This window comes from Poecile atricapillus, chromosome 2 (assembly GCF_030490865.1).
Source record: "Poecile atricapillus isolate bPoeAtr1 chromosome 2, bPoeAtr1.hap1, whole genome shotgun sequence".
In the NCBI taxonomy this organism is placed as follows: Eukaryota; Metazoa; Chordata; class Aves; order Passeriformes; family Paridae; genus Poecile; species Poecile atricapillus.
In genome coordinates, this window is record NC_081250.1 from 25,440,174 (window position 1) to 25,500,199 (window position 60,026).

The 60,026-nt window shown below is 47.9% G+C and overlaps 3 protein-coding genes across 3 annotated transcripts; 1 reads left to right on the forward strand and 2 right to left on the reverse strand.

The window, feature by feature from the left end:
* Positions 1 to 4,975: 4,975 nt before the first annotated feature.
* Positions 4,976 to 6,052, reverse strand: LOC131575469 (elongin BC and Polycomb repressive complex 2-associated protein-like). The gene has a single exon (XM_058831054.1). The coding sequence runs from the start codon at positions 6,050 to 6,052 to the stop codon at positions 4,976 to 4,978; it is 1,077 nt and encodes a 358-aa protein (XP_058687037.1).
* A 9,658-nt stretch (positions 6,053 to 15,710) lies between these two features.
* On the forward strand, positions 15,711 to 19,360 carry DLX6 (distal-less homeobox 6). The gene is made up of 3 exons (XM_058832830.1): positions 15,711 to 16,148; positions 17,091 to 17,284; positions 19,056 to 19,360. The coding sequence occupies exons 1-3, from the start codon at positions 15,788 to 15,790 to the stop codon at positions 19,305 to 19,307; spliced, it is 807 nt and encodes a 268-aa protein (XP_058688813.1). The 5' UTR covers positions 15,711 to 15,787; the 3' UTR covers positions 19,308 to 19,360.
* Positions 19,361 to 27,647: 8,287 nt separating this feature from the next.
* DLX5 (distal-less homeobox 5) lies at positions 27,648 to 30,328 on the reverse strand. Its single transcript, XM_058832599.1, has 3 exons — positions 29,869 to 30,328; positions 28,502 to 28,686; positions 27,648 to 28,273 (listed from the first exon to the last, which is right to left on the reverse strand). The coding sequence occupies exons 1-3, from the start codon at positions 30,221 to 30,223 to the stop codon at positions 27,941 to 27,943; spliced, it is 873 nt and encodes a 290-aa protein (XP_058688582.1). The 5' UTR covers positions 30,224 to 30,328; the 3' UTR covers positions 27,648 to 27,940.
* Between the last annotated feature and the right edge of the window lie 29,698 nt (positions 30,329 to 60,026).

The window sequence follows — 60,026 nt, forward strand, 5'->3', positions numbered from 1 at the left end:
AATTTTTCTTTGTTTTCTGACCTTGCTCAAGGTTCATCTGAGAGTCATCATGACTTGATGGTAAAACATCAGTCTTCACATGTAGCTGATTTACCATAGAGCTGTGTTTGGAAAGTTACGTGATGAGGAGGACCATGAAAGCACCTTAGAGAGTTCTCTGGAATCACTTGGTATAGAACAGATCCATTTATAGCCCAGAAGCTTTACCATTTGTGTAACAGTACCACATTCATACAACAGGCATCTGCCAAGGTAACCTTCTAAATCTGCTTCAACAGAAATAAAAAAAAACTGTATATTTGATGGATCTGGAATGTTCTTCAAGCTCAGAAGTCTGAATGTATATGCCCTGTCCTTACTCAGATGCCATACCTGGCTAAGAGTTGATCCCCTAAGCACTTCTGCTACTTGGAGGATTCCCCAAGGAAGGTGCAAAGAAGCCCAGAAGGAGCTGGAATAAACTGGTATACTGGTATTGAATATGACCAGCCTGAATATAGAACTATTCAGCATTTGAAAATGCAAAAGAACATTGTTGAGAAATTAAAATCTGGTTTGCTCAAGCCAGTGTTACTTTGGAGAACCAAATCAGGTCTGTGGTTTTCTCAGTGACAGAAGTTTCACAAAGTTTGTGGATCTGTAAACTGAAGATTTCATGCATTCCTAAGCCCTTAATTAACAATGTAAATCCGTTTAAAAGATTCTTATATAGCAAAAACTTTATGGTTTTAAACTAAAGTTAATGGTTTACTGATGGAATGTACCATTAAGGCCTAGCCATTTGAAAATGGTAATAAGGAGACAGATGCATATTCAAATGTTTATCTCTTTAATGTTCCAAAACCTAATCTCTTAAATGAGTGTAATCAGAAAAGTGGCATTCTAATTCTCTTTTGGGGAAGAGAAGGCGCCAGAGATCAAGTGATAACTGGGCTGTGAGTTCAAGCCATTCTCATGAAACTGTGGCTGTGTTTGAACCCAAATTGGAGAGGGTTTTTTGGATACTGTGTCTGCTAGAATTCAAAGAGAAGACAAACTTCTGCTTTCAGGGCATAAAACCAAACTATGGACAACCTTCATTAAAAAAAAAAAAAAAAAAAGAAAGAAAGAAAGAAAGAAAAGAAAGCCAAACAAAAACAGAACAACAAAAAACCAACTTTATAAAAATGTCAGGCTTGCTGGTTTTGCTTTGGTTCACACAAAGATCTTTCTCACACACCTATATGTCAAAGCCAAAAGAACAATAAGGTTGTGAAGTTAGTCACTCAAAAAGTAGAAAGTGCCAGACATGAGGTTATATATGCAACCCAAATTCAGCTCCTTAGGGGAACTCATGATTAGACATGCTTTAATCACATGGCCACATACATTTTTTCCACAAGACAAAGACAGTGTAAGGCTGACGACGTTGAGGAGCAAAGTGCAGTATTATGCACTGTGTTGGCCAGTTGTGACTAAAGAGAATTGCCAGGTCTGTATGGCAGGTAATGGGCTGAGAGCTCTGCTCAGGGCACAGGAGCTGGGAGGCTGTGAAATGCCATGTCAGCATGTGCCTCCCCCATGCCAGTAGGTCCCTGCAGAGATATGTGAGGAGAAATGGAGGTAGGAGGCTGGGCCTGCAGCAGTGTGGCCTGCTGCACACCGCCAAGGACATTACTGTGAAAAATTACTGCAGCCAAGGTTGTTTGCGAGCCTATGACCCATTTTGTTTTCTGTGACAACCTTGTTCAATCCAGTAGTGTATTCCAAGTACACTACTGGCAAAACTGTGGTGGGTCTTGGTGGAGTTTTGGTAGCTTCTTTTGGGTTTTTGGTGGTTTTTTGGTTGGGTTTGTTGTTGTTGTTGTTTTGTTGACTTTTGGGGTTTTTTTTTTTGTTGTTATTGTATTTGTTGGGTGTTTCTTGATGGTTCTAGCATTTGCTGGCAGTTCCATGGCTTTTGTCATCTCTTGTCTACATATTTCTTTGTTCAGCCTTGTGCCTTTGAAACTTTATACTCGGCTCTAGTTACCTTTGCTTTTTTAGTACTTTAAAGTGGTCCCTAAGCAAGCACGGACTCATGTAGGCCTGAAGTTTTCCTAAATAAAAGACCTACAAATAATTGTTACAACTAATCACCTGCTGTCTGAAAATGCACTGGCACCCTCTGAACCACAGCAGGTATTACAGATATTTAGGTTGACACCCACAATCATTTCAATGTGCAGGCATTGACTTCCTCGAGCCCAAGTCAAGTCCCCGCATTAGGGATGGCAGGAGGAAGCCCAGACAGAGGCTCTCATCTCCCAGATAATAGCAGGAGACTAGGCCGGGCCGGCTTTAATCTCGTCCCTCGAATTATAATTCATTCCTTTCCACTGACAGTGAGGCACCTGGCAGGGGGAGCCCGGCCCCCGCCGATGGCTCTCCCCTGCTAAGCGCTGGTTTGGCTGGCGGGGCAGCCCGGGATCTGCCGGGATGGCCCGTCAGGCATCAGGGCGGGACTGGTGCCATTGCCGGCCGCCTGCACCCCATGACAGAGCTCGGGGGGCCGCGCTAAGCGGGCGGGCTGCTGACACCGGAGCAGCTGCAGCCGCAGGCGCCGGGCCGGGCCGGGCCGGGCCGGGGCCGCGGGTGGGGCCGCGGCTCTTTCCCGGCGTGGCGTGTTCCGCCGCCTGCCCGGCGCCAGCCCCGCGGGGCCCGGGAAGTCCCCCCAGGTGCGCCGCTCCCCGAGGCCGCTCCCGCCCGGCCCCGGCAGTTTGGCCGCCCCCGGCTGCCGGCGAGGGACGCGGGGAAGGGAGGCCGTGGGTGCCCCGAGGGCCGCCCGCTCTGCTCCCTGCTCCCCCCCTGAGGTGCCCTCGCCCCCCGGAACGGGCTTCGGCAGGGGCGGAGCGGGGCACGCAGGCCGAGGGGCCCGGCGCTCCCGCGGAACCCCGGGCACGGGGGACACGGCGCTGCCCGGGCGGGGGGAAGAGCTGGGCACGGCTGGTCCCTCGGATCCCCGCGTTTAGCCGAATCTAATTGCGGCGGTGATTAGAGTTTATTATTATTTGCGCGCTGAACTTTTCAGCTGAAGGGAGATTTAAAAATCAATAGTAAAGTCACATGCCTGACTGCTTGGACACTTATGGAAAAGCTGTTGGCCAAGGCCAATAAATCAATCCTCCTTTTTCAGTCCTGTTTGTTTCTTTTCTACTTCCAGAATTTTCTTCCTTGCAGAAGGGAACCCACATCTAACAAGATGCCACTTTGAAATATATCATGCTTGAAGCCAACATGCTAATTATAGATTAATAGGAGGTGAAACTCTGTTGAAGTGACATCGTGAAAAAAACCCCAAGGTGATCAAATATAGTATGTCATCAAACATATTATGCTCGCTTAAAATCCTATGTTTAAGAGAAGGCTGCATAATCTTCTCAGCCCCGTGACTCACTGGCACCGGCTTTTACTCAGAGAAGTGAAGTTAGAATTCACTTATTTTGTGGTAACCAGGTTCTCAGACCTCTGAGAGTTTTTACAGCCCCAGTCAAGGTATGTCCAATATTTCCAACCTGACACATCAGCAGCCTACAGACAGAACAAGTAAATGAAATGGAAGTGTTTAACAGGCTTCACACGTTTCATTTATTTGGATTTGAACTGAGGAGCTGAGCTGAGCCTTGAATCACCAGCAAAGGAAGAGCATAATTACTTGTCATTATATTCATTCCAATTTATAAATAATGTTTCTGGCTTTATTTTATTCAATGCTTAATTTAAAAATAATGATTAAATATTAGCCCTTGGGCTGCGTGCTGGATTATAGCCAGATGCATTATTACTTCTCCTTGGGACTCCGGAAATAATCTAAATGGACTAGGAGGGAAAATGAAGATTTCCCACACAATTACCTATGATGGAAGAACAGTGCTATAACTTAAGCATAGATTTTAATTGTTTTAAAACTACGAGGTATTTCACCAGAATCAATAAATAAATGTTGGGAGAAATCCATTACATTTACTGGGTGGTGGTGGTGGGTGTCTCTGGTATCCACGCAGAGGAATACACAGCACTGGCTGTATATACACACGTGTAAGGAAATCGTGGGTGCCTGCATATCTGCACACACACGTAAATTTCTCTAATATGTTTATATGTTCGGTGGCTGGAACAGCAGCAAAATAAGTGTTCCCTGATTTGGAGCACTTCCCAGGTGCTCCAAACACTGATGAACTAAAATCCTTATGTAGAAAATGAGTAAGTCCCTCACACGTACACACATACACACCTTAAAAAAAAAAAAAAAAAAAAAAGGGGGGGGGGAGGAAGAAAAAGAGAAAGAAAAGAGAGGAAAAGGGAACTCGATTTATTCTCATTTGTTTATCTCTAGATTTTCCCCCCTTTCTGCAAATTCATTTGAATAGCTTTCAAGCTGCAAAATGGAAATGTGGCTCCTGCCCTCTATTTCAGCAGCAGCGTCCTGGCAACAGAGCAATTTTCTATCATCAAGGATAAATGGCATCGAACAGAACATTCTGATAAAAAAGAAAAAAAGCTTTAGCCCAAGAAGCCCATGATTGCTGCCCTTCCTGTCTATCATCCCTTTACAAAATCCTCTCCTCCAAACCTGAGCTGCATGCTGTCAGAGCTAATAATGTCTTCTAAAGAAAAGGGGAAGAAACAGCATTCATGCACAATGTTCCCATTTATTACATAGAGTGCTTATTTAAAAATTGCAAATATCTTTGTTTGGTTCACTGCAAATTAAAACCGAGATGTAGGAAGTTACACGATGCAACAATTATTCATGTCACAGCAGAGCATCAAACCCTCATATCTGGCTTTTCTATTGGTTAATATATGTGTGTGTGTGCGTGTGTGTGTGTGTGTGCATGTGCATGCGTTGTGTGTATGTGTGCAATGCAGGGAATATCCCTTGTTGTGAAAATAAAAACCACTTCAGGTAAGTCTGTGTTTTGTTGTTTTAGAACAAGTAGGGGGGGGAAATTCATTACCGATCCGAGGTAGGCAGAGGTTGTGTGTGTGCTGTCTTTGCGTTTCCAAGGGGTTTCGGCCCCAGGACCCGTGCGGAGCCCGTCAGGAATGCTGCCGTGGGAGCGGGGTGCTCGCTGGGGCAGCGGGGCTCCCTCGGTGCAGCCGTGCGGGAGCCGCCGCTCAGCCCCCGGCCCTCGCCCCCCGCCGCTCCCCGCACAGCTGCCGCCTTCCCGCAGGCTGCCAGCGGAGCCTCGGTAACAAACACAGCTGCGGGCACTGCCCGTGCGAGAGCAGCGGAGGAGTCCGGAGATTCTTTGGGGCAGGAGCGTGGGGGGCATTTACCGCGCACGGAGCTGCGCCCAGGGAGCAGAGCAGGGCCGGTGTGGACAGCAACAGACGGGCGCACCGTGAGGTGCCACAGGCGGGGGAGAGGAAGGGGCCGGCGGAACAGAACCCGCACGGCCCGAGCGCCCGAGGCAGCGCCGGGCTGCGAGGCCGCGCCGGCCGGCGGCTGGGGACAGCCCGACCGGGAGGACTTAAAAACATCCCTCGGGCGGGATGGCTTCAAAGGCTGCTTCGCCGCCTCGGAGCTTTCCTCGGCGTGGGGCCGCGAGGGTTCGGCGGGCAGGCTGCGGGCCGGGGCCCGGCGGAACGGGGGGCTCGGGGCCGTCCCCGGGCGCGGCCGTCGGGGCCGTCGGGGCGGGCGCCGCGCGCATGCTCCGAGCGGCGTCACGTGCGGCGGGAGCGGCGGCGCGGGGAGGCCGCCGGGCCCCGCCGAGCGCCCGCGGGACGCCGGCCCGCAGCCCCGGCACTCGGCCCGGACAAGCTGCCCCGAGCAGAGGGAGGGGACCGCGGCCCGAGTCTCCTGGAGGCTGCAGGGGGCGGGTTTCTCTCCGGGGAGGTCCCCGGCCGAAGCCCCGGACATCGCCTTCGAAGGGCGGCTCCGGGCTCCCGGAGGCCGGCGGTACCCTCGACGTGCGCGCAGGGACAAGGGCGCGCCGCTGCCCCGCCGCACACGCGGCTCTTCCCCGCGGGGAAGTTGGCTCGGTCCGGCTATGTGGTCGCCGGGAGTGGCCAAGCAGCCCAAAACCATAAGCAAACCAACAAACAACCTCCCAACCCACCCATTTGAAAAGCTGGGTCGGGGCTCGTGCCGGGGCCCTGGATCTTCTCCTTTCCTCACTCCCACACGCCTGGGCTACAACGCCGCTGACTCTTACTCTGCCCGATGGACAAAGCAGCTAGTCAGAGCCTTTGAAGTTTAGATTGGTGTACCGAAAACTTGTGTAAAACTTATTTTATTCACGGGCCACAGGTCACCTGACAGAAAAAAAAAATACAATCCGAAGACATAAAGAATGAATAATTGTGCCCTCTTTTAACCGTATATATATGCACCGAAAATTAACATTAAAGTATCTTAAACGGGTCGAAGTCCATGAGAGACTTCCTGCCCTGCTCTAGCTGAGGGCTGCAGGCAGGCCATTTGATTTATTTTCATTTTTCAAAGGAATGGATGAAGTCGTCTGATTAGCAGTAGTATTATTATAATCTCCATTCTTAAACCTTGAAAGACTCTCATAAACAATCGGCTCCTTCTCCCAGTCCGGTTCCCACCGCTGCTTGCTAATGACTGGAAGATTAATGACGCTTTTTTAGCAACACCTGTCTTTTTAAGCTGTCGACACAACCAATTAATACTTTTAATTACCACTACAAGGAAACTAACCAGAACCTTTCTGATTTGATTTCGCCGCTGAATTTTATCCCCTCTGAAACGAAACAGCCCCAACTCGAGGCAGGGCGGCCGCGGGGGGCGACTCGTTTTGCTGCCGGTTTATTTTGCTTCGGGCTGGATAGGGAGATGATTTATTTAGGGGGAAAAATTGTTGTGAGTGTATTTCGCTTTGCTTTTCCTCGCTTCGTTGGTAGTATTTTGCCATCCCTTTCCAAAAGAAAACGAAAGTGCCTGCTGTCAAGACCCCGGAGCACACAAGTCCCTCGGCTTCCCTAGAACCAACCTTTCGCACCAGCGGCCCCGGGGATGGCAAGGGAAAGGCGGGAGGCACCGAGTGCCCGCTTAGGCAAAAGTTACCGTAGAGAAACAGTGCAAGGGGGGGCCGATTCGGCTCTCGCCGAATTCAGGGCAGTTTTACCAGTGATTTCAATGAAAGAGCTAGTGGCCCATCGACGGAGCCGGGAAGGACTGGGACAGTCAGCACCTGAGCCCCGCAGACCGTGAGATGTCGAGCTGAACCCCGCTCTCACCTCGGGCCTGAGCTATTCCCTTCCTGTGCCCTCATCTCTTCGGGAGTCCCTGATCTTCTTCATCTGAGTAACCCAACAGTCAAGCAGGAGATGGGGCAAAAACTTTGACAGAATATGTGTTTGTCGTTCAAACGGTAGGAGTGCTATAAGAAGTTCACAGATGCCTGTGAACAGTGCCGGCAGGGCGCCATCCCTCTCTCTCCAGAGATCCCCCTTTAGCTGTAGGGTGGTATGGAGTCTGCATGACCGCTTCCCGAGCAGCCCAAAATGCTAGGAAATGGGGTTGCCACAAGATCCCCGGCCTTATTCTGGGGAGATGGCAAAGTGTGTGATCAAACCCTGTACACACACACGTATTTCCCAAGGCGATGTGAAGTGGGCAGCAGCGTGTGGAAACGAAGTGGGAGCACCCAACTCGGGATGCTTAATCCCGGCTCATCCTCGGTGGAGTTTTCCCTCTCCTCCCTGCCCCCAGCTAGTACATGTGAATTTCTGGGAGTTCCTTCGACGGAATGTAGAGAGCTGAAAAGCAGAAAGCGGTGGTGTTTGGGTTAAACAGACACCTCTCCGCCTGGTAAAGCGCGCCCGTGCTTTTCCGTGCCTGCCCTCCTTTGTGTTATCTCTCATGCTGCCCAGGCCTTGCAGAGTTATGCCGTAGAGGCGATGTCCCACGTTAGAACAATATGAATTCGAGGACGGATCCTGAATATGAATGAGGTATGTGGTCGTATGACTGCTTTGAAGCCGTACTTCTCCGAATATGGCTTTAATTAAATGTCTTCCGGCTGTAAAAGATTACATGTTGTGCAAAATATATCCTAGCATGAAATTTACTTCCACGATACGAAATTAGGTTACTTATAAATGTCTTCATTTTAAAAAGAAGAACGCTTCTGCTCGTTCTGTTTTCTGTTTTGTTGAACAGAGATCCCCAACGAGGAAAGAGGGTTGGGATAATATATTTATAGAGGCACGTGTAACAAAACCTGCCAGAAGCGGAGTGGGTGAGGGCTGCTTGCTCAAATGCAGACAATTCACAAAACAGGCAAGTTAATCCAGATCTGATTTGTTTCAGACCCAGCTGTCAGAAACCCGGAATACCTCCCGCGCCTCACGCCGCAGATACCTAACGTGCTCTTACCGCCCACGTCCCCCTGCGTCCCTTCCTCCTGCGTTTATTCCGTGAGAGGGATGGTCGGGGGGAGAGGGGTCAGGGCAAACAGGTGGAGAAAGGTGACGATCTCAACTCGCGGAATATAATAATAATTCTTGCTGTGTGGAGGATAACGCCGTGGTCACACCAGGACCAGTCAGTCGGGCAATGCAGTTTCACTCTGCCAGTGAAACCGCGCTCAGTGTCAAGAGCTTTTCCGCTCCGGACGGTGGATGCGGGCGGAATTCAGGTTGCTGGAGGCGATGCTCTGTTTCTATGTATCTCTTTACGCCTTCGGATACGGGACCTTACCTAGCTAAATTTCTATAGAGAGATCAGAAAATGCATCCCTCCGGATTATCCTTCTAAATTAACTTTTAGATTTGTTTTTATAGACCGCTGAGAGCCTGACAAAAGAGGCTATAGCTAGATACAGATGCTAGATAAACGTATAAAGCAAGCTCATTTCACGGGAATAAGTGAAGAACTCTCCTTGCAATCTACTCTAGATAACGAGTCTGCCCGAGGAAACAAGTAAAGCCGAGATATTTACTTCTTTTCCTAATAAATAAACCTCAATAACTGCATTGACTTTGCGCAGTGTTTACTACATTTCCATTCATTGCTTGGGTAAATGCATCCCTAAAGGCAGAGTAAATAATTGCAGTGATCTCAACAAGGGAGATGTGTAGACATTTGAAGTGTACTAAAAATAAACGAAGGCAAAGAGACTGAAGAGAGAGGACACCGCGCTCGTTTGCCGTAATTAAAGCCTCTGCTTTCTCTCGCCGGAATCCGAGACTTCCAGAGCGCAGCCGGGGTGACACGTTCCCCTCTGCTTTCACCGGCTCAGCACACCAGTGGCCGTGGGGAGCCGATGCTGAACCCGGCGTGTCTGGGCTCGGGAGGGCTCGGAGCGACGCTTGGCTCGGGGGTGAGACCGGCCGCCACCGCAAGAGAAATTGCAGCCTCTCTGATGACTTAAGAGAGCCTCGAGTTTCTATTCTCTGAGCCCTTCCAAGATGGGCACTTAAGAGCGGTGGTGGGTTGGGTTTTTTGTTTTGTTTTGTTTTTATTTTTTAATTGCATTTCATCTTGTTCTGCCAGATAAAGGTTTTTTATTTAATTGTTGTTGTTTTTTTTTCTCTCCTTCCATTTGAAAAGAAAACAAAACAACACAAGTCCCCGCTAAAACAAACATCTGCTTCAGCAGCACCCGGGCAGGCGGGGACGCCTGCCAAGTGAAAGGCTCGCAGGCTGCGGTCTGCAAACCTGCGGCTGCGTTCGGGGAGGTCCCCTGACCCTCGGAGGGGAAGATCCCCCCACGCCGCTGCCACGTAATGGTCCCAGCGGAGGGGCAGAGGAGGCACGGCCACCCGCTCAGTCTCTTTACGGGGGACACGTATGCCGAGAGCAGGCTCGCCGAATGGGCACGGGGGGAGAGACCTGGCCGCGGGATTTCACTGCAGGCGGTGTGGGTGCACACCTGAGCAGGTGCGGGGAGAGGCGGGTGGCCAGGGCCTCCGCGGGGGTGCTGTCCTCCAGCTGAGCAGCCACTCGCTTGAAACCTAATTGCATTTTAAAGCAGGTATACGCTCCCCCCACATACACATACCCCCCGTCAGGGACAACAACCAACGACAACAACACGACAAAACATTAACCAAGCAAAAAGTCCCAGTCTGCGGCGACTCTCTATGGAGCCACACATTGAACGAATCTATCTGTAAGGTTTTAATCACAGCCAAGGCTTCTCTACAAATCTGTACAAGAGACAGTGGCTGGTTCCCTCTGGATCTTTCCCCTTCTGACTCCTATTATTTTGACCCAGGCTACAATATAGAAAGCGGCGTGTGTGATCCATCTGCAAGGCTGCGCTGGGGTTTACCCCCCCCCTCCGCTTCCCTGCCACTTCCTTCACACTCGCGGTATGGAAAGCCATTGACGCCTGCCTGTCTGTTATAGTGTTAGTGGGTTGAAATCCAGAGGAGCCTACACTCCGCTCTTGCTCTCGCGCTGGCAGCGCTCAAATTCCGCAGTCTCTCCTTAAAATGGCTCGCTTCCAGCTTGAGGAGGTGACCTCCTTTTGCGGGTGCCTTTCCTCACCACTCAGTTGCTATTAAGACGATGGCAATATGACATACTAGCAGGAGAGAAGGACGTGTGTTTTGGAGTAAACAGGCTTGAGAGACCGGGGGGGTGGGAGGGAAATGTCACCGGCAGATGCAAGGAGAGCTATATGGCTGAACTTCTGGGAGCTGTAAATGAAGTGGGCAAAGCCGCGCTGCCAGGGCAGGACACCCGCGGAGCTTCGGCCGCGCGGGGCGGGGGCTCGCGTTTGGCGGCCGCGCTCCAGCGGGGAAAGTCCCGAGCACCCGCGGAGGGAGCCTCTCCGCAAAAACGCATCTGGAGCGGATCGCTGCCAGAGGGAATATTTTCTGACTTTCCTCTTCTCTCGAGATTTTCCACATACCATTCTGCCGGAGATCTCCACTCTTTCCCGAGCACCTTTCAAATGCTTTGTGGATTCCGTACTGTTGCTAAAAAAATAGGAGATCGCTCACGAATCTAATCTTTGTCTTTTCCGCTCCCTCCCTTCCCCCCTCTTACCTCCCCCCCCCACCACCAACATTTCTCTGACAAAAAATCTTGTTACAAGATCTGCTTCACGCGGGTACACGGGCTTCTCGAGTAAAAATAAGGTAATTCCTGAAATAAGTTTCTCTCGGACTTTCACAGCTACTCTGACCGGTGTGAGACAGAAAGCACTCTCCCAGACTCTGGTGTAAATTGGGAAGAGGGGATATATAATCCCAGAAGGCAGCCTTCAGCCCCTGCACACTCCTTCATGAGGAACCTCGCCTGAGGAACGCCGTCAGATATCTCACCTCTCCCCACGAGCTAAAAAAACAAGATAAACCACCCGAAAGAGGGACTCCGCTTGCAGAGCCCACCCTTGCAGGACTTCCCGGGAAGGACGGGATGAGAAACGGAACGGGAATGTTTGTTTTTCCCTGTTGTTATTGTTGAACGCATGAATGAATGAATGAATGGGCGAATGAATGAATGGAACAGAAGGTGCTCGGAGGCATATAGGAAGCTTCTGACCGCTTACATTAACTTCCTATTACACCCTAAAAATAGAACCGTTTCCTGTTGTTTGTCAGCTTCTTCTAACTGTTGTGTCTGTTGTGTGACATCTTTCGACTCACAAATGTGACCTTAAACCACGCAAACACACTTTGGCCCTTTGAAATTGTTACCCACAAACATCATTAAAGCGACGCGGTTTAAGGTGACACCGAAGACCGGTCGCACGATGTCACGCAGTCCTGGGGCACAGGGAGCGCGGTGCGTGGTGCCACGCTCTCCGCCCGTCAGCGGAGCAGGGGAGGACGGCGGGGGAGAAGGGAAGGGATCCTAGCGTTACCCCCGCGGCTCTCAGCCAGCCCGGGTGTGGACAGATACGGGCCCTAATCCCGCTCGGGATGCAAAGGCCTCCTTGCTCTCCAGACGAGCGAGGGTGACTTGTGGAGAGCATTCCCTGGGAATATCACACCGGGGGGTGAGGAGAGGAGAAAGCCGGCCAGGGATGCGCGGGCAGGGCTCGGTGGTACCCGCGGTCCGGAGGGAATAGAGCGCAGAGCAGTGCACAGGGCATATCCCCATCGCCCCCGACCAGGGCTGCAACCCAGACCTCCGGGAGCTCGAGCTTGGCCGCGGAAAGAGAGAGGAAGCCGGGAAGGGGGGGTCCCATGCGGTTAATTCCTGCTGTCTTTTCCCAGGGACGGACATGTGCTCACAGGAGGCCGTGCAGGAGCTCCCACCTCAGGACAGCCCCCAGACTCCCCCTAACTCGCACGTTGCCCCTTCCAGCCAAGCTCCTGGCCCGTCCGGGACGCTCAGTTGAGGCAAGGCAGCTCCCCTCGTGGGCTCCCGCCCCTCACTCGTGACTTCTTGCTGCTCACTTTCGGAGGCGCTTCAGGGCGAGAGGACTAGGAGGTGTGGGGTGCCCGTCCCCACCCCTTTTTCACGAGTCACCCACCCTGGGAAATGAGCACTCCACTGTTCTGATGCGTCCAGAGCTATTGATTCAGGTCTAGTTTCTCCAGAAAGAGGCCGATGACGGCTGGGCTCGGCTGCGCGCAATTGGGAGCCAGGGAGGGCCGGTGCCCGGCCATGCAGGCTCCCCAGCGGGCAGGGACCTCCCGGGTGCCCCGGCGTGCCCCGTCAGAGCGCGGGCCCGGGACCTGCCTGAACCTCGGAAAAGAAATATCCATGCAGATGCCACTTCTACCAGGGCACGGCTCAGACCCCTATAGCTCCCCACCCCCCCACGCCCCCCCGCCATCCCCGGTGGGCCTAATTAAATTGGGGAAAATTATCGGTGTGAGGTTGGACGGAGTCAACTGTCTTGACGACAGACGAGTTTGACTGAGCACCGCGGGGGAAGAGCAGCGCCGGGTTTCCAGCTCTTCCCTCCGGCCGGCGCCCACGGACGGCTCGGCGGGGGCTCCGCATCCCCGCGGCGCCGCCGCTCCCCCCGGCTCACATCCGGAGCTTGTCCCGCTCGCCCCACCGCATCTCGTCCGTCAGCTAGGCTGAACGAGAGATGCGTATGCAACTCCGTTTGCTGTCTGTCGCAGGAAGCAGTTCCTGCAAATTCTCCCTGTCTTCTCCTTTTTGTCTGGCTCAGACGCCTTATCCCCTTCGCCAAGGCGGCGTATAGGTATTATTTCAAATCGGTCTCCTGTTCTGCCCAGCTTTCCCCCATTCCGGGGTTAGCATCCATTATGCGAAAGGAATTATTTCGAAACAAGAAAACAACGTGTTGCAAACACTCCCCAGCCTATTTTCTGACATCTTTTGTTATGCATGCTCTTGCTGCTGGAGAAAATGCTAGTATGTGCACCTGCGAAAAAAACGCCTTCATGATGTTAACAGCAAGCTGGAGGGTATAAAGCAATAAAACTGCCAAATGTACCTGTTCCTGTTGCGTACATTACCTACACCTATGAATAAAGAGTCTCAGTAGGAATTCTTTCCTTTCTCTTCCCCTTTTCTCTATATTTTTATTCATTGTAGATTTGTAAACGCCTGGATCGGGTTACCCTTTCGCGTGTTAAAGTGGAACCCTTGTTAAAAGCCGGGGAACAAGGCAAGACACTTACAACTGCATTCAGAGTTACTGAACCGACTCCAAGGGCTCAAGAAGTGAAACAACGATGAGAGGGTGGCTAAGGGGGCTCAGAACATCCCGGCCACACAGGAAAAAATACATCCCTCCCCCATGCCCCCCTGAAACAAGCCATATGAACTACAAGCGCCGAGAGACTACGGGTTATGCCCTTCCACCGATAGAGCATCGCTTCGCATCCTCCTTCCCCCTCCTCCCCCCCCCCCCCTTCAATGCGAAGAGGGGGCTCGCATCCTTCGGCTTCCCAGAGCTAATGATCGGGCTGTGGGGAAGCACCACTCCAAAATAAAGGAAGAAATGGAAAAGAGGTAAAAAAAATCCCAGAAAGAAAAAGTAAGCCCCTCTAAGTATTTCCACAAGCGATGCCTTAAAAAAAAAAAAAAAAAAAAAAAATATCTGCAGAATCTGAAAACCAATCCTCAGGGAATGTCGCAGTGAGAGGCAGTGTCAAGACCTGGGATCGGTCTGGGGACGTCTCTGGGCTGCGCGAGGTTTTGGAAGCAGCGGCTGCTGGTGCCGGTGTTGGTTTTCAAAGCCCGAAGCCTCCAGCCCCTTTCCCCATCTAGAGCAACTTTCGGATTTCTCTAGGTTTAGCGAGTTCCGCAGGGTCCTTCCTACCTCAGTCCTCTCCGGTGGGGTCTGTCTCTGGAGTTCATGCTTAGCTGGACGCGAGGAGATTTAAGCGAGGGAAAGGGGGGAAAAAAAAGAGAGAGAGGGGGTGAGGGAGAGGGGGGAGAGAGAGGAGAGAGAGGAGAGAGAGATCCTCCGCCGTGCTGGATCAAACTTAATGTCTTTCCCTAGTCCATCTTTGAAAGAGAAGTGGTAATACCACCTGGATGTTCGGATATAAATCCCCTTGCAAATAATAAATGGATTAATAATAACAAGGTATGAAGTTCTTTTTATAGAAAAAAGGAGAGAATTGAAACTAAATGCGGCAGTTAGACAACCATTTTGATAAGAGGATAATTGAGGCGACACTGGTGTATAATTAGAGGATAATTTATGCTATATCCACTTTTATTCCGCCTCCCAAAATAAACCCAGTCCATAATCATTACAGGCAAATTGTTCTGAATTTTATAGCAGCAATTTGAACAAAGTACTGCAGTTAATCATGGGAGATTTTTGTGTATTCCTGATTAGAAGTCTAATTGCCTCCTTCCAGAAAGTAAAAATAACTGTAAAACGACTCTATTTTTATCATTAACAATGTTGACAATAAAATAAAATCAACTGGAATTGTAATCTAAAGACAAATTTAGGGCGCAGGCACATTTTTTTTTTCCTTGGGTCGTTTATATCCTAATCAAGCTTTTTGCCAAAACCGCCAACCGCACGTAGCCATTTGCATATATTTGAAAGCCATTACGGGAGCTGCTGCTGCTGCGTTCAGCGGGGAAAAATGCGCTGCGCGTCGCTTCGCCGCAGCGAAAATACCGCGCAAGGAGGCGGGGGGGAGGGGGATGGAGGGGGTCGTGCGGTGGGGGAATGCGCGATTTGGGGGGAAGGGGGCGAAGGGGGATGGGGACAGACGCTCCCCTTTTCCCCACCCGAGCGCGGGGCGCGCAACGCGCGCGGGTGTGGAGGGGGGGGCAAGGGGGGCGGGCGCGGGCAGCGCGCGCGCTGCCGGCTATGACGTCAGGGGGCCGAGTGACCAATGAGGGAGGCGCTGCCCTCCGGAGACGAACCATTCGACTCGCGCGCGTCCCTGCCCTTCAAGTCGGAGCGCCGGAGCCCCAACTTTCCCGGCTCCCACCTTAAACTGCCCCCACCCTCCACGCCCCCCCCACCCTACCCCAGGAAAGAAAAAAAAAATACCCAGAAAAAAAAACCCCGAAAAAAAAAAAAACAACACCCACCCCACGCGCCGGGGGGATGAAGGAAAAGAGCGGCGCAAAAAAGCGGCGGGAGTAGCCCGCCCTCCCCCTTCACACACCCCGCACACCGCCCTCCCCTTCCTCCCCTCCCTCAGTGAACGAGGCCCCTCGCACAACGGCTCCTTGGAGAGGAGGGGGGGAAGGAAAAAAAAAAAAGGCGGAAAAGAAAAAAAAAAAAAAGAAAAAAAAAAAGAAAAGAAATTAAATTAAATCACCGCCGCCTCTCCAGCGGTGCCGCGGCGGGTAAGGGGAGCGGCGGTGGCTGGGCAGAGAGGAGGCAGAGCGCGGGGGGCGAGCCGGGGAGCACCGCGCTCTCCCTCCCAAACTTTGATGATGACCATGACTACGATGGCTGACGGGCTGGACGCGCAAGACTCCTCCAAATCCGCCTTCATGGAGTTCGGGCAACAGCAGCCGCCGCCGCCGCAGCCGCCGCCGCCGCCCCACTCCCAGCAGAGCTCGCCGGCAATGGCCGGAGCCCACTACCCGCTGCACTGCCTGCACTCCGCCGCCGGCTCGCACCCGCACCACCAGCATCACCACCACAGCTCGCCCTACTCCGGCAGCGCCGGCTCCTACAACCACCGCTCGCTGGCCGCCTACCCCTACGTGAGCCATTCGCAGCACAGCCCTTACCTCCAGTCCTACCACAACAGCAGCGCGGCCAGCCAGACGCGGGCGGACGATGCAGGTGAGCCGGCACCGCTTCCCGAACCCGCTGCCAGCTTCTCCCCCTGCTCCCTCCATCCCCGGGCCTCTTCCCGGCCCCCCCTCCGGGCACCTGCATAACGACCCCCGCCGTGCCCCCCGCTCCCGCCGAGGCAGGCGCCGGCCCTGGGTGCGCGGGACGGCGGGGAGAAAAGCCGGGGGGTTGCCCGTTCCCGCGGCCCCTCCGCGGGCCTACTGCTCCGGTACCGGCGGCGGGGCCGCCGCGCTCCCTCCGCGCCAGCGGCGGCTGCTGGCGGTACCGCGGCGCTGCGCACCGGCGCCTTCCCCGCTCGCCCCGCGGCCGGCGCCGAGGGGCTGCACTCGGCGCTCCTTTGTTACGGAGGGACCGGCTTTAGGCAAAATTCCTGCTAACACCTGAGGAGTGAAAGTTTCCAGGCGAGCGGGTCGAATTCCGCTCGGGGGGCCGTCTGATTTATGTATTTCTTTTTTTTGCAGGGAGACGTACATATCCATCCAGAGGGGCACGGGAGGGGGGTGGTGGTGGGGGGGAGAAGCATTGTTAAAAGTCTCGGACTGGTGATTCACTGACCACCAAACTGGCGACGCAAAGTCAATTAGCTGAGTAAAACCTGGATGGCCCTGGAGCAAGGCATACCTTCGCAAAGACAGCGCCGCACTTTACATTTTTACAAAAAAATATATATATATGTGTTTTTGTTTGTTTGTTTGTTTTTTTCTTCCCGGGAAGAAGGAGAACGTGCCCACTATGCCCGGACAGCTGTTTTTTCTCCCGGTAGCTCCCAAGCAGCAGCCTGTGCCGCGCGTAAGGAGACGCAGCCCTGTTGCCGTGGGGTTGAACAGGCGTCGGGACAGGCTTTGGCGTTTTTAGAAGCCGTGGCAGCCAAAATACCCGCGTTTAATAGCTAAGGAGGGTGATGTTTCAGCTGTGTTGTTTTGCTTGCAGATCAGCAAAAAACCACAGTGATTGAAAACGGTGAAATCAGATTTAATGGAAAAGGGAAAAAGATTCGGAAGCCTCGAACCATTTACTCTAGTCTACAACTCCAGGCTTTAAATCATCGCTTTCAGCAGACTCAGTACCTGGCACTTCCAGAGAGAGCTGAACTGGCAGCTTCATTAGGACTTACCCAGACACAGGTAATTACTGGGAATCCCAAATCACCGAAATCCTGCTCGAGCAACAAAGGCCAAGCAAAGTATGATGCTCGCTAAACATTTGGCCTCTGTCGGGAACGGTAGACAAGGTAACGCACACGGTTCCCATCTCTCTGTGCTATGATTTACCTAACGCGCCACAGAGCTCGGGCTACCGCAGAAAGAGCTGAATCGCCCTTCCCTCAGCCGTCTGCGAGCAAGCGCTCCCTTTTGATGCCACACATAACGATTTAAAATTGCCTATATTTTCGGATAATTCCAGCACCGAGATGCAATTGCCCAGCTGTGAAAAGGAGAACAAAACAAAGGCAAGGAATCCCTGGGCCTGCCTGAGGTAGAGCTAAAAGCAAAGCTGCCTCGTAGCAACGTATATAGGTAGAGAGGGAAGCAGGAACGCGTTAGGAAATACCTGTTAAATCAATAGTTAATTCACCCTGGATGACTAACGCAAATGCAGTGGTTAGCCTTGGGCAAAATGTACGGAAGGTGATAATAGATCTGAAGATCAAAGACAGCCGTGTACAAAATTATGGCAGGTTAAGCCATAGTTAAGTGTGGTTGGAGTAGCTGTGCCATTCTGCTAATTTAAGCTTGAAAGACATATGAGGCATTACAGGCTTACCAGGCTGGGGTTTGTGGAGAAGTGCATGGATAGATGGGATAAATTCGGGCAAAATGTTATCATGTGAATCTAGGAGCTTAACAAATAACTTCAGGATTTTATCAATGTCATTGGTTACAGTCTCTTCCAGACAGATTTTTAAATACTCAGCAAACATTAATGACGGGAATGGGCCTGATGGTTTTGCAAATGGGATTTTAGTATCCTCAGCATGCACGCTCTGTCTCACTGTTGTCTCGCTTTCTCTCTAGAATGCATAGATTTTTTTAGGGACCCGATCCTGATCTTGCAGCTAGAGAAGAAGCTCTGCTTATCCCCTAATGAAACATTATGATTGCAAAGTTTGAGAGGTCAAACATGCATGGGGAATTTGTTTTCTTTGTTTGATTGATTTTAAAAAATACATTCTGCATACATGTCTTACCTATATATAATTCCTATAATAATTCTGATCTGCCAATGGGCCGGATCCTTGCACACCTTATCGAGTGCCGTCTCCCTCTTTGGGAGTTCTGCTGAGTTAGGAGCAGGATAAGACCCAAAGCAATGCTGATATACTATTACTCACAGTGAAAATAAAATTATTCTTTCTTTAATAATACATTTTAATATAAAGCCGTAATCGTGGTTCCATTACGCCTCCTCCCCCTCCACATCAGCGTGGACTGCTTGATCTGAACGTGAGGATTTCAGAAACGCGATTTCTTTGTAAGATGCCCTTTGTCTATTGGCTCTTGTCTCCTGGCACAAAATCATATGATTGCCCATGTTTGACAACAGTTTGCCCGAATGATCAAATGACCTCCAAAATTCTGAATGAGGCGCTAAAACAGGAGACCTCAGAGCATGTGGTCTGTTTCAGCCATAACAATCTGGCCTGCCCAGGGAAAAAAACACGTCCCAGGTTAAATCCTGCATCCCTCTCGCTTTCCAGCTCTGCTCTGCCTCCCCTGTTCCCTCCAGCTGCATCCAAAGCCCGAGAGCAGCTGTAGCTAACCCTCCTTCCCCTCTCCCCAGCTCCACACCCGACTGGCGTGTGCCCTCAAGACTTTCTCCAGATTAGACCCCCGGCTCCCTGCTGTGCCCTGGGCGCTGACGGCAGCCTAATATCTAATGCGTTTCGGTTTACAGGTGAAGATCTGGTTTCAGAACAAGCGCTCCAAATTCAAGAAGCTGCTGAAGCAGGGCAGTAACCCCCACGAGAGCGACCCTCTGCCCGGCTCCGCTGCCCTCTCCCCTCGCTCTCCAGCTCTGCCTCCAGTCTGGGACGTTTCAGCCTCTGCCAAGGGAGTCAATATGCCTCCAAACAGCTACATGCCTGGCTATTCTCACTGGTATTCTTCTCCACATCAAGACACAATGCAGAGACCACAAATGATGTGAATTGTCCAAGAGAAATAATCTCCCAAGAACGCCTCGTCTCGACATGGCAAGAAGTTCCCCTGCTTTGCCAAGCCGTGCCAGCTAACAGGCTCTGTGTGAACTTGTAGATGCGGCAAAGAGACAGAGTGGCTTTATTTTTTTTTTTTTTTTTTTTTAAGTAACCTCAGCGATTGATCTTGAACAGAAAGACACAATTTTCATTCTGGCGCACAGAAGACACTACTCTTTAGGATATTTTCCTTTGGACTCCAAGGCACCAGCCTCTTTCTCTGTGGAGTATACGTCAAAACAAACTTTTTACAGACTTTGCCCACAAGAACCTGAATCTACCATGGCAGCCGTTTTTACTTGTTTAATGAGCTAAAGACATTACATGATGAAAGAGAGACTAGTCAAAGCTCCTTCATTTTTATTCACCAAATCCGGACTGGGGAAAGGATTAAAAGACAGAAGAAGTGATTAAAAAAAAAAAAAATAAGATGGAGGGGAAAAAAGGAGAACTGGTTGAAAAATGCAAATATACTGTAAGATTAGAACATTACCACGAAGCAAAAATCTGCATGCTTTCTCAAAATGTAATGGGCTGCGGCTCAGAAGAAACCACCGTCTCTCACTCGAAGAGCCCCCTCATCCGCACAGACCCGCACCCGCACACAGCCGGACAGTCTCCCGGAGACGAGCAGTAAAGACAGAGCGAGGGATTCGCGGCCAGAGCCGCCGCCGCGGGCAGGGGAAGGAAGGTTCAGCGCTGCCCGGCGGCAGCCTCAACCACTGAGCGAGAGGGACCTTTCCCCGAGCAACCTTTCTGTATATATTGTTGAATTTTAGTTGTACATATACTTTGTATGTTTTTGTCTTCTTTCATATATAGAGTAAAAGCCACAAAACGCCCGCCTGGCTCCTATTTCTCTTCACCTTAGCGGATCCCCACCTGCCCCGACTTGCCCCCCAGATCGGTCCGGGCAGAGGGATCCTTGTGCCCAGCTTGCCTGAGCGCACAGACACCCCTACCAAAGCATCCATCTGCGAGCAAAGAAAGAAAAGATGAAGTGGGGTGGGGTAGCTGGTGGTATAGTTTGTTTTAAGGCTACGACTTAAAAGACAGGAGGTACCGAGTTCACAAAGATACGCCTAGACGAAGTTCCTAATCACCCGGCCATTTCTGCTGCGATTTTACTTCTCCGCTGCTTAGCTGAGCTGAGCTTTCTCTCCGAGGCAAAGCTCAGAGCCCTGTCTTTCTTCCCAAAGGTTGGAGACTCCAAATTACTAAGAAAGGAGGCGCCCTCCTTTGTTTTAAAGAGCAGACAATGCAAGCTGAGGAATGTTTTGCAAAGCCCTGAGAGGTGCCCAGGCACACAACACGCTGTCCAGCCAGCTTCAGCCGCACCGGCTTGTGGAAAGCACAGCAACTACTGACAATGAAAAGCCTTTTCCTCATCCAAGCTGGGTGCCCCATACTGCGAGAATTAATGGCTAGAGACCTGGGCATCCTTCAAATTATGAACCTTGAAACCACTGAGCCATTTATCAGAAGTCAATAGAGATCCTCAGAGTGCTCCATATAATGACAGCTACATACAGTCGTGCAAAAGGACAGTCACTATAATTAGACACAAAGCAAAGACTACTTACCAATATACCAGTTTTTTGGGGGGTGTTTTTTGGTTTGTTTTTTTTTTTTTGAGCAACTTCCACGCTCAGTCAGTCTTCAGAGTGCTTTAAAACCGATCAGTCTTGTCATTTTCTACCATTCGTATTGTTACATTAGGAAAAATGTTTTCTTTTCTTTTTTTCCCCTTCCCACTGTGAAACTTTGGGTTCAGAGCTCCCCAGGATCAATTCTGAACAAAGCCTCCAGCTGCAGTGCCATCCAATTTGAAGCAGACATTGGGGACAATTTAAGGTTTTTATCCACAAGAAGGTTTTTTTCCATTCTCTTAAATGCAGCCATAATTAGAGTAATTTTTCATGTAGCCCGCTGATTACAGCGTTTTTACCGTCAAAGATAATTACCTGTAATTTTCTTCCACTTTTAATACTAAAAAGCCATCTTTATTTAGATTCAGGAACAGGAAAGGCGAAACAAAAGAGGAAAATTATTCTGTTATTCATACACAAATTGCAGAGACGTAGGGCCTAAAATTGAAAATTAACCAAAATTATAATGCTGAAAAGAATGGAAGAGGCTTCAGAAGTACAGCTGGTAGTGGGGCTCACTGAATTATTCAAATGACACTGGAGAGAAAGCTACCATACATTTAAACCAACAGCATTGTGTGCATCTTTCAGAAAACCCCGCTTTACCCCCCCCCCCCACCCCCTGTGCGGGCTCCCCCTCGCCTCGCAGAAGGGCGGTGGATGCCCTGGTGAGCGGCTCCCGCAGCCCGGGGAGCCCGGCCCAGCCGAGCCCGGCCCGGCGGCTCCCGGCCCCCACGGCCCCCGCAAGCGCCTTTAACCCTTTCGCTGCAGCGCCCAGCGGCCACGGCGGCGGCGGGCGGCCCGGCCCTGCGCTGGGGGCCCGGGGGGCGGGGGAGCGGGGGGCTCGCTGCCTCTTGCGGGGGGCTCGTCCTCCCCTGCACACCGCGCGTGGGTGCCGCTGCGGAAAGCCTCTGGATGTGTCGTGCCCTCCTCCCCCGCGAGTGATTCCTCAAATAGGCTCAGAAAAAGCCCAGGAAACAAGCGAGCAAGCGAGCAAATAAACGATAACGAGAATAATAAAAGCCCCATTAGGTTAGTAGCGTGGGAGAAGGTGGGAAAGGTAGGCCTTCCAGGGAGCGGGGTGGGAGCGAATGGCAGCGGCGGCTCCCACTCGCGCGGCAGCCGCCCCGGGAGACTCTCGTGAAACAGCGTCATCTATGGATGGAGCAGCGGCAGCTCCCCACGCCAGGGCCAAACCTGCCGCCGCCGGGCTCCACCGCCCCGGGGCCGCGGGGAGCTGCGGAAAGGAGCGCCGCGGAAAGGAAAGGAGCGCTGTCGCCGCCCCGCTGCGGGCACGGGCGGACGGGGCTGGCCGGGGCTCGCACGGTTTCTCCGGCGGCCGCCGAGACCCGCGCCGCCCCTCTGGCAGCCGGTCGGGGCTCCCGCCGCACCCCCGCCCCGCGCCGCCCGCCGCCCCCGGCAGCATCGGGGCAAAGGGGGCGCTTATCTGTCGGGGTCCGGCCCGGCGAGGTAAATCACCTCCGAGAGAATGACCGCGAATGTGGGGGAGCACAGACGGAGCGTGCCTCGACGGGCAAGGCGCGGAGCAGTCACAAACCAACCCCAAACCCAAGCGAGCCCCAAAACTTACCCCTCTGAAAATCTGCTAAGCAAGGATCGGGGTCTAGAAATCTGTACTGAACAGAAGCAGTGGAGAATATTTTTCTGAGTCTCAGGGCAGAAGCTCTTTCTCTATATTCTTGGTTGAGTGAGCACATCCAGGTGTGAAATTGTTTGCACACCCCAGCACCTCTTATATTGCCAGCAAAATTAGCTGTTATTACTGTCACTGTTTAGTGATGGTTAGCTTGATAAAAAAAACCTGCTGTAATCAAGACCTGGCGCATCTTTGCAAATTACAGATAATTGTAAACGTCCAGATTATGATAATAGCATCCTAATCCAGCCTGCAATATAATTATTACAGAGTGTTACATCTGAAACTGTCCAGTAGGGCTAATTCAGCCATTATTTAGACCCTATTTTTGCACTGCAAATGGGTTGCTGAGTTGAAAATGTACGATTGTAATTTCACGGGGCACTCAATGAGTAATGGTATAGGGAGGGAAAAATACAAAAGTGAAATGTGAACAGTAGCGATCAAATCAAACTCTGAAGGACAAAAGACTGTTTGATTCATAGGGAATGAGAAGAGCGGGAATTAAGAAAATAGCAAATCAGTGGTCTGCAGCGTTACGTGTCCAAATCTCGACGACTGCGAGCCTGATGCGCAGTCAAGGACTGCTGGTTCGGCTCCCGCCTAGCATCAGTCCGCCTCTCGGCTCGGCTCTTCCCGGCAGCCTCTCCCCGGCACCCGAAGCATCCCCGAGCTCCCCACCCATCCCCAAAAGAGGGCTCGCCATTGTCTTGTGCCTCCTCTCAGGTGACTGAACGTCACTTTCGGGCGAGAAGTCTCGGGAGCCTCGGAACCGGGCGGAGGAAAGCGCGGGGTGCGGGATGCCAGCGCCGGGCACTCTCCGCTGCGAGTGGTGGAGCCGGCGGCCTTTTGCTCTCCCGCGCACCCGCTGGACCGGTCCTCAGGGGTCCTTAGGGAAATTATCACAGAACCGACTCAATTGTAATTAATTAATCAAAAGAGCCCGGCTAACAGGACTACCTGCAGCTAGCGAGGTTAACTCACTGGGCTAGCTGGCTTTCGACTCCTGATTAACTTTTATTAACCCTGGACACGAAATACACAAACCCGATTCATTTTTTAATGACCTAAATCATCAAAGCGCGGTTGCCGCCCGACCGGTGAGTCTTGGGTTAGTCTCCGCAGGGTCCAGATGAGAAGAGGCAGCTCCCGAGGCCGGCCCCATGGGCAGGAGAGCTGCAGTCCCGGCCCTTGCTGGCCTCTCCCGACCGCAGCCACTCCTGACAGCCCGCAGTCTCACTCTGTGCCCTTTTCTCCATGCGAATTAGTGAAAACCAGGAGATTAAAAGAAAGCTCAGTGGACAGTGCGAGGCGGAAGCCCTATAAAGCGCATTTTACGGTGCGTGTCGAGGAGACCGTAAAGATCTTCTGGAACGGAGGGCCAGCTCTGCAAGAGCCAGGCTCGCTGCAGAGCACGAAGCCGCGTCAGGATCCGGCCCGGAGAGGCTGGCTGAGCCATCCTGCAAAACCCAGGCTGAGGTTTAGACAGTCTCTCCGGGACTGCCGAGTGGCAGGCGGCAGCGGGAGAGGAGCGAGAAGCCACCCCCAAGCTCCCCTTCGCCAAATGCTCAATCCATCACAGGTTCTGGCCGGGCGCGGCACTCTGGGCCCTCACCTGAAGGTAAATAAGGGGGTGAGGGAGCCGTGAGTTTTACCCGCGGCCCTGAAGGTCGTGTCAGTGGAAGGTGTTCTCCCAGACAGCTGGGGCATGGGTGCGTAGTGGGATTTATCAGGTCTGTATTCCAGGCAGATAAACTATTGTCTATCCTCCCTGAATAGCATATAAATAGACACGCCACAGAACAAAGAGAACTATTTAACTGATGCAACACAGATTCTCCCTAAAAAAAAGAGAGAGGCTTAATGTAAACTTTGCGTTTCCTATTTTCACGACTCTTTTCTGACCTATAAAACAGGTTATTGAGTTACTGCAAGCAATCGCTTAAATGACTGAAAGCAAGAAGAGGGGGTTCCCACCCCCCCCCCCCCCCCCGCCTCGATTTTCCTGAAGCAATAGATCTCCTTTCCGTAATCCACAACCGAAACACCTAAAGTATGTCAGTCGCAAAATTGCGTGGCAGAAATCTTTAATTGATGCCACATGTGGGATGCACTCTGGGGACACAGCGCTGCCGGCGGTGGAGCGGGCAGAGCGCGGAGGCCCGCGCAGGCAGCGCGGCCGCGGGGGAGCCAATTCACGGGGGAGACCGAGGGGAGTAACAGGGCTACAGGAACGCCTGACAAGCGGGCTGCCCTGCCGCGGTGACAGGTTGGAGGGGGTGGTTTTTAACTTTCCCCGGGAAGGAGTGGGAGAGAAATCGAGGCGTTTGGCGAGGAGGCAGCACTTCCCGGCTGAAGGCTCTGCCCGCGGGCGGTGCGGGCAGATGCCCGGGCAGGGCCGGGGGGCTCGGGCGGAAGGGGGAAGGTTCTCGTCCCGCACCGGAGGTGGGGGTGGCGGGCACAGTGTATGTCTGGGTGCGGGTGATGGAGCTGTGCGTCCCAACCGGGGGCTAGCGCAGCCGGGGGTGGATGTGCTGTGAGTGTGAGAGCTCCAGGGGTGCAGGCAGGCTGCTCCGTGTGTGTGTGTGTGTGTGTGTGTGTGTGTGTGTGTGTCAGGCCCTGTGGCTCAGCCCTGGAGCCGCTCGGCACCCACAGGAATGTGGCTCCTCTCGGCTCCCCGAACTGCCCAGCTCCACATGGAAGTGGCCGCCAGGAAAACAGAAGGGAGGGGAAGAGGGGGAGGGGCGGGGAAAGCCCTGAGCCAGCAATCCGCCGAGCCCAAACCCAGCATCAGACAAAGGACAGTTCATGCCATCCCCTTCCCGGGGAAGCAAGGGGGGAGGCCTGGCCAAGCTAGGCTCCCTCCGGCCGCCGCCGGAGCCCAGGGAGTGCGCCCAGGCGGGAAGAGGCGCCGGGGTGTGCCTGCCTGTGTGTGCGGGGACAGAGGAGACAGAGGGGACTGAGCATCCCCCTTCGCCCGGGGCTGTCCCGGAGGGGCGGGCGGCCTTAGGCTCTGAGTGTTCATCGAGGACAGGGCCATGCGACGGCGACGGCATTTCCTATCCTCTCTAGGGGAGGGATGCCAGGCTTTTCCCGACCTGCCTAACACCAACCCGCTCTGGAAGGAGGAGAAATTGATCAGGGAGAGGCATCGGCATGGAAACCGAGCCGAGCTAACTTGGCTGGCTTGGAGAGGCGAGCGATGCCTAGTCCAGTGGCCTCATTCCCGTGCGAATTCCCATCTCTGCTCGGCACGCTGCTTGCCGACATTCCGCCTTCCCGGAGCTGTTCCTGCGCTGTCCGCCCGGGCCGTCCCGGCCCCGGCAGGTTCCCGTAACCCAGCAGTCCCGCGGCAGCTCCTCAAAGAAAGGGGGGGGTGGGCCCACCTGGGAAAGTGACTTCCACCTCTTGTGTCCAAACCTCTCAAAGGGAAGTGACCTCCGGGAGGGGAGAATCTCTTACTGCAGGTTGAATGCTTGTCTAGAGGGAAATGAGGAAAAGAACGGAAGAAAATGAAAGGGTCGAGTTTTTAAAAATATTTTTTGCACAGGATGGAAGTGGGCAGAAGAGATGAAGCCGGGCTTTTTGTCAGGCCCAGAGTCGAGGAAATTCCCTGAAACCCTGCGAGTTAACTGAGCAGGAGACCGTCACCAGAACGGCGGAAGAGATGGGGGAGCGGCGGGGCCGCTCTCCGGCAGCGGGCAGGGGTGGGCAGCCAGCGACGGCCCCCGCCGTCCTGCCTCCGGCACCCCCGCACCCTCCCCGGCGTGCAGGGAGCACAACCGAACAAACTGGTCTATTGTACTGCAAGACATTTACCAACCCCCAAACCTGTTACAAAACAGCAAACCCGGGCTTCTTTCTTTGGGGAGAAAACTACGTACACCACACTCACACGCACACGCACAAAGCATGGCAGGCAGGAGAGGAAGGAAAAGAAAGGAGGGGGAGGGCAGCGGGGAGGAAGACTGGAGACAGGTAAGTGCGCCCCAGGGCAGGAGCGTGCCTTTTCAGGCCTCACCTCCCCCTCTTCCAGCACTCTCCCCGCCAGCCTCAGCTGCCAGAGGGGCATCTTTCATCTCGGGGATCCTTCCAGCGACGCTTTTGGCACATTCGCTGCTGTCGCCGTACCCCGCACGGCTGTGAATTACCACTGCCCCCTAGGATGGGGGTCCCCGTGGGAACGTGTGTCGCCGCGGGGATCCCGCGGGACAGAATTTCTACTGGAGGAGAGCCCACGCTCCATGTGAGAAGTCCGCGCCAGTGGGCAGCTCTCCGGTCATCTCGCCTAAGTCGTACCTCCAGCACTGGGCAGTGCTAGCGACTGCTCTGACGCAAGGTTTTTTTCCCTAAATAGTGTAAAAAAATAAAACAAAACAATAAAAGTACCTCTGAAGCGTTCCTCCTTCAGTCGAAGCCGCTGCAGGCTTTTAGCAGGAGCGAGGGGAGCGGGGCCCTCATTTTATTCTTTTCTCATATTTAGTGTCTCCCTTTGACGGAAACGTAATTTGTATAATTAGCCGAGCGCACACGGGCGACTGATGGGCTGTGGAGTGTGCAGCTCTCGACGCTAATTGCTCTCAGGAAAGGATTCAGGGCGGCTTAAGGCGAGAGATTCGCTTTCTCGAATCAGGACGGGCATCTTTCCCTTCAGTTTAAAGCACTATGCAATGAGATGAACGCGGTCTTGCCAGAGCCCCTTTCCCAGCGGGGAGAGAGCACCCTCGGCTCACCCGTGGGTACCTGCAAGGACCGGATCCTGCCAGCACTCACGGACTGTGGTGGCACTGCACGGGACTGGAACAGAATGTGAGCTCCCAGCTCCCATCCTCTTTCCTCACTTTCTTTCTGTAAGCAAATTAGTATTATACTTTTTCCCTCTTATTAATAGAAGAAGGGGTAATTTGGAAACGTTTCTCTTGGTCGAAATAATTTTATTTTATTCAGAATATACAGTTTAATTCCTCTATCTACAATTATTTACAGGTTAAAATAACATTGAAAAAAGTCTCTGGAAAAGTTGAGGTCATAGATTTCAAGGCACCAATGATAGTGTCCACAGCTGAGCCAAAAAAGTCCGTATTGTATAAAAAAGGGTTTCCTTTGAAATGCAATAAGTTACATGCACAAGCTTTACACATTTTAATCTTTTTGTTTGTTTCTTTTCCCTTTTAAAAATTCCCCATATGCATTCCTTTCGTTATTATTCCTTAACAGTAAAACACAGGAGTCCAAGGAACAAAAAAAAAAAAAAAAAAAAAAAAAAAAGGACCAGGCTCTAATAAATCGTCCCAGAGGCCAGCGCTAACGGGTGCTGTAGGGAGCCGTGGGGTTGGAGGTGGGAGTTGATGGAGTTGGCAGCGGGGTACCAGGAAGCGGAGCTCTCCAGGTAGCTGGATGCAGGGGACGGGTTGGAGTTTGGAGGGTGAGCGTGTGCGTGGGTATGGTGGCTGAGGGAGCGGGACGAACCCTGAGGTTCCCAAACCGCAGGTGACTGTGGAGAGTTGCAGGCCATGGGGTCGCTGGAGCTGGGGCTGTGCTCCGGAGGCATCTCCCCGTTTTTCATGATCTTCTTGATCTTGGATCTTTTATTCTGAAACCAGATTTTCACCTGGGAGCGGGGCAGGAGGAGAGGAGAGGAGAAGGGAGGAAAGAGGGAGTGGGGAGGGAAAGCGACACCATTAATGCCCGCCTGGCAAGCCGGTGTTTCGCGGCTGCGGCGCCCCGCCGCCCTCCCGCCCCTCCGCGGGGCCGCTCCAGCCCTTCCCGCCGCTCCGGGGTGAGCCCCGGTTGTGGACCCGCCGGGCCGAGCCGAGCCGAGCCGAACCGCTCGCGGTACCTGTGTTTGCGTGAGTCCCAGGGAGGCTGCCAGCTCGGCCCGCTCGGGCAGGGCGAGGTACTGGGTCTTCTGAAACCTCCTCTGCAACGCTGCCAGCTGAAAGCTGGAATAAATAGTCCGGGGTTTGCGCACTTTCTTTGGTTTGCCGTTCACCATCCGCACCTCGGGTTCCGCCACCTCCTTCTCTGCACGGGCGCAAGAGCGGGAGAGAGACGCACACGTTAAGCTGGGGACAGGCTCCGCTCCGCGCAGCCTGCGCCGCCGGGGCGGCATCCCGCCCGCGGGCCGGGCCGGGCCGGGCAGCGGCGCCGGCCCGACGGGCCCCTGCGGCTCCCCCCGGGGCTCCCGCAGCCGGGCGGCGGCCCCGCGCAGCCTCCGCCAGCTCCCCGCGGTGAGACGGGGGGGGAACCCGCTCCCTCCACACCGGCCTCGGCCACCCCCGGCTCTCCTCCTCCGCCTCCCACGCCCGCCCCGGGCATCCTGCCGGGCGCGCAGAGCTGCGCGGGAGGGAGCGCAGGGCATGCGCGGCCGCCGCGGGCGCTGGGAGGATGGCTGGGGCCCTGCTGGGAAGAGCTCTGTCCGGAGCGGGTCGGACCCAAGGCATCGACCACTTCCTCCGCAAGCCCGCGCCATCCCCATGCCCCCGCCGGCGTGTCCCCAAGCGCCGCCGCGACCGCACTCGTCCCAGCCAAGCCCCAGCTGCTTGGCTGTACCACGGGACTGTTTTATTTTTTTTTTCTCCCTGACCCCTTCTTATTTTTCTTTCTCTTTTTTTTTTTCTTTTTCTTTTTTTTTTTTTTCTTTTTTCTCCCCTATAGCAAGTTACAAAGAAGTAAAACACTAAATCCACGACGTTTTTTGGTGAAAAACCCTCCCGGCTTCGCGGCCCCGCCACGGCTGGTCTCCCCCTCCCAGTCTCCTCCCCCGCCCCTCCAGCACAGGGGGAAGGAAACTTTCTTCAACACTGCGAACCTGAGTTTGAGACACGCAACAAGGCTCGGCTATTTTCTCCCTCTTCCTGCGGGGGGAAGGAGGAGGGTGGTAGCCGTGGGGGCCCTGGGGCAGCTGACAGAAGCGCTAAAGCACTAGTCCTACGATCTGTAGTTTAGATCATGCGGGCTGGTCAAAAGAAATAGACCAGTAAACCAGTTCTCCACTTTTCTTCCCCTCCCAATTTTCTTTCTTCTTCTTTTTTTTTTTTTTTTTTTTTTTTTCTTCCTATTTATTTCTTTATTTTTAGTTTCCCTTCTGATTCAGGGAAAGCCGCATCCCCGTGGTCCGTGGGTCAGGGATCTGCCGGGGCGCGATCCCCCAGCCTCCCCAAAGCCGCGGGAGCTTCCCGCACACCCCCGGCCCCCGGCCCTCACCTGGCTGGCTGGCGGAGCTCTGGACGCGGTTGTAAGCCCCGCTGTACTGGTGGTAGGGGCTGGCGTAGCTGTAGTCTGCATAGGCTTTGGCAGGATAGTTCCCGGCAGATCCGTTCATGCCGTGGTACTGATACTGGTAGGGATTGAGCGCTTTGCCGTAGGAAGCCGAGGTAGGCGAGCAGTAGCCGTGCGGGGCTCCCCCCGCCGGGCTGTAGTAGTCGGAATCCGTAGCGGAGGACTCGGGTAAAGTGGGAGATTCCTGGGACGGGTGGTGCATGGCTGCAGCCGTCTGGAAAGGAGCTTGGAAGTCGCCGGATCTGATGTTGGGGACCCTTCTGTCAAATACTCCTGTCATAGCTCGGAGCCGGCGGCGGGCTGGGGCTGGCGGCGGGGCTGCTCGGGTCTAAGCAGACATGTCTGGGGGAGGAGGCTGCGGCGCGGTGTCTGTCTCCGGCAGACTGCTGGCTGGGGCGCAGCATAGGCTTGGTTAAATCCTTAATTGCGCTCTTACGCACAGCAGGGTGGATCGGGTTCCATTGGCCAGAGCAATCGGGAGCAGCGACACCCTAACTCGTCCAACTAGTTTAGCACAACAAAGCTTTGGCTAAAAAAAAAAAAAAAAAAAAAAAAAAAAAGAGGAGAAAAAAAAGAGGGGAAAAAAAAAAGTCCCATTCAACCTCTTTTTAAAGTGAATACCAACAGCAATCTCCGAGTCGGAGCGTCGCGATTGGGAGGTTTCCTGCTCCCCCCATCCCTGCAGCCGGCGAGGGGACTCGGCCAGCCCCGCCGTCCTGCAGCCCGGTGCCCCCGCACCTCCACCCGCAGCGCCCTGGGGGAGCCTGGGGGAGGGCTGCAGCCACGCCACTCGGATTTGCCGTCCGATCCCCCTTGGCTACGTTGATGGCTTGGGAACACCGCACCGGGCGCTCCTGGTTCCCAACTCGATTTCTGATCTGGTGACAATAGCCATTAGCGTCTGACCGTGCTGTTTCCCCTCGGACCGTCCTCCTTTCCCGGGGAAACGTCCGGACCTCCGCGCTAAATACAGCAAACCCTATTACCCCCGAGTACCTTGAATTTTAGTTACATCATTTCCTGCATTTCCAAGACCCTAGCACGGCCCGGAGCCAGCGGGAGACTCCCGGCATAAAGCCCTGCCGTGGAGGGGTGGGGGAGCTACTAGTGGTACCATACGGCCTAGGGTCACCCATCCCGCGGAATTCGTGAAAGGCGACCTGCCCGTGGCACGATGCCCGTGGCTGGAGAGCCCCCGACTCTCTCGCCAGCTCTGGCGCCCCTCCAGGCGCGATTGTGACCACTCGGCCCCACGAGCGTGCGCTCCTCATCCCCCCGGGGCGATGCTCACCGTCTGGTCCGCCTCCGGCCCAGGGTCAGAAGCCCCTCACGAAGGGAGCTCGAATCACTCTCACGAGTGGGCAGGACCACTGTGAGGCCGTCGTGGGGCTTCTCCACTCGGAGGCTGTCGCAAGAGCCCGCTTTCGGGGTGACAGCCCCATAGAGGTAACTGGCGCTGTGCGGGGGCATCCTCCCCACAGCACTCCGGCCAGCAGCACCCTCCTTCACCTGCACCCGTTTTGTCTCGCCCATCTGCGCACTCAGGTCCCAGCAACGCGCTCTGTGTCTGGGCCGGGGGGAACCACGGGCTGGTGATGCCCGGCCCTGCTGATTTTACAGCAGTGTTGCGAAAAAAAAGAAAGGATCAAATTTTACTAGACACTAAGGAAAACAAATAAAAGGCTGTTTTCAGTGACCTGGAGTTGTAGATTTTTCTGAAGTTGTTTACTCTCCAGATTTAGCCTGTTTGCTCACCGAAGATCTCCCAGCCAGCTGAGTAACACTTGTAACACAACCGTGCATGTTGTACTTGAACTTATTGTTTGCTTTGGAAATGTCCACAGCTCATATAAAATCACATTAAACAAATCCCTAAGCATTTCATTACATGAATCACTTACTTAAATCCATTGGAAATATCTCTACCCCCTCTATTTTTTAATTTTTTTTTCTTGTAAAGAGAGGAACCGGAGAGGGATATATATCTACGACTGGAGAAAGGGAGAGCAAGTTTACTAAAGCTCCCAGTTTGCATCTAGTTGGAAGGGACGGTAGAGGTTTTAGGCAGACGAAGAGGGGGAGAGGGGGAGGAAAGCCCATTTGTGCCATAAATTCCAGGGCACTGCACTTCAACACGTCCAGGCAGGAAGGTGCCGTTTTAGGGGAGAGAACGGAGAGGAGCTGGGCGCCGGTCTCGCACCCAGCCCCGGCAGCTCTGGAGCCGCGGCGGGTCCCGGCCAAGCCCTCCCGACAGGCTGCCTGTACAGCTCACGGGGGAAATCTGGATCTTTGCAGCAGAGAAAGTTTCCTCTTGTTTTATACAGTAGCTGAGCAGGGGAAAAAAAAAAAAAAAAAAAAAAAAAGAAAAAAAAAGAAAAAAGCTTCGATATTAAGAGGGGGGAAAAAGGCAGAAGCCCAACAGATCCAACCGCAAATCCCCCAAGCAGATTTTTTTTTTCTGAAGGCATCCGCAGTCCGTGCGAGGATTACCGGGCTGAGGGCACACAAATCCGGCAGTTTGCGGGTTTCCTGCCCCCCGTCCTTCCCAGCCCGAACCCGATTTTCTTGCCTTTCTGCTGTTTTCCCCCAGCGGTTTTTATTTAACACATCCGGTGGGAGCGGGCGGTTCGGAGGGAGCCGGAGTCTGTTTTCCATTTCACAATAAGGTCATTGTTTACCGGCACATGCCCTCCGCGTCTTCTGAGCGGCTGCCCGGGGCCCCCGCGGCCCGTTCGGGCCCGAGCCCCGCTGACCCTCGGGGGAGGTGGGCGCTGCTGTGTCCGTGTGTCCGTGTGTCCGTGTGTCCGTGTGTCCGCGGCAGCCGCTGCCGGCGCGGGGCGCTCGGGCCGTGCCCGTGGCACGAGCGCCCCGCAGTGGCCGCGGGGCCGCAGCGCCGCCCGCGTTACCTGCGCGCCTCCGCCCCTCCCGCCCCGCCGCCGCCGCCGCCCCCGCCGGGGCCAGACTGAGCGGCGGCGGCGGGCGCGGAGCCGGGCGGCCCCGCCAGCGCTGTCCCCTCAGGGCACGGGGACCGGGGCGCGGGAGCCGCCGGGCCGGCGGCCGCGGCAGGACAACGCGGCGATTGTTCCCGCCCGCGCCTGGGAGCTGCCGCGGGGGCGGCGCTGGGGCCCCGACCGAGCCCCACGGCGAGCCGGGCGCTGCGTCCCGGCCGGTGCCCGCCGGCCGCCCCGCCCTGCCCCGGTCCCGGCTCGGGAGTATCCCCACCGGCTGAACCCTCCGCCCCGGTTCACAGAGGTTTCTCCGACCCCTCTCGCTCTGCAGCGCTTTGTTTCCAGCCAACGAGAGAAATATTTCGGATGAGCCTCTCAGACTTTTGGATAAAATCTTGCAATTGTTCACAGAAAATCTTTCACTTTCTGGATAAAATATTCTCTCTTGGGCACCGAGTTTTTGCTGGGAAACTTTATTTGCATGGAAATTGCTGGCAAAGAATGAAAGGAAATTTTTTTCCTTCCTTAAAAAAAAAAAGCCCCAAACAGCCCTCCGCAGTGGAAACACGGATTAACTCTTGTTTTACAGCATCAGAAAATGGTGATTGCCATTCAGGAACTTCAACAACTGAGGACTTCCCTCATCTTGGGCTTAGGACTTGTTTATCTAGGGGAGTGTTTTCAGAATGAAGAGGCAAAAGGACTGAAAGTCCTTGTATTCTCACCTAAGGCCAAAAAAATTCTGCTGCAAAGTAAAAAAGTCTTGTAACTTTCAGTATGGGCAAAAGCTATCTGGGATCCAGTGAGAGGACTAGTGAGCTGCCCAGAAGGATGTTCTCAAGACTGTGAGAAAGGGAGAAATGCAGGAAAGGATTTTGTAAAGCAGCAATTGCAAGCCAGGAAGGAGAAATAAACCTGACAGGAAACTCAGGGAAGGCATCTAAGACTTTTTGCTCACATTTCAGTAGCTTTCTGAAGAGCCTTTGGCTTTGGGTACAGCTGGTTCAGGGAGAGGAAAATGGGCATGTCTCCACCTAGGCACGACATGCTCTGCTTTGGGGAACTTAAGTCACTCCCAAAAGAAAGGATGTTTGTGTTCCTGTGAAGGTCACCATTTGTGTTGATGGAAGGATGCACACGTGAACTTGGGATCAAAGCCTGTGTGGTCCCTCAAACACTGGTGCAGGCATTTAGTCCTCCATCCAAAAGTGTCATCCATCCAAAATGGTCATCCGTCTAAAAGGGTCATTTCCCACTCCTGGAACAGCCTTTCTCTTCCAGTTTCTTGTGTGTGCCCAAAAACCACTGGGCCTCCAATTAATGAAGCGAACCTGTCACTTTGGCATTTCCATAGCTGATGGATTCACTGCCAGGCTTGGCCACAGACTAGGCTCTGCTGGCCTCGCTTGTCCAGCCTGTAAATTGTACAGCACATAAAAACCATGACATACAATGTTAGGAATTAGAATTTGCTTTTTTAGGGCAACCTGTGACCGTCTCTTTCAGTTGCCAAGGAGCTGCTGACAGGAGAAAGCGTACACTTGCACCTATTTCCCCCAGATTGCAGCAGCGTGAGTGAAGAGGGGAGCTAGGGCTTCTTGTTAAGGTCAGCTGTAGCAGGCTGAGTCAAATGTGGGGGACAAGATGATGCTAAGAGATTCCTGAAGACGCAAGATTCCTGCCTGCATCCTGCCTTCCCTCCTTTCTCAGGGCGTGTGTTCCTGGGTTGCTGAGGGGTTGCTTAGGTGTTTCTTGATGCATCACAACCTTCCCAAGGCAGGGCATTGCCTCACAGTCCCCGCTGAGTCACGGTCAGCTCCTCCAGAATGGGAAATATTCAATGAACTCGACCATTCCTTTACGTTTTGGAGTTCTTTCCGCATGAGCTCATGGGGCAGATGGGGAATTCACATTATTCTTCCACTCAAAAAATATGGAGATGTGCTCTGGGCTGGGTAGGATGTTTCAGGAAAAGTCTGTCCTAGTATTTTTTTTCCATTTCCAACCCGTATGCTTCCATTGCAATGTAACACTGGCCTCTTTCTAAGGAGCAGAGAACCACCATCAGAAAACTTCTCCCAATGGAGTTGTTCTTCTACCTGCCTGCTTCTCAGGTAGCTGGATGTTGTTATTCCAATAACTGTAGGTGCTTCAATTGATGTGAGGCCCAGTGGTTTAAAATAAAGCCAAGAACAAACCAGATGGAGCCCTCTCCAGATCTACAGTTTGGGTCAGCAGTGAGAACTGCAGAAACATGGCTCCCTTTACAGTTGCCTGAAGTTTCCATAACAGATGTTTGAGCATGGATCTGGAGCTGCAGGGGCAAAGCTGCTGCTGGAGCTGCTGCTCTGATGCAGAGCATGAGCCAGCACCACTGGAGAGCTGAATGCAAAATTTCTCTTTGCCAGAAACACTACAGGGAAAATATTTGTTCTAGCTGCTCTCGCTGCCCAGCAGCGGTGCCACAGGGAGGGCACTGCAGACATCTGGCACGGCAGACAGTGATGGCAGTGACATACTGGGAAGGGCCTCCAACCAAGAGCAGGGGAGGAAAGGACCTCAGCTGTGGCAGCAGGAGGGGCAGGCATGAATGACTTCAGGAAATTCAGCATCCTGGATGAGTGGGCAGCTGGGCTGGATGACTGTAATGATCTTTTCAGGCCTTAAAATTTATTACTGTAGCTCTTAGCTCTGGGTAGCCAAAGGCAGTTGCTCCTCGAGGAAGAGGGTTGATTCATCTCCAGCACAGGCATTCACTCTGCTTATTTTCTCTCGCCTGTCACATCTCCTTCAGCTGTAACTCACTTGTCGGCCTCTCAGATAGGAGCAGGGTTGCTGCCTCTCTGCGGGACTTCAGATGTGAGATAAATCCCTTTGCATCCCAATGCCACAGGAATGCTTTCCTAGACCTCTGACATCCCTGTTAAAAGATGACCGCTCAAAGAATTCGAGGCACAGCTCTTCAGGCCCTTTGGTGTGCTTTCAGCGGAGCAGGGCAGGGCAGGGCTGCGGGCTGAGGGGCTCAGGGAAGCCTGCCTCCGGGCCCTTGTGGATTTTAACTTACAAATCTCAGGAATTAAGCTTCCAATTTTCCTTTTACTCTTTTCATAGCGATCTAATATGTTGTTTTCCTACAGAGGTCAGCCAAACTTTTATAATTTAGACCTTGAAGGATTTGCAGATGATGGCAGCCTTAGGAAAAAATCTCGAAAACTCCTGCTTAGCTAATGCCTGTGCAATCAGCTCGAGTCAGGCAGTGTTAAACCTTACACAAATCCATGAAGAAATTAACAACAGCAATAAAATGGAGGGAACAGTGAATATGAGAAGGGACACTGAACAATGGATAAGGACACCTTGCAGGTCAAAGATTAAAATAGCAAATGCACATGTCTTGTCATACGGTTTTGTTTCTATTACTTATTTCTTACGTGGTCTGCCTGGCCTTAGCTATTAAGTTTATCAATGTGTAGTCACCAACAATGCATATACCCTAGCTAGCAGCAGAATATATCTACAAAATGACTTAATAACATGCATCTGTCATAAAACCCAAGTTATGTCCAGTTCTTCAGCTATAGCTTTGCCTTTTTAATAATACTTCTAAAGTAAATATATGCTTGGCTTCCCCCATGTAATTCCAGGGAATTACATACATTATTTTATTTCATCTCATCTCCCGCCTTAGGTTTTATGTCCTTCACTGAAATGTACACTACCATAATTCAAACTTGGTCTTCTAAAAGTTCCCTATGCAGTACAGGGGAACCTTCTTCTCTTTCATCTTTCAGAATCCAGTCTGCAGCTGCGAGCAGCCCTGCAGGGAAGTTGGATGTCACTGGCTGCGTTGTCACTGCTGTCTCTTCAAGGGGCTCTATAAGGTCACCACCATATTTATAAGCACAGAGGAAAAGACTTTTCTTTTTCTGGTATTCATTTTTTCATCTTTGAATTACATCTTTGTCCTTGAAAGAGGGCCTGCTGGAAGAAACATCAAGATTCTCTGCTTTAAGATTCATTTTACATTCCTGTGAAGATCTTAATTTATTGGAAAAATTGAGGTTATTTTCTTCTTCAGCTAAGACTTCTTCGTCACAATGTTCTCTAGTCAGTGACTGAAAAATAGCTCTTGGGGCTGTATAATTTGTGCTTATGCAAGCCTGCTAGTTCTTTTATTATTAAGAAAATGCCTTGGTTTGGAAATGAGAAATAAGGTGGTTTTCTTCAGAGGCAGATTTTGAATATGCAGGCACATATTTTGAGGAAGAGTATCCCCTGGGTGGATAGCTACAGAAGGAAAATAATTTTCATTAAAGATATTTAAGTGAAAATACATTTGGATTAATAAGAGAAATAAGGCATGTTTTACATTTTTTCTTTCTTCTTTCAAAAAGCATAAATTAATTTTTGAAAAGGAGTCCAAAAGGTTATGGTTGCTTCTGCATTACTCATCATACTTTTTCATGAAGATGCCTCCTATTCCAAGTGAGATCTTTGGATCAAGCAGCAGAAGAAAGAATGATGGAGACATGGCCAGACAAGGTTGTATGGTTTATGCTGTACAGGAAACCAGAGCAAATGATTGCTGTGTTCTCTTCTGGCCTTCACATCTTTTTGTCAGTTTCATAAAAAGTTCCACTTTTTCCTCACATGCTGCCAAACAAGATGGTACCTTGATTTCAGGGTGAAACCACCCTGATTTCAGAATTATTCTGTATTGGAAATGGTGTGTGCGTGATGATGCCTGGCTTTGGGACTTTTCATCACTTGAAGGAACAGCAGTTAACCCTACAGCTCTTTACAACAAGGTGTGCATGGCCACATCTTCCTTCTTCCCTGATCTCCACGGGGAACCCACCTGACACAAACCACCACCATGACCCGTGTCCTGCTAAAGCAATAGAAAGGGTTTCCATTGGCTTCAGTTGGAGTGGACAGAAGTTTTGTGTGCCCACGTTCCCTCTCCTGGTTCAATACCTGGAGTGACAGAGCTGTAGATTCTGCTTTACCCTATTCATTGCAACACTCCTGCTTGGCTCTCAGCTGTTCTTTCTCCACCCCATTTTGCTAAAGGACTCCACTGTGACGGGTTCGATATAAAATTTTTTCTTCCTCTGTCACTTGTTAGTGAATTGAGGCAGCTGAGAAAACCTTGTCATGCTTGCTGTTGCTCTCTGCCTCAGTGAACTTGCAGTCTAGAGAAGGTACGGATAGACTGAGAAAGCCATTGCCCTTAAGCCTGTCCTCAGCCTTTTTTGCTGTGTTATACAAAAGATGACAATTATCCTCTCTGGCTTTGGAAAAGAAGCTAGATAAAATGCAGAGATTATGAAGGGGAGCAGTCACATTACAACAATTCTGGGCAAAGAAATAATAGTTGTGGGTGGAGTGAAAGGATGGTACAGTGTCATCCAAATGCGCACTGGTGCCAGTGTGAGTCTTTCCAGCCACAGTCAAAAGAACTTTATGCAGCCCTTTGTTTGCTCTGACACTATGATATAAAAGGTGAAATATTCCATAGACTGAAGTGACCAGGATGTCATTAGTGTTATTTTACATAGGATTTCAGGGGAGACAGCTTCAGGGGTTCATACACAGGATTTGGACTAAGGATCTCTATCAAATCTAGGGGTTTTTTTCAGTGAAGTAATTGGTGGTGTTGCAGCTTGAATGGAGCAGAGCTCTTTATTGAGGGCTGCACATTTAATCTTTTCTCACTAGGACTTCAGGAACTAATAGAGTGTTAACAAAAGAGTGAGAATCTCATTTTTCTGCACATTTTGTTTTTATAATTGTAATATTATAGTGCTGTTTACTCAACCAATATAAACCCAGTGCTCTTGGCAAATACTTACAATGCGTGTGCTCTGAATTTATTCTTTGCAAAGCAGTCTTTACACGCCACAGATGAAAACGCTTCAGCCTTTATTTAAATAGGAAATAAAAGGGATTGCATTACTCTACTTCTTTGCAAGCTGAAAAAAAAGGCATTGTCCTCTTTCAGAGTTCAGATTTCATTTTCTTCAAATGAAGTTGCAGTGGTTAGATTTACAAACCCTCTATTCTCTTTTTTTTTTCCCTCAGATCTGCAAATTTCCTATCTTTAAAGTGTTTGCACAGAGTCAAAAAGGAAACAATAGAAACACAAATCTTCATGCTGTCACGAAAAATGGCAAGAACAAGATTTGAAAACTTCTTAATACCAGTGTAGTTATGAGATTACATTTATATTATTTTTTCTGAAAATTTTGTACTTTATTTATGGGGGAAAATCAGAGTGTAAAGTAGAGAAACCATTTCTAAAGATTTTCTTGGACTGCTTAAAGCTACACATATACATATAATAGAAACACATGGACCAAACTACTATTGTGTTTTACACTTTGGCATTTTTGCAAACTTCTGTAATTATGTCTTTTTAGTACATTAAAACAAACAGCAAGGAAATAGAAAATATTTCTTCCACAGCTGTGTTTACAACCTTAAATGTGTTGGTTTTTTTTTTTCTCAACCAGGCAACCAGTCTGAGCTAAGAGGTTTCCCTGCTGTGTAACACAGCATAATCAGAAGCACACACAGCACCTACCTGGAGTATTATAATACACAAGAGTAGTGGAAAATTAAAGAAATAGAATGGAAAAGTCAATAGCTTTTTCCAGTGAGACACATTTGACACAACAATAGACATACTTTTAAAATATATAAATGTACATAAGATGTTGGAGAATTTCTCTGAGTGAAAATTCTGTTCATACAGGGGAAAAAAAAAGAATATTCAAATTTTCTTGAAGAAATCCAAATTTTAACTGAAAAATTTTAAAACAGATCCCCATTTTAACACAAAGTGAATCATGATTTTACACTTTTTTTGCTACTTTGGGGAGCACAATTAACATAAGAAATAGCCTAATGAGCTACTCCTGGTAAAATGAAAATATTTTGTCAAAATTGAAAATATCTGGAAAATGTTTTTTAGTTGAAATCAGCAGCACCTTCAGAGATTTCCTGGAGAGTTTCAATCTGCTTGAATATATGTTGAGAAATGATACTGAATTTTTTTTTTTACCACCATTTCTGTAGAAGAAAGAAGGTGCAAATTCACTGCTGAAAAATATCTTTCCCTTGAAGTTATCAGTATTATTTTCTGATTTTCAGCCATTGCTAATATGATGTAACCACTTTTCAAAAAGTTCAGACATCTTTAGGTAGGATTTTATTTCACCGGAAAGTTATATGGATCTTTTAAAAACTTACTTTGAATTATCACTCAATAATTATTCCAAATGCCATAGGAATCAGAAATTCTGATAAAATTTTTGGGTCATGTAAAACATACATTTTTCCTGACTGAAATGAAATATTTTATTTTAACTTCAAGTGTTTTTTCAGTTCTTTCATTTAGTATAAAGGAAATGAAATAAATTATGTAATCATGGAATAAAAATGTGTTGTAAAACATCAAGATGGACTTTCCAGGCTTTCATACTACTTTGTCTTTTTTTTTTTTTTTCCTCGGTATGGACAGCTGAAGATAAAAACTTCAGAAATCTAGTGATGAAATATTTCTGACTAATCAAATTTACAGTTTTTGTTAGAAAACAACCTTGTCTGAAAAAAAGTGATTGGAACCTACTTTATTCTTTAAATCAAACACTGGCCAATGAAGCATTAGCCCTGAGAGCAGACAGGCACATGGAAAAGGAGGGTCATGAAGTTGGTAAGGAGACTGGAGCACCTCCCTCATGAAGACAGGCTGAGAAAGTTGGGGCTGTTCAGGAAAAGAGAAGGTTGTGCAGAGACCTCACAGCAACCTTCCAGCATCTGAAGGGGCCCTACAGGGAAGCCAGAGAGGGACTCTCTGTCAGGAACTGCAGTGACAGGACAAGGAGCAATGGCTCAAACTGAAAGAAGGGACATTTAGGGTATCTACATGGAAGGAATCCTTTATTGTGGCGAGACACTGGGACAGAGAAGCTGGGCATGGCCCCATCTGTGAAGTGCTCAAGGCCAGGCTGGAGGCAGCTTTGAGCAACCTGGTCTAGTGAAAGCTGTCCCATGAACTTTGGGCATAATCTGGTCTATTAACCTTCATTAACATGGTCTTTGCAGCTTGCCTTATTTTAGCTACATAAAATTCAGGTTTCAAGTCTAGGCCAGTACCTTCAGCTTCCATTGCTGACATGAAGAAGGACTGTATGTATCTCAAGGTGGGATCACTCTCCTCGGAGAAACATTACGGGACAGCTGTGTGGATGAAACCCTGAACTTCTATCAAGAATCTAGTCACACTCAAGTGTTTAGGATACAGATGGATATCTTACAGATAATGTAAGCTAATATAACTTGTCAGGAGTAGTTTCCAGATCACCTATAATAGAGTCTGAATATTTAGCACTCTAAGGCATATAAACCAGGACAACCACCAAGAACCATCAAATAGAGATGTTTTTGTTCTGTGTGCACATATTTCATTATTTTAGTATTTGAGTCTTCAAACTCTTAGTTAAACCCATTGTCTGGCATGAGTGCCACCCCAGGCACTATGGACGGGTATTCAGCCACAGGGACAAGTGTAGCATGTTCCCAGGAGAATCTGAAGTCAGAATACTCCAAACAGAAGTGACAAAACTCTTCTTAATAATGAAGATAATTAAACCTCAGACACCATAGTCTAAGCAAATGTCATGGCAAATTCATTGCCATCAGAAAATCATGTCAAAAGTGTTTTGGAGCCAGGCTGCTCCCACTGGCGCAAGAAGATCTTAACCATGGCCTTCCCTAGAAGCCAAGTCAGGTCAGCACCCATCTTCTGCAAAATCTCAGCTTATCATCATGAGCTCTAGTTTTGTCATTGGATAAGAGCCACCAGATGAAATTTTGTGTCTGTGCTGCAGTAGATGAAGCTGGTGGCTTCTAGCATGTCACCCTTTACTACATCCTCCACAACACCTGGCTTTAAATGGGACTTCGACAAGTGTTTAGAAATAGTTTTGGTTATGAGAGAGCTTAGCAAAGTCTGTGTCAAAACTTAATAAGGTAAACGCAAGCTATTCCTTAAACTTGGGAGGTGTGTGTTTAACTCAGTTCACATCCCTGGTGGGCTGGTCTTGTCCAGCATCTCAGTACCCACACTGCTGCTCACTCACTTCCCCCACCCAGGAGAAACAGGAAGAGCAGAAAGAACAAAAGAACTCCCAAGGTGTAAAGGCAGTTTCATTGGTGAAGAGGCAAAAACAGCAAGCAAAGCAAAGGCCCACCACCTCCCATGGGCCGACCAATGCCCAGACAGTTGATGAACTTCACCAACTTGGAAACTGGCTCTTCATTCCTCCTTCTTCTGCCTCAAGTTTTATTGCTGAGTATGATGTGACAGGGTAAGGAGGTGAACAGCTGCAAAAAACTGAACATTCCTCAAAGGACGTGTGAATTTCTAGGCACTTGTAACCATTAAAAATAGAAAAAGTAGATATAGGGATAGATTTGTCCTACCTGCAATGCCTAGAGAGTCCTTCCTTTAGGATGGTATTTGAGTCATGGAATGTGAGTTTCCTTAAGGAGGATAACTGGATAAAGAAGCATTTTGTTTTTCTTTCTCTCTCTTTCAAAAGAAAAAATGACTGTTTACTTACACAAACAATGCAGTGAACCTTTCTATTCCCTTTCAGAAGAAACCCGGAGCTGCAACCAGTTAAAAATCACTTTCTGCAACAAAAAGCACTGTTCTGCTCACTGAGATATTTATAGAGGAAATTAGCACAACTTCTTCATAAATCTGCTGGATTAAAAAGTGATGTGGCTGGCAAACACAGTTTCCCTTTTTAGCTTCTTGAGCATTTCTGTCATAACAAACATTGTCCCCCAATTGAGGCACCCTTTCCTCTCACAAATTTTTGAGTGGTGCTGGAACACACTGATATGATTCCCTTTCATTTCTGACACTGTTATGTCATTTTATGGATTTGCACAGACAGCATTTCATTTCGACATCATTACAGCACCTCAACTGACTTTCCACACTGAGCACACCAAGAGGCTTTTGTGATGATGCTATACTAAGAATAATGAGAATAAACAGGTTATTAACATGATTACAAATAACCTCACTAAAGATTAAGTATTATGCATGAATATGAACAGATTTTCTTTGGTAAATTTTCATCTGTTGCAAAATATTATATTTTCTATCTTTTACAAGATAGAAAGATTAGATAGGTCGAGAGATTCAAGTTATAGGTAAAGCTACCCGGCAACTGGAGGATGCAGAGCCTGGTGGGTTCATAGACTGCTGTTATGGCTAGCAAAAGTGGGCACGGCACTCACCAGGAGTCAGGAGCCAGTCCATAATCTTTGGTTCCTTGGAAAGTGCCTGAGCTGGGCAGCAAAGTGCCCAGGTGGGAACTGAGACATCTCCACCTGACAGTAGGAGGAACCAAATAGGGTTTGACCTGTCAGTGTTGGACCAGCTTCTTAAGGTGTGATGGGATTTTGTTGGGAACATGGTGGTACCAACTGCAGAGGGAGGCTGGAGAAGTGAAAGGTGTCTCTGCCCAAGGCAGGGCAGTTGGATCTTTAAGGTCCCTTCCAACCTAAACCATTCTATATTTCTCTGATCCTGTGAACTAGCATCACTGCTTTAATTAAAAAGAAAAAAAAACAAACAAAAAAACAAACTTAGGAGAGTCTAGTTCTATCCAGAGAGGTGAAAAAAAGAGAAAACTGGAGAAAAATACCATAAAAGCAAACAAAAAAAAGGAAGAACTCCTAACCTCAAACACATCTCTTCTTAAGTCTCGGTGCTGCGTCTTAGGGATTCACGGCTGCACAAGTCAGGGTGTGCAAAGGAATCCCAAGTGACAAGCCTAGGCCAGATGCCTTTCTGAGGCCCCTGTGATTAGAGGGAATCTATGATGGCAGAGGTGCTCTTGAAGTGACATCCATGTAGGCCAGAAGTGCAGCCAGCCCAGGATCAGGTATATCCCTGGGTGCCATGGCTGGTGTCCCTGGTTCCCTGAGTCGAGAATTCCTCTCATCCAGGTAGCTGGGCTTGCAAAATGCAGATTGAGATGCAGATCGAGCTCTGTGTGGGAGCACAAGACAAAAGGACTGCCAGCCTTTGAGATAACAAAGGCCACAAAGATGGGTGACAGCCGGTCCAGTCAAGGTGAATGGACACTGAGAGACACTTCAGGAGCTAGGAACTGCTGACCTTTTGGATGTCAAAGGAGATGAAGATGGGTGAAGACTCCTCAGACACGCCAGCTCTGTCAGTTTCTGTGTTACTGCTTTGTGAATAAATGGAACTAGACATCTAAGACTCTGCTCTGGGAAAAGTAGAAGTAGGGAAACCTGGTCTGACTGTATGAGTGGAATGTGGAGTGAGTCAAGTGGCACTCCCATCGGCACACTGGAGCTGCCCTCTCTGAAGGACCTTCAGTCCCAGCAATCCCAGTCTCTGGTCTTGGGAATGTGACTGGCAGAGAGTCTCAGAATGAATGGTTAGGCTGGGGGTAGTTTCTTTAACACCTGAACCTTGCTGCAAAACCTCCACCTGCACCTGAGCGTTCCCAGACTTGCATTTGCTCTAAGCAAGAAAAGATATGTAAACTCATGCACAATTACATTGAAAGTTATAGAATATTTAAATAGCAGCAGAACCAAATACAGCAAAATTAGATTTATCAAAATGTGCAATATTCAGAAAGCCTTCATTCATGTCCCTTCTGGAAGAGTGTTCTAACACAGGCTTTAATTACATCATCAACTACTATTTTTTTAAAATGAATTGGAACATTTGTGTTGGCAAGGATATCCAAGGCATACTTAAGAAGTGAGATAGGTCAGTATTTTTACTGTAATTTTAAAATTAGTGATCTTTATAACTAGTGCATTTGGTACAACAATTCTTCATGGTCTTCTGCAGAAGTGGGAATTTTCTAGTTTCTGTAGTATGGAAATGCCTTAACAAACTTGATAATGTTTTTCCTTAGGTGAAACGAGACAATGAATAGCATTACCTCCACTGTTTTGTATAGAAAAATGAGACAGAGAACACTTACTGGAGTCTAGATTAAAGTCAGCATTTTGGGCTCCCATATCCATCTCGCCACTGTCTCCACCTCTGTGAGGATATCCTCAGGCAGATAGAAAAACAGAGATCTATTTTCCTCTCCTTTACATTTTATTCTTTACATTTTTCTTCTCCTTTACACCTTCACACTGCAATGGCATAGTCAGTTGTATGGGAAAAAATGTGCACCTGAAAGAAGAAAAATTGATGGTGTGTTTCTAGTCAGCTAAATCCTCAGATAAATGTTCCAGCAAGCCCTGGATGCATGGGATAGGGAACAGGACTGTGAGGAATCAGATGAGGAAGTAGTGAGCTGGGAATGCAACTATTTAAGACAGTGCTGCATATTTTTTATTTGATATTTATGGATCAGCTGATGTAGATCAAAAAAATTACCAGGGGCAGTTCTAAATTATCTTATTCGAATGAGAAATCCCAGGTAAATGTGAAAGTCTGGAGGCACAGCACTGGGAGCTCAGAAGCCTGAGACTGCTCTCAATTGAGTAGTACAAAGTTTCCTTCATGCGCTTTGGAAAACCAGCAGCCATAGCATGTATGACAGGAATGTGGAATGGTGTGTAGGAAATGGGTATGCCACCTGTAGCCTGACCCATGAATTATTAAGTTGATGTTTAGTCACAAATTTTATTTTTTTTTTGCAAGAGACTACTTTGAAATTTTAATAAAGACTAGTTCTGCACCATGGATAGCTCTAGTTGAAGGTAAATTTATCTGTAAGACAGCAGGTGAGGCTGCTGTGATCCTTAAACATGTTCTGTCACTGGACATCCCAGAAGACACTGCTGTAGTACCTGTGGACCTCAGTCTGTTCATGCAAGTGCAAGAGTTTGGTTGTCTAGACAGTCGAAGGGGTGCTCATTTACAGGACCTCTGTATGTATACCATACACCTCCTATCCAAACTTGGGAACAGCCACAGTTCACATCCATACTTGTGGGTGACCCACAGAATCCCAGAATGAACTAGATTGGAGAAGACCTTTGAGGTCATCAAGTCCAACCTATGACCAACGCCATCTCATCAACTAAACCATGGCACTGAGTGCCATGTCCAGTCTTTTTATAAACATGTCCAGGGATGGTGATTCCACCACCTCCCTGGGCAGATGATCCCAGTGCCCAATCACTCTTTCAGTGAATAATTTTTTCCTGGTGTCTAACCTAAACTTCCCTTGATGCAGCTTAAGACTGTGTCTTCTTGTTTTGCCAGTGGTTGCCTGATGGAAGAGACCAACCCACACCTGACTACAACCACCTCTCAAGAAGTAGAGAGTAGAGGGTGATAAGGTCACTTCTAAGTCTCCTTTTCTCCAGGCTAAACAACCCCAGCCTCCCTCTGTCGTTCCTCACAGGGTTTGTGTTCCAAGACCCTCATCAGCCTTGTTGCCTCCTCTGGACACATTCAAGCATCCCAATGTCCTTCCTGAACTGAGTGCCCAGAACTGGACACAGCACCAGGTGCAGCCTCACCAGTGCCGAGTACAGGGGGGGAATGACCCCCTTGGTCCTGCTGGCCACACCATTCCTGACACAGGCCAGGAGCCACTGGCCTTCTTGGCCACCAGGGCACAGGGCTGGCTCATGTCCAGCCAGCTGTCACCAGTACCCCAAGTCCCTTTCCGTGGGGGCACTGTCCAGCCACTCTGTCCCCGTTGGAAGTTTTCAAGGTCAAGCTGTAGGGGGCTTTGAGCAACCTGATTTAGTGAAAGATGTCCCTGCCTATGGCAGGGCCTTGGATGTGATGATCTTTAAAGGACCCTCTCAACCCAAACCAGTCACCTACCAGTGCAAAAGTCTCCCAGTCCAGGAAGAGTTTTAAATGTTTCCATGAATAAGCAAGAGGATGAGCCACTCTAAGGGAGGAACAGTGTTTCTCTTGTGCCACCTCAGCTTATTCCTGAGCTAGTGAAGCCTGAGCAGACATTTGTGAAATGAAGCTTGTCCTTTCAGATCCAAGCCTATGCCTTCCAGCTGCCTCACCCCAAGACAGATGTGCTTCGCCAGCCTCCAGAAAACCTGATTCATGGCTTCATCCATAGCCCATTGCCAACAAGCAAAAGATTTCCGTTGACTTCACTCAATTTCACACCGGCCCCTGGGATTCAAAACATGCTGCAGAAGGCCAGCTCTCTGCTGAATCTGTCAAGTGTCTCCTGTGTTGTTAGAGCCAGCAGGGCCTCACTGGTTGCTGCCAGCAGGGAATTCAGGCCTCTATGCCATTTCCAGTTTGCAACATGGATGTTGCAAGATCATGGTAAATGATTGCTCTTGAGTTGTTACTGATAAAAAATATGTCAGACTTTTTGGAAAACCCTAAGTCTTGTACTACTGCCAAGTGTTTCCTTCTCTATTGCTACCAAGTTTTGACTTCAAATGGAACTTCCAAATTACATCACAAATATTATATCATGTAAATTTGGAACCTGTTAACATAGTCCATAATAAAATAGCTGAAAAATAACAGACTACAGCCTCTTTTCATTACACTCTGAAGGTCTAAAAAGTTCTGGAGTATAAATTCTCAGTCCTGTCTGAATATTGAAGAACAGATGACTTCACAGCAGAATGAGCTGGTTGCCTAAAGAAGTTGGCTAATCCATGAGACATTATTTCTATCTTCTTCTGTTGGCATCTTTTGTAATAGTTTATTAACAATGATTTGTGTCCTGTTGAGTAAGCTGTGTTTGTATAACACCATTGGCACTACATGAGCTGAAGCCAAGGGTACTCTGGCTAGTTAGTCACAGCTATCAAATGCTTGGAACTTAATTTTCACTCTTTTCTGGCTAAGCATTTTTAACAAATATTTTGCTGCAGGGTAGAGACAATCCTAAATACTCAACAGTATTGTTTGCAGGACCAGACAGGCATTTGCAGCCAGATGAATATGTTTGATGTGCTTTTGCAGTGGAAACACAATGACATCTACTGGCTGATGAAGACAGCTGTCAGTGTCTGCTGCAGCAAAACAGCCCAGAGTCGACTGTGCAAGGAAAGGGGGTGACATTCTCCTGAGAGGCAGGATGACAAATCAGAACAACACACATTGATATCTCAAGAAATACAGTAGAGATTGAAAAACAGAAAATAGAAGGTATTTTATTTATATGCCACTTGTTTATTGTTAGTTGAAAAACAAACAACACAAATCCTCTGATGATGCAAAGTTTCTCTGTTGTCCTCAGTAGTGGCTGTCAGAATTAAAAAAGTTAAAGCAACTTACACTGAGTGTAGGCAGCTAAAACTCACAAACAAGATCCAGAATGCACAAGGGCCTTCTCTCCTATTAAAAAAAGAGATACATGTACCCTAAAGTGACGCAGTTCTGCACGACACTGATATTAGTGCATTTTTTTCTCTTAACATGATGCAATCTCTGTAAGTCTTGTGCAGAAGACTATACTTAATCAACCCCAAAGGCACGGTGCTCCAGCAGTATGGTATTCCTCTTGCAAATAGTGTTATTAAAAATAAATGAGGCAATCAAAACATGTCTGTTTCTGAAACTGCCAATGCTAACAAAAGCAATGAGAACAAATTTCCTACCAGCTCACACTTCTTATGTTTAAAATGTGTATAATTTTGAAATCCCTTGTCTTCCATCAACTCTGCTCCTGTGATTTTTAGTTGTGTTGCCTCAACAAGATGATGCAGTGCAGCAGAACCAGCTCCTCTGAAAATCATCATGCTTGCTTTCTAAAATGGATAGGCTGTGCAATTTACTCAGTGAGCGGCACTGGGTTGGAAATGTTATACAGCCAGTACATCAGTGCAGCACCCAGAAGAGGAACTGTGTGGAAAAGAAGTCTTTGGCTTCTGTTCATGGAAGCAAAACAATCCAGAACTAAGGAATACAGCATAGACTAGATCCTGTCCATGGTTGTACAGGCTTCTAGATGATGACAAGAAAATAGAGGCTGTCCAAAATTAATGAATATTGTGCATGGAAGTAAGAGCAGAAAATACAAGCAATGCATTAAATGCGGTCACCATAATCCATGGAGACTTTAGTACCACTTCACATTGGATTTAGCAGGAGTCAAGAATGTGCTTGTTATGGAGCAGCATCTTGTAAATGTGAGTGCTCCAAAGCTCTGTACAATTTTGCATGTCACTTAGATTTCAGCCCTTAGAGAGGAGATGGGAGAATATGAGCAAAGGGATTTGACCCTAATGTCACAACCCCACTGCTCAATAGGCCTTTCACGATGCTGTTGCAAGGAAAAATGTGGAGAAGAGAGATGGCATAACACAAACAAGCAAAAAATGGTAAGGTGTTACTTGTTCAGTCTGTGATTATAAAGATCTAAAAATGGTCCTCATAGCAATAAAAGAGAAATCTGTGATAAAAGTGGTCTGACCATAAAAATATTGCAGGAAGTTCTTACCAGACCATATACAGCAGATGATTCCTTCCGTACATTGCATAGCAGTGGAACAGCTGTGGGCTGGATTTCCCTCCTCAAATAATTTCAGAGCATCAGAATTGGCATTTGATTCCTGACTGGCAGTATTCAGGACCCAGGACCAAATAGGAATGTGTACATCTGTGAAGCTGCTTGTTTGCATGTGTCATCCAGGGTTTTGGTTCTGAAAGGCTACATTCTATTGAGACAAAAAAAAATAAGCAAGAACAAGGAAATGTCTTCCATATTTTTCTGGTATGTGTAACTTATAAACAGAGTTCTCATGGGATGTGAATTGTCATGTTAAACATAGTGACACCTAACAATGAGTAAAAAATAAATCAGATGCAGATTTCTGGGCTGCTGTCCTATGTTACCATACCATCCATGACTTTTGCAAGTGTCATGTATGTTAGTGGTTTCCATGCTGCACTAACTGGGATGCAGCCTGAAAACAGTCAGTGTGATACTCATGTCCCTGTTCAGTGCTAATATAAACCCTCTCTCTTTTATGCTGGCAGGCGGGTGCACCATGTGTCCATGGGTACATTTCACAATAATTCTGAGTAATAATCACTCTGTGGAGTCCTCATAGTTATTGTCTTCAGTCATTTGACTTTTATTACATTTCCTATGAACATACTTACACAGAAATATTAAAAAATATTTGTTTAGATAATGAAGGGTGAGTTTCGGGGTCTTTTTTCCTTCCTTTCAAACTCCAAAAATCTGCTGACTGTCTTGACTAGCCAGGATGTTCACTGGTAGCCTTCACTCCCCCTCCAGAAAGTATTTCACTGCCTGGGTTATTTGCTTAAAGTGATACTGTCATGTCAATCTGGGATATAAAGATAGCAACTTTAAAAACAATTCTTTTAACAAACCAAAGACTCATGGAAACATTTCTATGTTTATTATTTCCAGTGGATACCTTATTGCAAATCCTTATTGCAAATAAACTTCTTCCACCCAGCCAATCATCCCAGACAATGCAGCCTTATGCTCATGCATGGGAGTTAGGGAGTAAAAATTATGAGAAATTAATTACTTAAAATTGAAATTAATCAACTAATTCTGTTTAATTTGGAAGAGTGAGAAAATACAGAGGAACAGTTAAATACTAAAAAAATATTTATGAAGCCTCAGAAAGTAAAGGTGGGAGAGCTAAGCACCCTGGGTAGAAACACATCTGGAAGAACATTTGTCCCCAGGTGTGCCAGATCACTGCTATTTCCAGTTAAACAAAGTTAGAATGAGCCTTTTACATAATTTTCTGCATAATTTTCTGCATTCCTGTCTTCAATTCAGAGATCTGTTTGCATATTTGGATGCATAAATATGTACCTTCTCCATATACATATGTAGAGATGAACCAGAGAGCTTTGCATGCACAGAACTGCAGTCTCCACCTGGATACACTTCAGGAGTGAACTGCATTATTCATTTGTGTGCTCACTTTGCGACATCCTGGAAGATCCTGCTTTTTGAGACTACAGAGCCTATGCCATCCTTAGGACACTTAATCCAGACTCTGGATGTGAAAAACACTGTTTTCAGCCTTAGAGCCTCATTTGTCAAGCCTAAAGACAGAACTCCTCTAGGTCACGCAAAACTGGACGCAGGTACACTCTGGGTGAGGGGTGAAGCAAAGAGAGGCAGGTGAGGATGCTGATGTTGAAGCTACTCTCATCTTGCCTTGATCCCTTGCTGGTCCTGGGTAAATCTCTTTATTTTCTTCAGCAAGGAGACACCCAGCGAGGAAGAGATGATTACTAGACAGTGAATAAGCCAACTGTGGAATGGCTAAACAAATAACCATGCTAATAATTATTAGCAGTTTTTAGTCCTCGTCTCCATTAAAATACATTTTTTTCATCCCGTGGCAACACTCATCCTGAGGCAACTGTCTTTCTCTGGTCCTGCAGTGTGGCACAATGCTGAGATTTGGCTTACCAGCCTCTAGAGATGAGTTGGATAGAATAAAAAACTTCCACTTGCTAAATGACCAAATAAAAAGAGTTGTCTTTGACCACTTCCCATCCTTCTCCACCCTGAAAAGACCAACCGGAAAATCGAACAGGATGTATATAAAATATGAGCTTGTGAACATCTCCTGGTAGTTGGTGTTCATATGACTTTTGAATGTTTCAGCATATCTTCAGTTCTCTTTGATTCTTCTGAGGTTATATGGGTGGTTGCTGGCAGAATTACACAAATGCAGTCTTCATAGCTCAGCAATCCTTGGATCCAGATTTGGAGCTCAATGTGGGTGGCATAGAAGTAAAAGCCAATAAGAAGGCTAGGACAGTGTTGTTACTTTCAGAAACTAAATGACTCAGTACAGAGCCTTTGCAAGCAGCAATTAAAGAACCAGAAGAATGTTTTGTAACTACTAAAGAGTAAGAGGGAAACCTCATTTTTTTTGTAATGATGTTTTATTTTCACTCTTTAATGAATGTTTTAATCTAGCCTTAAGATATATTTCTGTTACTGAATGTCAGCTAGAGACAATCAGTATCTTTCAAGTCTTTTGCTGCTAGGGCATTTCCACCTTTGCTGTGGGAACATCTTTAAGTTCATTTTAGGGTTAAGGCTTCAGATCTCAATAGCTGCACGTTCCTGCTGTTGAGAGAACCTCTACAGGATATATAGAAAACATTTACTAAAATTCTCATAGACTTTAGATTAATTTGTATGGGTCATATATCTGATGATGATGATGACAATGATCTATTGTCCAAAAAATTTCAAATAAAAAACTGACACATTGATACAATGTGGAATAATACAAAGTTGTCCAAACTTCAGAGACAATACGAGCCATTGACTGAAGCACTGAATTGAGACATAGGAAAGACTTAAGTTGTTGTACCATCTCTGACACTGTTTTACTGAAGGCTAGGTTGGCATGATGACTCAGTTTCCCATGTTTCCCATATGTGGAGTGGCAATGTGGTACTCTCAGACAATCTCAGTGTACCTGGAGGCACATTTTGATAGGCAAGTGTGCAAAGCAATCAGTGAGTGTCAAGCACACACACACAGGACTCAGTTTATATTGTGGAAAATACTGGGAAATGTTACCAGAAAGAAAAAAAAGCACCATATTAAAAGCCTTAAAAATCTGATTACATAATAAGCCAGGAAAAATGCTTTTGGTATGTTATTTCAGAATGTTACAGTAACAAAGCAGTTTTGTGTGCACTTGTGTGTGTGTATGCATTTGTGTCCATGGACATACATATGTGAGTTTGAAGGGGCATGTGGGCATAAGTGTATATATATACATTTGTATAAAAACAGGTATATGCACATATAGCACATACTACTTGTGTGGCACATTTGTGGCATATCTATTCCTTTGCTTGTACAGCATCACATGTATCAAACAGACAATACTTGAGAAGGAATTGATAGTATTTATTGACAGCAAGAGAAATTATTTGTGTTCTAGTATCAGAAAAGTAATTTTTTATTTTGTTTCACTTTTTCTAAACCATCAGTAGTGTTAAATATTTCTCAGCTGGCTGTTTACCAAATTTTAATAGTCAGTTTGGTTAGCTGAAGAATTAAGCTTAGGATCAGTCTGCAATATACACATATTTCATGGGTTTCATACACTCAGATTTCTCTGACTTGTTTACAAAAAAAAAAAATAAAATCAAGAATCAAAAATTGCTAAGCACTTCCACAGGGAGGGAGGAATTACTCCAAATTTACACAGTGAAATGTTCCAGTTATTGTCATGACTAAGTTTTCAAGACAATCACCATATCCCAATGGATTTCCAGGAATATAAAATGCAGTTCTCCTAGGAAGGTTGAAAGGAAGGGGTATTATCTGAAGACCTGTTAGACCAACTGACTTCAGACCTGCATGGATAATGATGCCTCTGGCCCTAGCGAGGTGTAACAATTTTCAAAACATGTTGGAGATGCCTGTGGATTTTAGAGCACTTTGAAATCCAGGTCTTAAAATGAGAAGTTTTGCTCTCAGGGCATAACTTTGAAAGCAGAGTGCAGGAAGACAGTAAATGAGTACCAGCAAAGCCCTCTGGAAGCTGTAAAGAGCAGTTTTGATATCTGAAGCTGCACTACAGAAGGGATTACAATTCTTGTCCTTTTGAAGAAATTCTGAAGCACTGATCCTCTCAAGTACATCTTTTGATACCATAGCCTGAGATTTGAAATATCAGCCTGATATTTGAAATAGACACTGCACCCTAGACCTGGATGGGATTCTCCAATATTTCACAATGACACGGTAATAATTTGAATCTTAGAGCTCACAGAAAAATCATCCGTCCTACAGAATGTAGTTTTCACCATAAGCTCCAGGAGTATATCTCTGCACCATTAAAGAGTTTGCTTTCAGAATCACTGTCAAGGATTTTTAAATATGCATTATCTTTATACCCTACTAATGAATATAAAAAAATTATAACTTATATATGGTGGGAAAATAAAATTGGAGAATGAAAAATGCTAGGATACTTTGTAATTGCTGTATCCCATCACTGAAAAGTCTCCAACTTCTTTCAAGAAATTGTGACCATCCTGCTGTCTATATCATTAGACTGAAACAGTTGAAATATTTTTCCCGACATCTTGGTCTGTGCTTTCTATACCACCTGGAGCTACTACTGCTCCATAGCATACAAGAACAAGTTATCTTTCAACATCTTAGGTTAAAAACAAACCTCAAAGAAATAAAAAACCAAATGCCACTTCCACAAAGCAGCAAGCAGTTTGTGATCACTAACTTACTTGTTTTTCAGTCTAAAAATTATTCCTGTGGCACCTTGCAAATAAGTTTTGTTTTGGTTTAGGAGAAGTGAAAAGCCATAATTCACAAGGCAACAACAATAAACTCATTATTAAAAAACATATCTCGCAGAGGTGATCATTTCAATCCTAAGAAATGCTACATGTCTTTTGATCACCACTGATCCTGCCTTCAGGTGGTTTGGGGAGGGAGTGGAGGGAGGAACTGATTAACAGTGATAGTGATGTTGGATAAAAAGGGCTTAAGGAACCTTGAGTATTTATTTAAAAGCTTTTTTTAATGTGGTATCCTACAGTTCTATGCTGAACCCCAACCATTAACACAAGATGTTATATCAAGAAACCACATAGGAAAATCCTGACTATCAAGAAATGTAATTACAAATATTACCAGATCCAGTGAATAATAAACCTTGGATGAGTAGCCATCCAGATACACCCCCAGTCTGCAGTATGGTGCTGAGTTTCAGGGCAGGGAACACAACAAAAGAGCACAAACAGTTTCAGAGCTACACAGTTTCATGTTGGATTTGTTTTCCTGATTGATTACAACATCAGAAACTGGATGGAGACAAGAGATGCCTATCCAAAGCTGCACATCAAAGGTAATGCCAAGTGTTTTAGCATGAGGCCAGTTAAGTATTCCAGAACCTGGCCTGCACATTAAATTGTCCTGGACAGACTGGATGCATTCAGAGGGCTTTTAAAGTGCTAGAGATCTGAGATGGAACATGTGCTTTGCTGATAGTATATTGTTTGTGCCAAAATAACGAACGATGCTGGATAATGCATGTTTCATTTTAAATAGCAAGCAATGATCTGGATTTGTGAAACAATAACAATATTATAGCAAGGCCTTGAACCTGAGCAAACCTGTAACCACTGAGCAAAACTTGCAACCACTGAGCATGGTAAGAGGAGAAATCCAAACATTCTCAAAGGCTGTCAAAATTTATGTTTGGCTTTGAATTTTGTGGATTTGCCCTGCTTTCTTCTCTGAAGTGTGCAGCACTGCCTGGACACTTGCAGCTGCATCCCCCATGGTCAATGCAGTCAATGGCTTTGTTTCTCTCCTCGTGGGAAGGTACCAGTAAGAGCCACAGGGCTCATGCTTTATTTGTGACATGTAGTCTGCTATCTATATACCTTAAAAAAGCAAGAAGGGATTTCCAATTGATCTGTAATTACTTGGTGGAGCCAGGGAGAAAGAGAAAGCACAGTTTTCTTTCCAGTCCTCTTTGGCTCTAATGCCAAAACTGAAGCAGCCACACAGAGAGCCGAGGAAACTTAAAAAAATTAATTAGTGAAGAAAGCAAATAAAATAATACTATGGTGTGTTTACTCCAAGCTGCAATGCTGCCAGAGAAACCTCATAGCTTGCATTTGTAAACTATGCTTTTCATATAAAACATATTCAATGAAAACAGAAGACGGGACAACAAGCTTTCTTCTAACTTCATTTAAACACATTTACATTGCACTTTAAATTCCTCTTGGGTTAATGTGGAGCTGGGCTAAAAGTTTGGAAGTGATGTAGCCTAGATACCTTTATTCCTTGAGTTTAGGCTTCAGGACCTGACAGCATATCACCTGGAGCTCCCAGGACATACAGGCACCACTGGCCAGAAGGGGCTCGCTTATGCTCCCCTCCTGATGCTTTGAGTCTGGGCTATGCTTTTGCAGTCACATATATGTGGTCTTTTCTACAGCTTTTCAGAATACTAATTCTTTAATTTGATCATCTACTCACTTGTTCTGTTTCCCCACTCTGTTAAAAGCAACAACATAAAAATTTCTGTACTCTTTTTGTGTTATTCTGGAAGGAATTTTAATGGATTTGTGGAAGCATCTTTGTATGGCCTTAAGTTTTACAATGACTTACTAAGTAGAACAGGAAAACAAAGCCTTATCTATGAATGGTGCACACTTCATTCTATATTTGAAATAACAAAATGTGTGCTTTCAAATTGTATTTATTTCAACATCAGCATTCTGCTCTTAATTCACTTACCGTGTGAATAAAGAGCAGAATATTGTATCTCTTGCAGAATTTGAATGCAATTAAGCAGAACAGCACATGTGGCAGATTAAGCAAGTGAACTAATACTGTATTTACCAAAAGGATCGTTCACAAGAGAAGAAGACGCACAGCAATTCCAAATAATTGACACTTTTAAATTCTGTTTGAATTTTCAAAAGTAGAATAAATGTTTTGTAATATAGGTAATCTTTTGGGTGCTTTCTTTGAATGTTGAAAACAATAGTAGCTTAAGGATGAAAAAGATTTCCAGTTCACAGTCTGACTTGGCACCATCTATAAAAGAAGGTGTAGGATTTTCCCCCTAAAACCATCTTGCCTGCCATTCCACTGACTTTTGATGCTCTTTAATCATTCTACCCAAAATTTAAATTTTGGATCAGTTCACTGAGTAGAACTCTCTTAGAAAATTTCCACTGAATACTAGATGTTTCTGAAAAGAGATTAAAGAAAACCCTCACAAGGTTAATGGCAATCTCCTCTTTTTCTTTCACAACACTTCCCTGAGACAAGCTGCTGCATGTGTGCTTTGAAATCCAGCACTGGACTAGGGAGAGGAGATGAAAGTGGGGAGATGGGGAGCAGGAGGGTCCATGTGCAAGCCTGGCACCCCTCTGGGCTGATGTTGCCTACACTTGGCTTGTTCCAAAGCTCTGATCACACGTATTCAAGCAGAAACTTGACAGAGTTTGGTAGCTAAATTCTTTGAATATTTTAACACACTTGGCATCTTTCATATCTGCAGGAGGCAAGCAGAGCTTCCTCAGGAGCTGTCAAATATTTGTTTTGGATGATACAGATCACGTGCTTCAGATGAAAGTACAAGAAATCCTGCAATGAATGAGTGGCTCAAGCATAAGCTGAACTAAAGCAGAACTTCCTTTTAATGTCCAAAAGTTACCAGCATGCCAAACATGTAAATAATTGACTCTAGTCCAAAACCAGCTGACTGCCTCTCCCTTCCAAAATTATCATGTGCTGTATTTATTTCATCAGAAATACGTTCTATTTGTTTTCATCCTACTATCAGATGCATGTGTGAGTACCTGAAGCTATCCTGATGAGTTGCACCAAATTACATTTATTATGGCATCCTTTTTCCTCACTGACATGGAGCTTTTGGAAGAAAATCATCTGTCCTGTCTTACTGCCATGATCTGCTGAGCAGCCTGGAGCATACCAAGCACAGGCTGCGTGAAGAACACTGGGCCAAGCATGGACAGGCAGTTGCCTCTGCAGCCAACAGCAAACACAACTGGTACCTTCATTAGCTGTATTTCCCCAAGCCCTGGCAAAAGGGCTGGTCCATTTCCAGCAGCATCCATGTATAGTAGCGTCCAACTTTTGGGTGGGTTTCGAAGCAGACAGTCCCATGCTAGGACTTTGCTTCTATTGAATCATGGACAAAACTCTACTCCAACCGAGGTAGAAGCATCCTCAGAATCTCTACAGTACCCATGGCTTTTTCTAAGTCATTTATGAAAGTATTAATTTTCTGTTTCCTACAGTCCAGGAAAATTCGTGTCTTTTTAGTTTATGAGGAACATTGGAAGATGCCACAAAATATTTAGTAGACAACTTGTGCTGTCATAACAGTTCTTTGGCTTGGGTTTTGAATCTGCCTTGGTCTGGAATAGCATGCAAAAAGAAACTGTCTTGAATCTATTCAAATATTTAGAGAGTTTATTAAAAACATTGTAATTCTGAAGTGAGAGATGCAATTTTATTGTGATCTGCATAATGCAAAAAAAGGAAACAGGAAAGGGCTATACTTTTTTATTTAATAGCAGGAAATTAGACTGTACTTTAACATTTATCCACAGTTTAAAGAAAAGATTACAGATTATTCTGTGGGGTATATTTTAAATATGACAATACAATTTAGCTTCATCAGGACTATCAACAGTTCTGGAAAGAAATATCACATCATTGCATTCTATATTTAATCATTTATTTTGATTCACAAAAAGAACTTCTATCAGGATGCTCTTGATAATTTAAAAAATTACAGCAATTATACCACCTCAATAAATACTTCAGCTTCATCTTCTTTAGTCAACATATTACTGATAAAAAGAAAAAATAAACATGGAAGTGCTCCTTCAGTCTTTCTACATTTGGAATTAGGACTGTAGCAAACAACATGGCCACTCTGGCAGATTCATGGGGTCAAAAGTTCAGAAGGATGGCTATGAAACCACTTTGCATCTATGCTTTACCACAGATTGCTTGTATATCCTTAGGAAAAAGCTGAGATGCTATTCACACAGTTACTAGCCATGCAAATATAGATGGAATATATTGGCTAAGCCACTCCACCTGCCTTTGTGCTGACCTATTTGCAGAGCTGACGCTGCCTCCCCAGATCCAAAGGCACTATGATGGAGTATAGCACAAAGACACTGGTATTTTCGTAGGATCCACACCAATTCTAGCACAACAAACACTGAGCTAGTGCTCTAAAGCTCAGTCAGACACAGAATAATCCATTATGCGTTGTCTAAATCCTATGTACCACAGTACATCTTTCTATTGACATATGGAAGGAAGTAGTGATTAATTACCTCCACCTGCCCAAAAAGGAGTGGGATGAACCACACTCCTGAGGTACCTCTTTCTTTGATGGAAGCTAAGAAGTGCTCATAGGCTGTGGAGCACGAGGAGCAGCAGGACAGACACCCCAGTGCACTGCACAGAAGCAGTGCTGCCTGGAAGAAGAGACAGGCACCAATAAGAGGCAAGCAAAGGAGTTGCACTCACATGTGTTAACGAATATTGTGTCTGGATTCAAAGTGTGGCACAGATATTTTGGGTACTGATGACTGAGAAGTCATTATATGGAAATAATATCTCTAATCTTAATGAGTTCTGATGGTGAGTTCTTTCGTGCCCATACACAAAGAATATGGCACTCAATTGCCTCTGCTGCCTCTCCACATTACCTGATAGTGCAGAGACCTTTGAGGACCTAGGCACATAAAAATTGTTAATAGACAAAGACTAACAACTTAGACTGTTACCAGCAGCTTGATGAGCTTACAGCTCTATCTTCTGCTCCATGGGGAATTCACTGGTAAGTCCTCACTCCTCTAGCAGCAGCTAGGGAAGGCGCAAGGATGAGGCTCAAGAGCTGCAGTTAAAGCAGCCTGGAGGCGCAGAGATGCTGCAGGAATCCTCCTGGGCAGGAACCTCTTGCCCCACAGGATGGGCAAAAATGGCTTTTGGTCTCTATGGTCAGAAAGACAAGATGTAAGAAATATTGAAGGTCACAGATGTGCCTGAGCTGGTATTTCAGCCTGGTGAGTACCTGAATGGCAAAGTGAGTGCCCAGCAGAGGGCTTAAGCAGGCCATGGAAGGAAAACAACTCCTAAAAACCACACAGGGTACGTGTAGCAAGGAGAAAGCTCTCAATGTGCAACATGAGTATGGTGGTCAAGATATAATTAAATATTTAAATAAATTCTGTAAATGAATGTACCCTGAGATGATTAAGAGGAATTACATCACTGCAAAGAAGTGATACAACAAATCACTTTTCTAACTTCAATCCTTTTAAACTATGAATATTTTGAAGGACATACAGTAGACAAAATGCATTAGGTCCAGAAATCCTCCCTGAAATAAATGTCTGCAGAAAATATAGTTTGAAAATATAGCAAGACCAATCAATTTGAAGTTCAGGCCAGGGCCCGACTGCTCACTCCAACAGCATCACCAGCATGAATAGGACAGGAGTCTGGTGTTGAGAGTAGTGAACCTATAAGCATTTGCTTTTATTTCAGTAACTTTGTGTTACTGGGAACTTCAGTTTTCCATCAA

Excerpts from the sequence above, each read along its gene's own strand:
- LOC131575469 (XM_058831054.1), bottom strand. The coding sequence starts at position 6,052 with ATGGTTTTGGGCTGCTTGGCCACTCCCGGCGACCACATAGCCGGACCG.
- DLX6 (XM_058832830.1), top strand. The coding sequence starts at position 15,788 with ATGATGACCATGACTACGATGGCTGACGGGCTGGACGCGCAAGACTCC. Across the intron at positions 16,149-17,090 it reads GACGCGGGCGGACGATGCAG|ATCAGCAAAAAACCACAGTG; the intron begins GTGAGCCGGCAC and ends TTTTGCTTGCAG. Across the intron at positions 17,285-19,055 it reads TAGGACTTACCCAGACACAG|GTGAAGATCTGGTTTCAGAA; the intron begins GTAATTACTGGG and ends TTCGGTTTACAG.
- DLX5 (XM_058832599.1), bottom strand. The coding sequence starts at position 30,223 with ATGACAGGAGTATTTGACAGAAGGGTCCCCAACATCAGATCCGGCGAC. Across the intron at positions 28,687-29,868 it reads GAGCTCCGCCAGCCAGCCAG|AGAAGGAGGTGGCGGAACCC; the intron begins GTGAGGGCCGGG and ends GCGCCCGTGCAG. Across the intron at positions 28,274-28,501 it reads TGGGACTCACGCAAACACAG|GTGAAAATCTGGTTTCAGAA; the intron begins GTACCGCGAGCG and ends CCCCGCTCCCAG.